General features: G+C 40.1%; 2 protein-coding genes across 4 annotated transcripts; one reads left to right on the top strand and one right to left on the bottom strand.

The window, feature by feature from the left end:
* Nucleotides 1-25,483: 25,483 nt before the first annotated feature.
* On the bottom strand, nucleotides 25,484-55,797 carry slco4a1 (solute carrier organic anion transporter family, member 4A1). Of its 2 annotated transcripts, none has more exons than XM_085449174.1 (12): nucleotides 55,715-55,797; nucleotides 40,669-41,772; nucleotides 38,988-39,078; nucleotides 38,018-38,139; nucleotides 37,758-37,869; nucleotides 36,084-36,238; nucleotides 33,460-33,730; nucleotides 31,540-31,690; nucleotides 30,009-30,184; nucleotides 29,579-29,643; nucleotides 29,326-29,474; nucleotides 25,484-28,548 (listed from the first exon to the last, which is right to left on the bottom strand). In XM_085449174.1, the coding sequence occupies exons 2-12, from the start codon at nucleotides 41,498-41,500 to the stop codon at nucleotides 28,378-28,380; spliced, it is 2,295 nt and encodes a 764-aa protein (XP_085305300.1). In that variant the 5' UTR covers nucleotides 41,501-41,772; nucleotides 55,715-55,797; the 3' UTR covers nucleotides 25,484-28,377. The 2 variants fall into 2 exon arrangements, with proteins under 2 accessions (XP_085305300.1, XP_085305301.1); XM_085449175.1 differs by lacking the exon at nucleotides 55,715-55,797 and adding an exon at nucleotides 43,298-43,409.
* A 776-nt stretch (nucleotides 55,798-56,573) lies between these two features.
* Nucleotides 56,574-67,645, top strand: LOC146681412 (uncharacterized). Of its 2 annotated transcripts, XM_085448305.1 has the most exons (7): nucleotides 56,574-56,617; nucleotides 58,425-58,556; nucleotides 61,347-61,580; nucleotides 61,745-62,640; nucleotides 62,790-62,850; nucleotides 63,807-63,960; nucleotides 66,456-67,645. In XM_085448305.1, exons 4-7 carry the CDS (start codon nucleotides 62,176-62,178, stop codon nucleotides 66,586-66,588), a joined length of 813 nt encoding a protein of 270 aa, XP_085304431.1. In that variant the 5' UTR covers nucleotides 56,574-56,617; nucleotides 58,425-58,556; nucleotides 61,347-61,580; nucleotides 61,745-62,175; the 3' UTR covers nucleotides 66,589-67,645. The 2 variants fall into 2 exon arrangements, with proteins under 2 accessions (XP_085304431.1, XP_085304432.1); XM_085448306.1 differs by lacking the exon at nucleotides 56,574-56,617 and having other exon boundaries at nucleotides 58,185-58,556.
* Nucleotides 67,646-72,089: the final 4,444 nt, after the last annotated feature.

Here is a 72,089-nt window from a genome sequence, read left to right as displayed (position 1 = left end):
GCCATGGAGCCAGGCCCGGGGAGGGTGCCCGAGGGCGAGCGTCTGGTGGCCGGGCCTTAGTCCATGGGGCCCGGCCGGGCACAGCCCGAAGAGGAGACATGGGCCCATCCTCCCGCAGGCCCACCACCCGCAGGAGGAGCCATAGGGGTCGGGTGCATTGTGTGCCGGGTGGCGGCCAGGAGCGGAGGCCCTGGCGGACTGACCCCCGGCTGCCAAGACTGGCAATAGGGACATGGAATGTCACCTCTCTGGTGGAGAAGGAGCCTGAGTTAGTGCGTGAGGTTGAGAGGTACCGCCTAGATATAGTCGGGCTCACCTCTACGCATGGCTTGGGCTCTGGAACCAGTCTCCTGGAGAGGGGCTGGACTCTGTCTCAGTCTGGAGTTGCCCCTGGTGAGAGGCGGCGGGCTGGGGTGGGTATTCTAATATCCCCTCGGCTTGCTGCCCGGTGGACGAGAGGGTTTGTTCCCTGCGCCTTAGGGTCGGGGAACACCCGAGTGGCAGTTCGGAGTACCCAGCCTTCTTAGAGTCCCGGGGGGGGGGGGGGGGGGGGGGGTGCTGGAAGGTGCTCCACCTGGAGACTCTGTTGTCCTGCTGGGAGACTTCAATGCTCACGTGGGTAACGACAGCGAGACCTGGAGGGGCGTGATTGGGAGGAACGGCCTCCCTGATCTGAACCCGAGCGGTGCTTTGTTATTGGACTTCTGTGCTAATCACAGTTTGGCCATAACGAACACCCTGTTCGAACATAAGAGTGTCCATAAGTGCACGTGGCACCAGGACGCTCTAGGCCGTAGGTCGATGATCGATTTTGTAATCGTATCACCAGACCTGCGACCATATGTTCTGGACACTCGGGTAAAGAGAGGGGCTGAGCTGTCAACTGATCACCACCTGGTGGTGAGTTGGATCAGGTGGCGGGGGAGGACTCTGGACAGACCTGGTGCACCTAAACGCATAGTGAGGGTGTGCTGGGAACATCTAGCAGAGGCCCCAGTCCGCGAGATCTTCAACGCACACCTCCGGCAGAGCTTCAACAGCATTCCGAGGGAGACTGGGGACATTGAGTCCGAATGGACCATGTTCAGTGTCTCCATTGCCGAAGCTGCTGCATTGAGCTGCGGCCGCAAGGTGGTTGGTGCCTGCCGTGGTGGTAATCCCCGAACCAAATGGTGGACACCAGAGGTGAAGGGAGCCACCAGGCTGAAGAAGGAATCCTATCGGGCTTGGTTAGCCTGTGGGACTCCGGAGGCAGCCGACAGGTATCGACAGGCCAAGCGGAATGCGGCTCGGACAGTGGCTGAAGCAAGATCTCGGGTGTGGGAGGAGTTCGGAGAGGCCATGGAAAAAGACTTTCGGACTGCCTCGAAGAGATTCTGGCAAACTGTCAGGCGTCTCAGGAGGGGAAAGCGGTGCTCTACCTGCACTGTGTATAGTGCTGGCGGAGCACTGCTGACGTCGACTGAGAAAATTGTCAGGCGGTGGAAGGAATACTTCGAGGACCTCCTTAATCCCACTGACACGTCTTCCGAGGAGGAAGCAGAGTCTGGGGATGAGGGGAATGACCCGCCAATTTCCGGGGGCGAGGTCACTGAGGCAGTTAAACAACTCCTTGGTGGCAGAGCCCCTGGTGTTGATGAGGTCCGCCCCGAGTTCCTGAAGGCTCTGGACGTTGTAGGGCTGTCCTGGTTGACACGCCTCTGCAATGTTGCGTGGAGATCAGGGACAGTACTGGACTGGCAGACCGGGGTGGTGGTCCCTATCTTTAAGAAGGGAGACCGGAGGGTGTGTTCCAACTACAGGGGGATCACACTCCTCAGCCTCCCTGGGAAAGTCTATGCTAGGGTGCTGGAAAGAAGAGTTCGTCCGCTAGTCGAACCTCGGATACAGGAAGAACAATGCGGTTTTCGTCCTGGTCGCGGAACACTGGACCAGCTCTTTATCCTCTCGAGGATACTTGAGGGTGCATGGGAGTTTGCCCAACCAGTCTACATGTGTTTTGTGGACTTGGAGAGTCCACAAAACACATGCGGATGATGTGATTCTGTTGGCTTCATCAGGTGAGGGCCTCCAGCTCGCACTGGAACGGTTTGCAGCCGAGTGTGAAGCAGCGGGAATGAGGATCAGCACCTCCAAATCTGAGGCCATGGTTCTCAGCCGGAAAAGGGTGGAGTGCCCACTCCGGGTTGGGGATGAGTTCCTGTCCCAAGTGGAGGAGTTCAAGTATCTCGGGGTCTTGTTCGCGAGTGATGGGAGAAGGGAGCCGGAGATCGACAGACGGATTGGGGCTGCAGCTGCAGTAATGCAGACGCTGCACCGGTCCGTTGTGGTGAAGAGGGAGCTGAGTGTAAAAGCGAAGCTCTCAATTTACCAGTCGATCTACGTCCCTACCCTCACCTATGGCCACGTGCTGTGGGTAGTGACCGAAAGAACGAGATCGCGGATACAAGCGGCAGAAATGAGCTTCCTCCGAAGGGTGGCTGGCCTCTCCCTTAGAGATAGGGTGAGAAGTTCGGCCATCCGGGAGGGGCTCAGAGTAGAGCAGCTGCTGCTCCACATCAAAAGGAGCCAGCTGAGGTGGTTCGGGCATCTGACAAGGATGCCCCCTGGGTGCCTCCTGGGTGAGATGTTCCAGGCATGTCCCACTGGGAGGAGGCCCCGGGGCAGACCCAGGACACGCTGGAGAGATTATATCTCTCGGCTGGCCTGGGAACGCCTTGGTATTTCCCCGGATAAGCTGGAGGAGGTGGCTGGGGAGAGGGAGGTCTGGGCCTCTTTGCTTAGGCTGCTGCCCCCGCGACCCGGCCTCTGATAAAGCGGATGAAGATGGATGGATTTGTTTAACATTTAAACCTATTTTCTGCATATTCCAGCATATAAAATAAAATAGTTTTGTGTTTACACTCACTCTTTCAAATAGATGCATGTAAAGCACAGCAGAAAATAAATAAAATCAAAGACTCAGCGGTCCTGTTGTGCTATTTTCACCTGTGGGGCAGGTGAGGTTTGCCCTGGTGCAGGTGTGCCGCAGCGGTCAGTGGAAGGATCCGGCAGTATCTCTGTGAATTTCACATTCCAGCGGCAGCCTATGTAGTGCTTGCTCGGACGTTTAGGGGGTTTTTCGCTGTAAAAAGAAGTTTTCTTCCCACGCAGTGAGCAGCGGATGCTAATGTTTTTGTCACTTTTTACAGAACCAAACTCAAAGTAAGGTCAGTACTTCCACGCTTTAAATGCTGCATGGTCATACTTTCTCCCGCACTCATTTTATTATCCATTTTTGATCTGCACACAGTTGTTGCCACAAATGTCGCACTCGCTTACGTCATTGTCATGAGACACTCTCGCAGGAGGAAAAAAAAAATAAAAAATTCACGGTTTTAGTAACGCAGTGTGCTTACGGGAATAGTAATCCCTTACTTTACTCGTTACTCGAAAAAATTTATTGGATTATAGTAGTAGACACAAAGAAACACAGGGCTTAAATACAAAGAGGGAGCAATCAGGGAATGGGTAACAGGAGGGAAACACAGCTGGGGCAAATCAGGCCTAACGAGACAAGGGGAAGCAAAACCAGACACATTAACATCAGCCATGGACTTTCAAAGTAAAACAGGAGACATAACACAGACTCACAGGCAGGCACTATAACAAAGGGAACAGAGACGTGGGACCAGGGCAGACACAGACACTGACTGGACGTGTGGATACAGCAGACAGGGGAGACAGCAACTATGGAACACAGACAGAAAACCAGAACACTAAAAAACTCTAACCAAACCCCACCCAGAGAACCTAAACTAAGAATAATCCTAAAACCCATAAAGCAAAGCTAGAATATAATGAAATAACAAAATCAAAGAACCAAAAACACAAAACGCTGGGTCAACGACCCAGGGACCCTAACAGTACCCCCCCCCCCCCCTTAAGGGCTGGCTTCAAGATAGCCCAAACCAGAACACCAAAAACAACCCAACCAGGGTGGGCGGTGGGGGAAACAGGACTGAGCCAGAAACCAAAACACAGGGAACAAAGTTCAAAACAACAGCACTGAGGCCCAGGAACAGTCCAAAAGCAAACAAACAAAAGAGCCCATGAAAGGCGCAGAGGCCCAGGCAACAGTCTCAAAAAGGCTCAGGGGGCCGGCCCGGAGGCTGATGGCCCAAGAGCCCAGAAAACAGTTCAGGGGGCCGGGCAGGCGGGAGGCACTGGCAGCGACCAAGCAGATCAGGAGGCCGGCCGGGACGGCAACGATGTCCAGTCATCGGCCTGGAAAGCGGCCGAACAGGACGTGCAGGACAGGCAGGCCCAGACGGCATGGGGACCTCAGTCACCGACGACGCGAGGCAGGACCGGGCGACGCCGAAGGCGAAGACACGGAGGCGGGACCGGGCGGAGCTGAAGACGGAACCGGGCGAGGGTGAAGACTCGGAGGCGGGACCGGGTGAGGGTGGTGACGCTGCAGGCGACGGCGTGGGAGCCGCAGGTGGTTGCTGGACGGGCCCCTCGGACCCTCCAGCGGAGGCAGGTTGCTGGACGGATGACCGAGGAGAGGAGTGACGGTGGCGTCACTTCCTTCTAGACGAGGGAACAGGAACCGGTGGAGAAATGGAGACCTCCTCATCCTCCGACCACATAGCCACCAGGAAAAAGGCAGGCGAATGGACAGGCGAACAAGGTCCCGGCTGGTGTGGGGAAGGAGAGGAAGTGTGCGGTAGCGATGAGGCAGGTGGTGAGTGTGTGTTGTCCTGGGGCGGCGGTAAAGAAGTGGAGGTGGAGGTAGAGAGGGCAAGCTCGCCAGCCCTGACTTGCTCCCTCCAGGCAGCTATGGAGCTGCCCAGCACAGTGTCCGTAGAAAGTTGAGTAAGCCGAGGGTTGCTCCGAATGATGGCATCTACAGCGCTTAGCCCAACTGCCATGGTCCTCAAATCGTTGGCCTGAGCAATGCGGTCAAGGAGCTTAATCATCCGCTCCATCTCAGCGTTGAATTCAAAAGCTGAAGAGTCTGCGGGGTCCATGTTCTGGTCGTGATCTTCTGTCATGGAACGGCTGTGTGCAGGCAGGAGTGGAAGTAGAAGGACCCAAAGTGCAGACACTCGGAGGCGGAAAGTAACTCAAAACTCAGGTTTTATTGCTGGATGGCAAAACGTGGCAAAACGTGGCAAACGTAACAAAAATCCAAAATCCAAATAAACTTACATGACCAGGCAGACAGAACACACAGCCTAAATGAGAGTAGATCACAACACAGACACAAAGAAACACAGGGCTTAAATACACAGAGGGAGCAATCAGGGAATGGGTAACAGGAGGGAAACGCAGCTGGGGCAAATCAGGCCTAACGAGACAAATATTGTTGGGCAAGATACTAACCCCGTGTTTGCCTACTGGTGGTGGTCAGAGGGCCCGGTAGCGCCAGTGTCCGGCAGCCTCGCCTCTGTCAGTGCGCCCCAGGGCAGCTGTGGCTACAATGTAGCTTGCCATCACTAGTGTGTGAATGTGTGTGTGAATGGGTGAATGACTGAATGTAGTGTGAAGCGCTTTGGGGTCCTTAGGGACTAGAAAAGCGCTATACAAATGCAGGCCATTTACCATTCAAGGGGAAGCAAAATCAGACACATTACAGTTTTTCTCAAATGCTAAAACACATTTCACAAACGTTACCACCAGGTCCCCCAATGTCCAAACACAACACCCTTCTCTAAAGCTACATAAACACAACCACACCTTCCCACTGCAAAACTCAAACTCCCACACCAAGAGAGCAGCTCGAAGCTGTCAAAACTGTAAACACTATACACAGCATTACACACTACAGCAAAACAATTGAAAACACAATGCTCAATTTGTGAGAAGGTTCTTTGTTTCATAACTGCCAATGCATATTTTAGAAGCTATACAGTAACGGATCGTCGTAGATCTCTGCAGAGGATTAGGCATTTAGATTTGTGAGTTTCATATGAGTAGTATAAATCTATAGAAAATCCTGCATGTACGTACACTACTGTAACACAACTCAATGCAAAAACAGAATCTATTGCACACAACAGTAATCTTGAAAACATGAACAGGGTGTGAAGTTTTTTTATTTACGTTATTCACACCACACACACACCACAATCACTGTGCGGCATCATGTCGCTGAGCTGTTGCTCGCATCTCGTCCGTAATGATGGTGCGAGGTTGTCTTGCTCTCCCTCCTGGACCTTCTCCTCTCCCATGTTGGCCTTCTCCTCTTCCTCGTTGGTCGCTCCTCTTCCTCCTCTCATTTGAACTCCTCTTCCTCATTGGCCTGCTCCTCTTCTTCCAGGGCCAGCTCTTCTCCCTCCTCTGCATCAAATTCCTCTTCCCCTGACTCTGCCTTCATCCATTGTGTTTGTTTGGAACCTTCAGCATACTGTGCACTCTGAACTTGCTTTTACATGTGGGTACAGCATTAGCAACAAGTGTCTTCAATTTTGAGTCATTGTGTGTAGTGAATGACGCCAGGTGTGTTCCCTGTGTTCAAAGATTGGTGACTGTGGCAAGCATTTTGCATCACATGGGCTTTCATTTGAGGATATGAACAGAGTTGTTTTGCAACATGTGTTTTAGCAAGGAAAAATGTGTTTAGATTTATGAGTACAGGGGGTTGTGTTTTGTGAATTGTGTCTTCATGTGACATGTGTTTATGGTACTGGAATATGGTGGCTACATTTAGTAAATGTGTTTAGACTACTGGTCATTTGGGTTACAGGATTGGCTTTTGTGTTTTAACATTTGAGAAAAACTGTAACATCAGACATGGACTTTCAAAGTAAAACAGGAAACATAACACAGACTCACAGGCAGGCACTATAACAAAGGGAACAGAGACATGGGACCAGGGCAGACACAGACACTGACTGGACGTGGGGATACAGCAGACAGGGGAGACAGCAACTATGGAACACAGACAGAAAACCAGAACACTAAAACTCTAACCAAACCCCACCCAGAGAACCTAAACTAAGAATAATCCTAAAACCCATAAACAAAGCTAGACCCAGGGACCCTAACATCTGTACTATAGATGTAGTATGTAGTGGTTGGTTGTGGACAGTGTTGGGGAGTAATGGAATACATGTACCGCCGTTACGTATTTAAAATACAAAATATTAGTAACTGTATTCCGTTACAGTTACCGTTTAAAAAGGTGGTAATCAGAATACAGTTACTTTGTCGAAATAAATGGATAACACTGCGGTACTTTCCTGTTTCATATTGTGGCGGGTCAGGACTGTTTGGGTTTTGTTTGACAGCTACGTTCTGTTGTTCCAGGCGGCAGCGTTACGGTTGCCATGGTTACAGGGCGATGCTCTCTCTCTCTCTGCGACTGTGTGTTTCCTGGGTGAGAGAGCGCCTTTTTGTTGTTGTTGTTGTTGTGCTAAGCTAACAGGCAGAATGCTTCAAGCATAGCTCTAAAGAATGTAGCATCATAGCAGTGTAGTTCGTGCTGCAGGGAGAATGGACTGCCATACACGTAGGGTTGCCAACCGTCCCTTAAAATACGGAATCGTCCCGTATTTCAAAACAAAAGTACACGTCCCGTATTGAGCTAATAAGGGACGCGCTTTGTCCCGTAATACAGTGAGAATCAAAAGTAGTCTATAACTTTTAATGGAATTAACGCTTTGTTTGAAAACATAATTCCCAGCCCCTCTCCTGCGTTGTGACCAATGAGCTGACAGCACACTTATGACAATTCGAGTATGACAATTCAGATTACCGCTCATCTCATTGGTCGAGGAAAGGTCGCTTACGGAGAAAATACCGGAAGACAACAGATGACCAAAACAAGAAGCATGGCCAACAGGGAAACAAACGCCGACACTGCGGTGCAAGTCTCGGACGACAGTAAACCTAAAGCTGGGCAAACACTGCGATTTTTTCAGTCACGTTATTCAGCTCCTGCTCAAACTGCACGATTGACTCGCAGGGGTTAGAAGTTGGTAGGTCACGATGCAGGTCTCACACTATACCGCCCGATGCTCTGATGCGACCTGAGTGCTCACACTGTGCCTCCATAAAATGAAGGTTATAACAGAAAATCTGTCGCGCTCTCTCTCTCCGTCTTACACTCACACACCACCACCATCAACTTTGCTAAATTGCTAATGAAAAACACTGATCAGGCAGCTGTGATTGAGCAGCAATGTAAATCCACCTATTTTCACGGTTGTTGTGGTCGTGATAATTTTGTGATGCCACATCGGCATCGGATGAGCTTTCCAAAGTTCTACAAGTTGTGCCTCCATCGCTTGTGTCCAGATCACAGGCTGCACAGCCGCGCTGCTCCATCTTTTACACCAACGTTTACGTGTTTGCGCGCGAGCAGTGTGAGCGGCTGTGGTGAGACCCTCACGAGCGATTGATGATCGGGAGCTGGTCGTGAGGTGTTAATCACTTCTCGTTACCCCACGTATACTACACGACGCACGATGAAGGCCAAAATCGGTCCGATCACTCAAAAATTGGCTCAAAATGGGCCTAAAACCGCACAGTGTGAGCCCAGCATTAGAGCAGCAATGTTTGTTCCCCTCAGAGAAAGGGAAGAATGGGAAAAGGAAAAGTTAATATGGGCATGTGCAGTGAATATCAGCGCTATGTGGCCAGAAGTGTGATAATATAATTTATTTTGTGTAATAAACAACTGCAAGGATAGATGATTACAACAAATAGATGACTAATACATAAAAGTAATACATAGATGAATAATGATGATGAGTTAAGATGCGTAATCATGGGAACAAGCGGGTTTACAAACAGGAGCAGCTGATTAGCATTAGAAAAGCTGAAATAATACCTCAACTGAAGCCAATTGTACTAAATGCACTAAATGTGCACTGTTACAAGAATGTTTTTCTTTCTATTGTTTTCTATTATTTTAAGTTAAGCAGGACAGAGTTCTTTTAAAGAAAGATTTACTTATATTCTCAAAAGTTAAGCATGACAGGCTTCTGTTTAAGAAGGAGACCTGTTTTATTGTGTTAATGTTGTCATTTTGAGTTAAAAATAAATGGCTAAATGATCATTTGTTTCACATGTGTTCATATCACAAAGAATACACATCTACTTAAATCAAATTCAAGTCAAATGGTTAAAAAAATAATTTCACACACACAAAAAAGAGCTAGAAAATTCACCACACTGGGAAGGGTGAAGACAACTGGGTCGCCCGGCCCTGGCCACGAGGTGTCCCTTATTTATTTTTCAGGGAGTTGGCAACCCTACATACACGTTATGGGTCTGTGAGCGCGAGGAGGCAGAAAAAGGGGAGTGGAAAGGTACAAGTTGTCATTGAGGAAAAACGGGAGCTGGAAGCATGTAAATATAATAATAACCACTGCAGCCAAGAAGAGAGCCTGACGAGCCCAGTTGTAAGTGAGCTATTAAGGCTCGACTGTACACCGTGTTCGTGTTTTCCTCCGAAAACAATAAGTTCCGTTGGAGCAGCCTTTCAACGCCTCTCTCTGTCTCTCGCAAGAAAAGTTGACCCACACGACAAAGTAAAGCTATTTTTCCGCTACGAGCCGACAGGGACCCCGCCGTATTAGTCAGAGGTCCCTTTACTACAGTTCGGAGTCGCGGACCTTCAGTAACAGTAATAAATCACACAGCAATAGTACATTCACGTTGTTGTAGAAAGCATGATAATATATTAAGTAATCCAAAGTATTCAGAATACGTTACTGTCATTGAGTAACGTAACGGAATACGTTACAGAATACATTTTGGGGCATGTATTCTGTATTCTGTAATGGAATACATTTTAAAAGTAACCTTCCCAACACTGGTTGTGGAGGATTAATTTTGCCTAATACTCCACACACATGGAGTGTGTGGTACAACATTAGTTGTTCCTTCCCTGCACTGTGAATGAATGTTTCTAAGTATACATTTAAAGTATACAACATTTTGGAATGAAATGACAATGTCTGCTGTTTTCTAGACTAAAGAAGGGCAGAATTGCTTTTATGTTCAATATAAAATGTAATTGTCTGTAAAATTAAATTAGTGTTTACCAGTGAATGATCACACTGAGTGAAATGCACATTCAATTCAATTCAATTCAATTTTATTTATATAGCGCCAAATCACAACAAAAGTCGCCTCAAGGCGCTTCATAGATACAGAGAAAAACCCAACAATCATATGACCCCCTATGAGCAAGCACTTTGGCAACAGTGGGAAGGAAAAACTCCCTTTTAACAGGAAGAAACCTCCGGCAGAACCAGGCTCAGGGAGGGGCGGCCATCTGCTGCGACTGGTTGGGGTGAGAGAAGGAAGACAGGATAAAAGACATGCTGTGGAAGAGAGACAGAGGTTAATAACAGATATGATTCAATGCAGAGAGGTCTATAAATACATAGTGAGCGAGAAAGGTGACTGGAAAGGAAAAACTCAATGCATCATGGGAATCCCCCGGCAGCCTACGTCTATTGCAGCATAACTAAGGGAGGATTCAGGGTCACCTGGTCCAGCCCTAACTATATGCTTTAGCAAAAAGGAAAGTTTTAAGCCTAACCTTAAAAGTAGAGATAGTGTCTGTCTCCCGAATCCAAACTGGAAGCTGGTTCCACAGAAGAGGGGCCTGAAAACTGAAGGCTCTCCCTCCCATTCTACTTTTAAATACCCTAGGAACAACAAGTAGGCCTGCAGAGCGAGAGCGAAGTGCTCTAATAGGGTGATATGGTACTACAAGGTCATTAAGATAAGATGGGGCCTGATTATTTAAGACCTTGTATGTGAGGAGCAGGATTTTGAATTCAATTCTGGATTTAACAGGAAGCTAATGAAGGGAAGCCAAAACAGGAGAAATATGCTCTCTCTTTCTAGTCCCTGTCGGGACTCTTGCTGCAGCATTTTGGATTAGCTGAAGGCTTTTCAGTGAGTTTTTTGGACATCCTGATAATAATGAATTACAGTAGTCCAGCCTGGAAGTAATAAATGCATGAACTAGTTTTTCAGCATCACTCTGAGACAGGATATTTCTAATTTTAGAGATGTTGCGCAAATGGAAGAACACAGTCTTACATTTTTGTTTAATATGTGCATTGAAGGACATGTCCTGGTCAAAAATGACTCCAAGGTTCCTCACAGCGTTACTGGAGGCCAAGGTAATGCCATCCAGAGTAAGAATCTGGTTAGATACCATATTTCTAGGCTTTTCAGGGCCGAGTACAATAACCTCAGTTTTATCTGAATTAAGAAGCAGAAAGTTAGCGGCCATCCAGGTCTTTATGTCTTTAAGACATTCCTGCAGTTTAACTAATTGGTGTGTGTTATCTGGCTTCATGGACAGATAGAGCTGGGTGTCATCTGCATAGCAGTGAAAATGTATGCTATGTCTTCTAATGATACTGCCTAAGGGAAGCATGTATAATGTAAACAGAATTGGTCCTAGCACTGAACCCTGTGGAACTCCATAATTAACCTCAGTGTGTGAAGAGGACTCTCCATTTACATGAACAAATTGGAGTCTATTAGATAGATATGATACAAACCACTGCAGTGCAGTACCTGTGATACCTACAGCATGTTCTAATCGCTCTAATAGGATATTATGGTCGACAGTATCGAATGCTGCACTAAGGTCTAGCAGGACAAGCACAGAGATGAGTCCACTGTCAGAGGCCATAAGAAGATCATTTGTAACCTTCACTAAAGCTGTTTCTGTGCTGTGATGAGCTCTGAAACCTGACTGAAACTCTTCAAATAATGAAGAGTGAATGCAGAAGTTGCAGTAAGTTGATGTAAGCTACAGTAACAGCAGACAGAGTTATTTTTATTTCAAGCTAACTTGAAAATAATAACAGGAAAGTGTTTAAACAGACATTATTAACACATTTATATATATTGACACAGTGGACCGGCATGACTATACAGGTTTTATCATGATACTCGGTTGGAACTCCAGCTTTAGGTCAACTTGGGTAATGCTTTTGTAAGGCTCCTTGGGTTAATGGTATTCTTCCTGGCAGATCCTCAAACTCTGTCAGGTTGGATAGAAGCGATTCAACAACTGTCAAAGATCCATCCCAAGACCATTGCAGCATTTTTAGCTGCATTCTTTTGGTCACTGGGTGCTCTGTAAAGTGAACTGCCATCTGTAAGTCTCCTGTATGGAACTGATTTTCTCATGGACTTTTCTTGCTTTTGCTTCATTCAGTCCCATTTCATATTGTCTCATACACATACCTGCCATAGCATAAAATCAGTTTGCTTTAATAAATGACATCATTTTCTGACCAAAGTCCAGAGTTTTTATTTCTGTCTGGTGCTATAATGTTGCCTACTAGGAAAATATCCAATTTAGCAATTCTTCTGCATGAGATTGATTTAACTTCACTTCAAAAATCCTTCCACCTGAATTCTGGACAGCATGCTGACAGGAATTGTGCAACCGACATCCTGCTGGTCACTGTGAAGCTGAGTTTGGTACACTCTACTTTATGTTTGTTGGTCAGCATTCAACCAAATGTGCATTTTCACATTTCATATTCATATTCAAGGGTGTATTTTATCTAATTACACAGCAAGAAATCATGGTTTGAAAGATTGTGTGCCTGTTATTATCAACTAGCAGGTACTGCCCCCTGGGTTTAGGTACTTCCTATCCATCTTTTTTCTGCAAAGATTAAATGTAAAACAACTGATATTCACAATTTTATAAGTCAGCAGGGAGTTAGCTAGCTACTTTTCATCTAAGGATGATATAACATATTCAGACTGAAGTATTTCTAAAGAAAAAGAAAAGAAACACACACACACACGAAACAAATAAACAAAAAATACAGCTCTGTTATTACTTTGGACATAAAGATGGAAAACTAATTAGCAGCACTGTCATATTTTGAGGGTTAGTGAATTTGGACTAGCTGACATATAATGGTGTGCTACCTGGTGGCTGTCTACAGAGCTATGGTTAGGCTAATATAAACACATTAGCACAGGGAAGATGTAGATAGGGGACAAAACTTTAGCCTGGAAAGCATTTGAGAGTCATCTACAGCACAAGGTTAGTTGTTAATATGTTGCTGCACAACTCTCTATGACAAAGTCCTGGTGAACATGATGCCCGCATTGTGAGCCTGCACTGCAGTGTACACCATGAGCTTTTACTTAGCATAAAGTTGTGCTGTGATGAACAGTGCTGATAACAAATCAGAGAGGCTAAGAATGACCACTTGCCTTTCATAGGTCTTTTTCTACTAAAAAAAAACAAGACACAAAGATTTACAACATGCTGGTACATCACCACTCAGTAAGCGGATTCATCATGCCCGTGTGCCACTGTTTATTAAACATCCTATGTATTCCTTTGCCTTATAAGAAGAGACAGAGAAAAGTCAAATCACTTCTCTTGCTTTACCGAAAATCTCACATGAAGCCATTCTGAGATCTGACTACATGCTGGGTTATAGCTTTATAGTCACTCATCTTTATCCTTGTCCATTTACAAGAAATAAGCAGGATATTCAGAATATTACCATGGTAACTGAGGCTATGCAAGTTCGTGTTTACTGGTTTATCTTTCGAGAGTGAGGGTGAGTCATTTTAAAGGATGGATATATAAAGAATAATTGTTTGGAATGCCATAGTCTCATCTAAAAGCCAATTTCCTGGATGCTAAGTATTTTTCCATTATTGCTATCTAATGTGGAAATAAAGTAAAAGCACATTGAACGTAAACCTGCATGTTACTGCTTGTGCATTCCATGTCCACACTGATAAGGATGGCTACTGTATTATTGTGGCTTACCACCCCCTAGTGGGCATAACTGTGAAAACAACAGATACCAGCAAAACCTGTAAGAGACACTCCCCACATAGCAAAATTGGTATGGCCTGGATCTGTCCCACACAATGTGCTTACACATGGCCCACATACTGCAAAGAATGACAGCCCTTTGGTGGCCCAGACCAGGTTTGCCAGAGGTAATCCACATATGGGCCAGCACAAGGCCAGTTGCAGACTGGCCCAGAACAAGTTCAGCTCTGGCCCCAGATGTCAGCCTAATATGTACCTTAATCAAGCCATGTAATAACAACATGTGCCGGAACATGATAGTGCAAAAGTAACATGACAAAACTCTGTTCAGACAGTGAATGGACTGATTCTTATATAGCGCTTTTCTGCTCTCCTGGAATACTCAAAGTTCTCTATACAACATGCCACACGCACCCAATCATACACTTTCTCTAAACTGAGTGCTTCTTAACTACATTCATACTCTTGACATGCAGACTGAAGGAGCCAGGGATCAAACCACTAACCTTCTGATCAGTAGGTGACCTGCTCTACCTCCTGTGATACAGCCACCCATTGCTTATTTCTTTCCAAAAAAAAAAACAACAACATTACGCACCTATATCACAGTGTTATTAGAAAATAAACATTTTCTCTTTTGTTTTGAAAAAAAATGTACTGTGTCCATCTTAGACAAAACTATTATTCTTCATTACAGTTATATGCATGACATCTTAACATAAGCATAGAATAGGCATGTCAAGCATATGATAACCCTTTTTAAACTGAACACAGTCCAATCTTCCCTCTGAGATACTCAAACTTTTGTCTAGGCAGTGGTTTGGTTAACATGTCAGCCTTCATGTTTTCTGTACAGCAGTACTTCAGCTGGATTTGTCCATTTTGCACACATTCACGAATGTAGTGGTAACGAATGTCTATGTGCTTTGTTCTTGCATGATCGACTGGATTTTTTGCTCCTTGATTGTCCTCCAGGATCACTGTTGCTGTGGTCTCCATTCCAAGCTCAGTTAGTAGTCTTCTTAACCAAACTCCTTCTTGTGCAGCTTGGCTCAAAGCAATATACTCAGCCTCTGCAGTTGAAAGTGCAACTGTTGCTTGTTTCTTGCTATGCCAACTGACTGCACCTCCTGCAAGTAGAAAGATGTTTCCAGTTGTAGAACGTCGATCGTCCTGATCACCTGTCCAATCAGCATCTGAATACCCAACCAAGGTTCCTGTTTCTGTCCTTTGATATTTGAGCCCCAGGTTTAGAGTTCCTTTCAAATATCTTAGGATTCTTTTCACAGCTGTCAGGTGTGTAGTGTTTGGGTTTGCATTGAACCTTGACACCACACTCACTGCTTGTGCAATATCTGGTCATGTGGCCATGGCAGCATGCAATAAACTTCCAACCATTGACTGATACATGCTTGGGTTTACAGGTTGACTGACATCATCACTCTTTCTTAATTTGACATTTGTGTCAGCTGGAGTTGCTACTGGATTGGCACTGTCCATTCCATACTTTTGTAGTATGTTTTCAATATACTGTCTCTGATGAAGCATAACATGGTTTTTGTCCTTGTCTTGGATCACTGAGATGCCCAGAATGTAGGATAGCTCACCCATGTCTTTAATTTTGTAGTGTTTCTTCAGAGTATCCTTTAAGGTCTTCATGCTCTCTGCTGATTCTGCAATCAAAATCAGATCATCAACATACACAGCCAATATTTCCAACTCCTGACCTGTTCTAACAAACACACACTGATCTGAAGTACTCTGTGTAAAACCAATACTTTTCATGAACTCTGTAAAAGCTTTGCTCCAGCAACGTGGAGACTGCTTCAGTTCATATATTGACTTGTTTAGTTTGCACACTAGATGTTCCTGCCCAGGTTTGATGTAACCCTCTGGCTGCTCCATGTAGATTTCCTCTTCCAGGTGTCCATTCAAGAATGCAGTCACAACATCCATTTGATGCACATTTAGATTGTTTTGCACAGCAAATGACAACAATGTACGAATTGAACCAAATCGTACAACTGGAGAGAATGTTTCATCATAGTCTGCACCATAAATCTGTGAATAGCCTTTGGCAACAAGTCTGCACTTGTATCTTTCCACTTGTCCATCACTGTGATGCTTAACTTTAAAGACCCACTTTGATCCAACTGCTTTGCGATCCTTTGGTAGATCCACTAAATCCCATGTGCCATTCTCTAGCAGTGACTCATATTCCAAATCAGCTGCTTCTTTCCACTCCTTTGCATTTGGACCTGACATAGCCTCTTCGAGTGTATTTGGTTCTGTGACACAACAGATGTTTGCATAATGATCAACTGTAGTTACATCAGCAAACTCCTCAAATCCATATCTCTTTGGAGGTCTTCTGATCCGCTGATCTCCTTTTGCAGCTTCACTGGCGACAGTCTCCTCAGTACTTGTTTGTCTTTCACCCGTGTGTAGTATTACCTCATTCCCCAAACCGAGATCTTTTTCACTTTGTTTGCATTTAAACTCTGTTTCATTGAAGACCACATCTCGTCGACTCAGTATTTTTCCTTTTTCCTCATCCCACAGCCAGGTAGCCTTTTGCATTGGTTGCATATCCCAGGAAACGAACTTTCACTGCCTTTTTGTCCAGCTTCTTTCTCTCTGTGTCTGAAACATGAGCATAAGCAATACAACCAAATACTTTCATAGGGCTAATGTCTGGGTTTTTTCCATACCATCTCTGATAGGGTGTTTCGTTCTTTAAAGCAGATGTTGGGAGCCTATTCTGTATGTAAGTTGCAGTAGCAACAGCTTCTGCCCAGAATATGTTTGGCAACTTTGCATGTGACAGCATGCTTCTAGCAGATTCCACTAGAGTTCTGTTTTTTCTCTCTGCAAACCAATTTTGCTGTGGTGTGTGTGGTACAGTCATTTCATGGTGGATGCCTTGAGCTTTCAAATATTCTTGAAACTCTTTAGATGTGTATTCCCCACCATTGTCAGTTCTGAGTCTTATTACTCCCTGTCCACATTCATTTGAGAAGGTTCTTTCAAACTCTTTGAACTTGCTCGGGACTTCCGTTTTTTCTCTTATGAAATACACTTTACAACATCTGGAGTAGTCATTAATGAAAGTTACAAAGGACTTTTTTCCTCCTAGTGACTCAGTTTGAAAAGGACCACAAACGTCACTATGCACTAATTGCAACTTGCGTTTTGTTCGTATTTCTCCCACTGATTTGTAAGGTTTTCCTGATAATTTGCCCTCAACACAAGCTTCACAAAAAATGTCCTCCTCTTAACTCCTTTTACCAAGTTTTTGACTTTTTTCAGATTTGTAGTGTGACCTAGGCGCTGATGCCACATACTTGCTGGAACTGAAGCAGTTGACACTCCATGACAGGTTGTGCAGTTTCCCTCAATATCCAGCTGATACAAGCCGTCACATCTTTGTGTTCCCATTCCATGGAGAGCTCCATTCTTTCCTCTTATGTAGCAATGAGTCCTTTTGAACTTCATTGTGTTTCCCTTCTTGGCAGGTTCATTGATAATTTGGGAACATACAGCACATCATACATTGTGGCATCTTTTCCATTACTAACTCTGAATGACATTTTCATTGTTATGTTGCCCAGACCTAAAGCCTCAACTACTCTGCCATCACCGAGTTTTACTGTTTGTGGTTCTGAAAACTCTTGGTAGTCCTGTAGAGCTTCTTTATTTCTTTATTTCTTTAGACCGATGTGTGTTCTCTGATCAATAATTACCCATCTCTGTTTGCTGATACTCCCTCTCGCACTTCTGTCCTCGAACATGACATAGATGTAGGTGACCACCCTCCGATCAAACAACACGCTTATCGTGTGAACCCTACCAAACGTGCACTTTTTCAGCAAGAAGTTTCCTACCTGCTGGGAAATGGTCTTGCTGTCCCTAGTTCGAGTGCCTGGAGTTCCCCATGCCTTCTTGTGCCGAAGGAAGACAAAACTCCACGTTTTTGTAGTGATTTTCGCAAGGTGAACAGTGTGACCAAACCCGACTCCTACCCTCTTCCCCGCATGGAAGATTGTGTGGATAGGGTTGGCTCCGCAAAGTTTGTCACCAAACTGGATTTATTAAAGGGTTATTGGAAAGTTCCCCTCACTCCGCGTGCATCTGAAATTTCTGCTTTTGTCACTCCTGATCACTTCCTCCAATACACCGTCATGCCTTTTGGCCTTCGAAATGCCCCTGCCACATTCCAACGCCTTATGCACATTGTCTTAGGTGGTGTCACAAACTGTGAAGTGTACTTAGACGACATTGTAGCCTATTCAGAGACTTGGTCAGATCACCTTGGAACACTCACGGAGATTTTTGAAAGATTAAAAGAGGCATCCCTTACCCTAAATCTTGCCAAATGTGACTTTGGTAAGGCCACTGTGACTTATCTAGGGAAGCAGGTGGGTCAGGGACAGGTGCGCCCCCTGCTGGCTAAAATCCAGGCTATCCTAGATTTCCCTGTGCCTCGCACTAGACGTGAGCTTCGCCGGTTCCTTGGTATGGCCGGCTATTATCGTGGCTTCTGTAAGAATTTTGCAGATGTAGTTGCACCTCTCACCAGTCTCACAAGTGTATCAAAACCATTCGTATGGTCCCCCACCTGCCAGAATGCTTTTGAGTCTGCCAAAGCTCTCCTCTGCAGCACACCAGTACTTGCCGCTCCTGTTTTCACACATCCGTTTAAACTTGAGGTGGATGCCAGCGCCAACGGTGCAGGTGCGGTACTGTTGCAGGAGGATAGGCAGGGTGTTGATCACCCAATTGGTTACTTTTCGAAAAAATTCAACTCCCACCAACAGAAATACAGCACCATTGAAAAAGAAGCTCTCTCCCTATTGCTTGCTCTACAGCATTTCGAGGTCTATGTCGGTTCCAGTTCAGCACCTGTCATTGTTTACACAGACCACAACCCCCTCGTGTTTTTGACCCGAATGCGAAATTCTAACCAAAGGCTCATGAGATGGTCCCTCTTAGTACAGGATTTCAATCTGGAGATCCATCACAAGAAAGGGACAGAGAATGTACTGGCAGATGCGCTGTCACGTGGTTTTCGGAACCCCTAAGCGCCAAACATCTTTAGGGGAGATGTTTGGTCTTGGGAAGGGGGGTGTTATGGCCCTGTCCATAATCTGTTTTGGTGGCTGTTGTTGTCTGTTCCTTTAAGTCTTTGCAGGTCCTGGAGTGGATGAGCTGACGGCTGCTGATTGGTCCCCTGGCCATGTGATCTTCTTCAAATCCCTCACCAGCAGTTGTCCCGGGGCAGCCACTGACAGCAGCAGCAGACCTGACCCTGGCCTCCAAAACTTGAGACTTTTGTGCTTGTGATTTGTGCGGCTTCTCTGAGTTTTGTATATAGTGTGTATATTAGCTTTCATTGTACATAGCACATTGTAAATAGCACTGCAACAGAAGGGGTGAGCTGCCGTATTGTTTTTCCTTGCACTGTTTTCTCCTGTTTATTTCAGTTAGGGAGTTAGGTGTAGCGCTTGTCTTTTGTTTGATGTTTGATTTCACATAGGGTTTTAGATAGCACCTCCTCCTGACTTAGCTTGTTTTGTTTGTTATTTTGGCCTTTGTTCACCCTGGAGCTTCATTTTTGCAGTGTAGATAATAAAACACGATTCACTAAGGAATTGGTTTCCCTCTGTGTATGGTTTTGGGGACCAGGGCGGGGCAGTCTTTTCAAACGTATGTTGCGTTCCTGTACCCCTAGACTGGGGCGTAACACATGTCATGTGTTTTGATGCTCCTGAATCAATTAACCATTCTTCTTGTTGTGCATCACTTTTACATGACTCATTTACAACAAAAGCTCCCTCATATGAGTCCTCTTTGTCCTATACACCACGCTTTTAGCCTTGTGGGCCTTGTATTTCTTTTTAATGCTTGGACAATCACGCTTGATATGTCCTTCCTTCCCACATTTGTAACATCTCCATGAGTCGGAGCTGTTTGCTCCCACTGTTTTTGATCCACTCTGTTCATTTCTATGCATCTGAGATGACATCGCTGATACACTACTGGACACAGTGGTGTTGTCAGTAAGCACTCGCTTTTGTTCCTCATTTATCAAGGCTTGTTGAACAAACTGTAATGTCAGACTGTCCATCTTTGTCTCCAAAGCAGTAACAACAGTTGCATAGCTGGGTGGCAAACTACCTAGAAGGGTGACAATTTGATCTTCCTCTTCAATTACAGAACCTATTGCCCCTAGCTGATCAGTAAGTTCCTTCATCCTCTTTAAATGATCATTGAGATGTTCTCCTTCCTTCATTTCACACCGGAAGTACTTCTTCTTCAGAAATAGCTTGTTAGCAACAGTATCTCTTTCAAACTGTGCTTTTAGCATCTCCCATGCTTCTTTGGGGGTCTTACAGTTTGTTATCAAGTACAATTGGGGTGTACTTACATTCAGTACCAGCACTGAAAATGCCTTTTCTTTCTTCCGTTCAAATTCAGCTCGTGCTTGGGCATTAGAATCAGCAGCTAACTGCTCTATCTCCTGTACCATAGTACCCACAGTCCTTTTGCCTTCAACAGGTGCTCCAGTTGAAATTTCCACGTTGCCCAATTCTCCGGTCCGCTCAGCTTGTCAATAAACAGTCTATCTTCCATTGGGAATCCCACAATTCTGTTTATGACTCCCAAAAGAAAACGTGTTAGCAGCTTCCCTTGGCGACCTCTGGGCCCATAACCTGATGTTTTTAACGAACACCTTTTATTGCTTTGCATTGCACAAACACACCAACAGAGGGCAATAATATCCCTTCAACATACATTGTAAAATTACTATTACAACAGGAATAAAACTTTCAACGGCTCCACTTACCAGAGTTTTGTGTGTGATGAGTCCTCTCAGGTTCTGTGCTTGATGTTCTCTGTACCATGAACGTTACTGTGTTTTTCCTCATCATGTAAATGATTTTCCCACTCATCCACCACAAGACAGGCCCCTCTGCTTAGCAGCTTGCCTGCTGTTTCTCTAGTTTTCCCTTGAGCACCTGCTCTCTCATAATAAACCCAGCTGTTGATTTTGGCAAAGCTGCACTTGGTTTTTTGCCTTATTGTTATTCTCTTCATGGCCAGTACAAGTTTTAGTTGCTGATAGAATGTCATTTGTCTTATCTGACATTACTCATTAATGAGAAATAAGAAGCAAAACAATATGTCAATCAAGTTAAATAATCTAGACTATATTGAGAATACCAGGCAAAGGGCAAAAGGTAATAGCAAAAATAACTAAAATCGAAACTGCAACCTTGTACAAATCAAATTTGCTGATTATTTTAAACAGCTTAAAACAACTGATGGGAGAAATGAAAAAAGAACATTTTAGTAACTTAAATTGGGATCAATCTGTAATCACAGGAGGGCTTAAGTAGAAGAAAATGGTTAATATCTCATACTGTTTAATTGTCGCAGTTTTGTCTTGGAGAAACGGAATAGTTAAAGATTTTTCTCTGTGTGGTCGCCTATTTAATCTTCAGACTGTAAGATGGCCCCACTTCATTCCAAATGGTAATGCTCAGCTATCAGTTTATTAAGGAGACACCATTTGAAGAAACTCATCACATATGAATGGTTTTGAGTAATAAAACACTGCAATGATGTAACATAACAGAGGCGAGTCTCAGGGTGGTGGTGGAAGTGAAGAAGATGAGGACTTGTGGTTCTCTGAGTGACAAGAATGAACTGACTGGGAGCGAGACTGAAAGGCAGAATAACAGAACAGAACTGAGATTTAAAGGACAAGGAATAGAGGCTTATTGATTCACAGAAGCCAGGCAAAAGCACTGTACCAGAGTGATGATGGCAGAGTTTCACATTATGGGAAAGACCAGGTGACAGAAAAGAAAGGATTATCAGCCTGAATGCCCAGGGATGCAAGCAAACGAGTGAAAAGACATATTCCTTATTTAACTTAACAAAAACTTTAATCCTGTAGGATGGGAGTATCCCTAACCGCAAGTCTACACTATCACAGTTACTGCTCATCGTTAGCGGTGATTTAGACCCAGTGTCTGTCTCTGTGTCCTTTTTGGGCAGTTAGCATAAATTAACTTTCATTTTAATAGTGACAGGGATAAAAACTGCATGTGTGGAGCCAAACCAGGCAAATATTTAAAAAAAAAAAAAGCAAAGCAAAACCAAAATAATCCTTAAAAATGTTTTTGTGATTTTGCCCCAAAATATGGTTTTATAAAGGCTTTTCCACTAGAAGCTACACTTCTAGCACCAGCTTTGATGTCACATCTCCATTTCATTGTCTTTGCTTAGACCTCACATGGTCTAAGCAAAGTCAGGCTCTGAGCCACATCTCCAGGAGTGTGGCTCCGAGCCTGACTAGCAATGAAGCAATGGCTGAGTGTTTTTGCACTCCTGTCAATAAATATCTGTGGACTGTCCGCGAATACAAGTTACTCAGCTACCAAAATGACTTTCTCAAGCATTACATGCACTCTGAGTTCTAAGTGAACTGAATGAATAAAACATGGACCAAATTCCAGGTATTTAATATAGTCTGTTGCCAAAAAACAAAATATTTATTTTTTATATATGAAATCAACTGTGCTCTAAGAGCAGTCCCAGAGCAGAACAGATTTAGACTACTTAATTAGATTAGATTACAGTTCTATTTTGAATGTAGCGATTCTGACTGGCGTGGGTTGGTGTTCACAGGTGAGTCTTAAGACAAGGCAACCAGTTGTCTTATGAAAAAGTAGTATTTATCTATTTTTTTCCAATTTAAAAGTACAACTGCTGTGAAGAAAAGACTACTGAGACAGAAAAATAAGCAGGCAGACCATTGGAAATTCACACTTTGCTCTGCTCTGTCTTTGTGACACATGGAGTAAATGAGCAGATGGTTCTCAGTGTGTGGTGTTCTCACTGTAACGCACAGAGGAACCTTGTGATGGGTATAGAGTTTATGATTTATACTGACTTTATTCAAGCTGGTTATCACAACACCCTGCATTGATATGTCATGCTACATAGATTTATGTAACTATTGTTTGTTCTTCTGCAGGCAAGTGAACCAAAACACACCTCTGGATGTTTTAGGACTCGAATGATAGAAAGCATCAGACCTTCCTTCCACAAACCTAAACTAAACTAACCTAAAAAGAACAAGCCAAATGTGCTTTTTAAGCAATCAAAACTTGTGCTGTGGCACCTTTTTTAATTCTATGAGTTATTTTTATCAGTATTCTCTCTCCCCAAGCATTCGCAGCAGATGGCCGCCCTTCGCTGAGCCTGGTTCTGCCAGAGGTTTCTTCCTGTTAAAGGGGAGTTTTTCCTTCCCACTTTTGCCAAAGTGCTTGGTCACAGGGGGTCATATCATTGTTGGGTTTTTCTCTGTATGTATTATTGTACGATCTACCTTACAATATAAAGCACCTTGAGGCAACTGTTGTTGTGATTTGACACTATATAAAGAAAATTTAATTGAATTAAAACTAGTGGTGATACTGTTTCCAAACCTTAATTGATGTGTGTTATTGTAGAGTTTTTACCTCACAGTATAAAGATGATGTGACTGTTAATGTGATTTGGCACTAAATAAATAACATTTAATTGACCAACATTGAATCTCTCTCACACACACACAAAATACTTGAGACATAAAATAATCAGCTGTTCAGCTTTTGTAATTAGAAGAAAAATGACATCTATGAATCAGTCCATAAAAAGATCATTATAAAAGAAAGAGAAAAAAAAAACAGTACCAAAAGAAAAAAAAAGACAATATGAATTTATAAAGTTGTCAAAGATTGAGAACTGATTAAAGAGCACAACAAGCAGGATTGCATATATACATTTACATGACAGCCACACTCCTCAACATCAGCAGAGTACATAACAACAAAACAACAATGCTATCAGAGAAAAGACACAGACAGGAGGAGAGTTTGTTTGTGTAGAAAGGGCAGCATTCTTGTTATTCATTTCAAAATTAATGCAAAAATAAAAATATGAGTGCTGACATATTATAAATAAATAATGAATTTAATGTCAGTGAATAAAAATTAAATACAAGAGTTTTTATGCAAAGCTGCTTTGGCACATTTACAGACAGTATTGTGATCATTAGATTCAAATCAGGGACATTTTTAAAAATATTGCATGTTGTGCTAATTGAGCATCACCCTCAACATCCCAGTGTTCAACTTACTCTGTAAAAGGCTCTGTCACACCAGCATCTAAAACAGCCAAATGTGGGAGTAAAGAGTCTCCACAGAGCAAGGGTGGTTCTAGTTCCTCAATCAGTGAGTTTCTACATCTACATAAAGGTACAGTGTGCAAAATATCACCACTAGATGTCAGTAGATTGCAGGAAATTGTAATCAAACTGCTGATCAGATGGAAAGTGTGATTTTTAAGACATTTGAGCCTAACATTAGCGAGCATAAGGTTAGCTTATAACCAGCTGCTATTGTTTAGCTGACTTGTTTTTACTTGATAAGTAATTTAAAGAATTTAAAAAAAATAGCATTGTGTATATTTATTTCAGTGTTTATTTAAGAATTAAACATTCTTTTTTTAATTAAATAACTTAAAAAATTATGGTGCCAAAGTCACTTCAATCAGGTAAATCTGCAGAACTTTTGTAATGGAACATTTGGCTTTGAGTTTAGATGCTTTGATTTCTAAATGTCTATATGGTATTAGAAGTCAGTATTGTAAGCATAGTTTGATCCACAAACTATATATTAACGATTAATGTAGTTTACTGGTCAAAAAAGTACCTCCAATGTGGATGTAGCTGCATTATTTTTAATTACCACCAGGGGGTGACTCGTGTGGTTGCAAAAATAAGACTAGAACTCTGTGGGGAAAAGGGTTCTTTTCTGCCTGGATCTTGATATGATCACAATAATGACTTTTATGACTTTTATGCTTTAAACATTAATTTAACTTAAATTTAACTTTAACTTTTATTTATTAGCAGGGATGGGCATTTACATCAAAAATAGAACTTCATATTTACTGGTCTCCTTTTGACGATTCGTTGACAACTGCCAACCCCAATCTTCTTTCACATGATTGTGCATAGTTGTAGTAGACTTGCACCATGCTAACTTTACCTTGTGTTTGCCCTGGTCCACATTGATGTTTTAGAACATTTTGACAGAGTTTCTAAGTAGTGATGGGATTTCCAGCTCTTTTCGGCTCCGAACCGCGCCTAGCATCCTGGAGCACTTCTGTTGTGTTTTGTACGTTTTTTGGAGTTTTTACGTGTTTTGGAGTTTGTACATGCTTTGTCTCTAGGTGCCACCGTAAATATACACAGCAAAATCTCCAGTGTTAAATTAACACTAGAGAGTGTCTATATGGGTCCACACCTCTGAGTGTTAAATACAACACTGTTGAGTGTTAAATTAACACTTTTGACAGTGTTATATGTTTAAAAGTAACCTAGTCAGTTTTGAAGATTAACAATGGCTAACACTGAGCAGTGCTGATTTTCTAACACTGGAAAATAACTCAAAATGTTAGAAATATTCCAGTGTTAGCAAACCAGCACTGCTCAGTGTTAGCCATTGTTAATCTTCAAAACTGACTAGGTTACTTTTAAACATATAACACTGTCAAAAGTGTTAATTTAACACTCAACAGTGTTGTATTTAACACTCAGAGGTGTGGACCCATATAGACACTCTCTAGTGTTAATTTAACACTGGAGATTTTGCTTTTATTTATTCACTCCACATAAAATGTAACAAATAAATCATATAATACAAAAAACAACTATTCACATTTCAACTTTTAACTATTTAAATTTTCAGCTTTTTCCTTTTAAACAAATTTAAAGTGAAACAACACAAAACACTGCAAACCACAACACAATTAAATACAAATTAAAATATGAAAAAAAAGAAGATGCACATTCTCTGTCATATGGGCCTGCATGAATAAACTTTCTGAATCCTTTATCATCTGCAACTGAAAATAGTTGTGGATGATTACTACACCTTTCTAATGTGACGTTGTTGTCTCTTTCTCTCTCTCTCCCTCCTACTCTGTTCCTGTGCGAGTGTAACTACCGCCCCTCCCCCCTCTTCCCAGCACAAAGCACAAGGCTCCCGTGCGGAGTGAAGTGGGAAAAAAGTGCGAGAGAGAGGGTGAGAGAAAGAAAAAAAAACTTATGGCTAGTGATAAGGATCAAATGATCCGGCTCTAAGAGCCGTTTCTTTCGCGACTGAAACATCACTAGTTCTAATCCACTAACGCCACCTTCTGGTTGTAGAGGTGCATTGCAAATTGAATGGTAAATGGACTGTATTGCGCTTTTCTGCTCTTCCAGAGGACTCAACGAGCTTTATACAACATGCTACGTTTTTAAGTGCTTTCTAGCTAACATTCAGCTCCACATTCATACAATTTAGGATTTAGCAACTTGCCCAAGGATATTCGACATGCAGACTGGGGCAGCCGGGGAGTGAACCACCAACCCTCCAGTCAGTAGATGACCTGCTCTACCTCCTGAGCTACAGCGACCCCATGTGCTGGTAAAAACAAAGGATTTTAATAACTAATAAGTGCTTTTGCTTTAGGTTTCTAGCTTTCATGTTTTACAGGGATGATCAATTGTGCTTTTTGTGCCTAGACAAGTCAACAGGTTTTTGTGAAAAAGGTCTGTTGGTCATGGCACAAATTCTTGTGGCAAAGTTCATCATATCTGAATAGGTTACAGATTTTAAATGCTGCCGTTAACACACATTTTCATTTGTTTTAAATGGGCAGCCAAGCAATTTCCATGGGCAAGAAGCATTAAAGAAAATATTAATTAATTGGCAAACAGAGCAATAATCTCTATACAGAACTCTCTATTTCATCTGAAATACATCATAGTTTTGTCTTTCTTGTTTTATTTCAAACTAATCTTTATTATAAGACCATAAGTGGTGCAAGTCTTCTTTATGCACGTCCAAGTAACTATATAGATATGCATGTGCTTTTCTAATGGAAAATACATTTGTGCTGCTATACTGGTGTGGTTATATTAATATATATAATATCCTGATAGTATACTGCACCTTCAGCTTCTTAGACATTTTATTGTGTTTTGAAATAAATCTGAACATTTAAGTGGCATTAATCATCAGGTTACCCTCAGTAACCTACACAGACCTAATGTTGTTTTAGAATTTACCACCAGTAATTAGAATATATCACTTAAAAAGGGCATTTGGGTTGTTGCTATGGCCCTTCAAACTGTGATTATCTTGTTTCCTTTATTTGCTCTTAAGTTGTAGCTAAGAGTAAATAAGCTGCCTCCAGTCTGCCTGCAGTAAACTGATTTTGCCTGATAGATTTTAGAAAGAGAGAAAAAGAGCTCTGCGTCAGTGTATGTAACTCTCTGGTGACAAGGGCATAAAACTGTTTTTAGCACTCTGAACGTGAATGTGACCACAGCAGCCTTAATTCCCGTGAATAGAAACAAGTTTAAAACAACCAAAACTCAAACTGAGAAAGTAAACAGAAAGTACCTTGGACAGCAAGGTGACTATAATCACTGTAAGTGAGGATGGAGGATGATCAAGCATCTCTGAGGACACGCCCACTGAAGCAGCATTTTATTACTCTACTGTTTATTGTGTAGCTAATGGAGTGAAGGGAAAAAAATCAAGCATAGAGTAATTTCAGTAAAGTCATGAAGCTAAGGTTAGTTACTGACATGGCAGACCACAATGCTGGAATCCCTTCAGGACAAGACCTGTGGATAACTGTGGTGATAGTATTGCACAGATCTTTCTATCTGCTGTGACATATCTTAAAGTGATTTACCAATAACTGTCCAAATCCAAGTATCCAAAACCAGAAGAGATTTACCTAAGAAGACTGGAGGCTGTATTTAATCTTTAAGAAGTTCATTGAAGTAAAGAATTAAGGTTCTAAATAGTCTTACATTTCAAAACATCAAAAATGTGTTGTGCATTTGTTAATGTGGGATACTGAGTGAAGATTGATGAGAAAAATAAGGCAATATTTCCCTTTTGAATGTCTAAAAAGTGAGTGTAGGTATGAGCCTTTTACGACTTTTGGCTTTAAATGACTCAAGCAATATGAAGTTAATTTGGTTTTATTAATACTGGCTGTGGGATCTCGTAGAGTATAACATGCCATTGCTTTGTCTGTAGGAAAAAAAAACAAAATATGTAATTTTGTTCCAGTAATGTGGAAAATAACCGACCGGTATAAATGCTTTTTTTTTGTTCATACTGTAAACGCTTTGTATACCACAAAGGTCTGAGGTGTTTCATTGGTTCTTGAGGATTATTGAATTATGAAACACAAATGTCATGAACCTCACACTGTATGGAGTCAATTGAACTGATTATAGAGATCTGTAGAATTTTAGTACATAAAAAACTACATAAAAACCTGTGTGGCTTGGCCCTGCTACGAAACACTCACACCCACGCGTTCATAGCAGGGTTTTCTGTCAAGATAGCAGCATGTTAGACGTCATCACGTGCCATTGTAAGTCATGGTGTTTTTTGTGTGTGCATGAAGGCATTCTGGGGGTGTTTGTTACATACACATACACAAGATGATCCCTGCCATCATAGCCTGGCATGCAGGTTGACAATAACGCCGTCCTCAGGGAGATCTTTGACAGGAAGGTCGCTCAAGTGTTCCATGCTATGGTCGGTGTTCTCGCAGCTGCTTTGTGGTGACTCTGGGGGAGGCTGGTACAGGATACTGGCTACCAGGAAAAAGATGGTCCCCAAAACCTGAAACAGAGGAGGAATAAAGATGTGAAAGAGATCAAAATATGACAAATTTGCACAACTAATTCAAAGTTACTGACATACAGTCGGTCACTGGAATGTCAAAAAATTAGCTATAGCATAGTAAAGTGATATCATTTTAATTGAAGACGTTTAACAAAATATTACACTAATCACTAAAGAATTGTCTGCTATGCCTCCTCTGTGCCAATAAAATGAGTGGACAAAGCAAAAAATTAAGAATATTAATTAAACTAAAAAACAAACAAAAACAAAACTGAGAACACTGAAATGCTAATGTTGGTATAGTCAGAGGTTTATATACACTCATGGCTATGAATGTCAAGGAAAATTTGGCCTTTTAATGATTTCTTTAAACTGTTCTTTTTCTTTATTTAAGAGGATGATTCTGCAGCATACATATTTAAAGACTTTAAAAAACAGGAATTGGGTGGAATACATATACATAGATTCACTTATTAAATCACGCAGTAAGTGTTGCTTACAATGTATTTGAACTTGTCAAGGCCAATACCTATTAATATCCTGTTAGTGATTTTGATTGATTGAAAAATAGAAACTGTTATGAATAGTATTGCATGCAAAGTATGTTTGTTTTAAACTTAGCTACTTGGTTATCTTGGAAAATATTTAGTAACCCTATCTGGTTTTATATTTCATTTAAAAAAAAAAAACACTATAAAAAGATAAACGGTTAAAAGACATTTGGGAGTGAAAAAAATCCATCAAACAACCTGTTCGCCTATGAATCATTAATACCTTATAGAGGATTCCAGCTACTAGTGTGTACTGGCTCATGGCTGAATTGTGATAAAGGTAGCAGGATCCCTGCTCGCCACACTTATCCTGCCACATTAAGCAGGATAGGTCAATCACTGAGCCAAAGGCTATGGGTCCTGGAATACCACCTGCGAGAAGAAAAAAGAGACAAAATGGCAGAACATAAAGCATTTTGATTTTGCATGGGCATCTGTGTAAAAGTTAATCTAAATAAAGAATGCACTTGGCCTACCAAGTGTGCGCACTACAATCCACTGGATACCAAGTCCAAAGGATCTCTGACTGTCAGGTACACACCTATGGAGGGCAGGGTTAGCCAGACATATTAGAATCAGAAACAGAATCCTTTTTTAATCGCTAAGGAAATTATGTGGTTAGAGTTGCTTAGAGAGAATAATAACAGTAGCACACTGAACTAAACAAATAATACAATAATTTATTAATTATCAATTTTATTTATAGAGTGTCTCAAGGTGCTTAAATGTATTATTAAAAATGTATTGTTTATTTTATTCACCAATTCAAATTATACTAGAATTTTGTTAAAGATAGACAGTTTAAGAAATACTTTGAAGCTTAGAGCTCAAATGAATGACATTAATAAATGAAACAGAGTGTGATACATATTTAGTACATTCAGAGGTTTAAGTGTGGCCACCTACCTGAGTGTGGCAGTGAGTGCTGGGATGCTACAAAGGAAGGTGAAGCTGATAATGATGAAAAGCAAGGAGAGGAAGGCTGGCATGTGATGGCAAGAGCTGCCACACTTCCCTGCCAGAGCGAAGCCTTCCTCATCCCATGACACATTACCCACCACACAGCTACATCCAGAGTACACCTAGAGGCGAAAACATAAGCCAGATATAAATGTATAATGTATAACTACTGAAACACACTTCAGTCTCTACATACAGTGGGCTATATAGTTATTGAACACGTTGCCAGTTTTCTAAGTTAATTTCTAAACATAATATTGACATGAAATTCTCCCCAAATGTTGATAACAACCCAACCAAATTACACATGCAAGAAATCAAACCATATAGATGTCCATAAATTAATATATGTGTGTAATAATGAGAATGGACACAGTCCATGAACATGCTTACTACTATGTATTTAATACTTCATACATAAGCCTTTGTAGGTGATGATGGCTTTAAGACACACCCTGTATGGAGAAACTGGTCACATGCATTGCTCAGGTGTGATTTTGTAGTTTTCGTTAACTTTATCTGTATTGTTATTTTAAGGTTGGAACTGACTCTTAAAGAGCACATTGTGACATTGTTTCCCTTTGTGTGTCCCCTCTATGTTGTCTTGCAGGTCCCTGGTAGGAACTGGACAATCTTTGCTTCTATCAACACCCGGCCTGTCTTCTCTTTCTTTTTGGGATATCTTCTGATGTATTACTTTAGGTAAATAAAACCTTATATTTACTCTATCATTCAAACACCTATCTGACTGCTGATAGCACACAAACCAAGGTTAGGTAAAGTATAATGTTAAGGTTCTTTTTGTAGGCAGGTGGATATTGGTTAGGCTTAGGCACCAAAGTTACTTTGACTAGTTCAGAGAAAGATTGTGGTTTGAGTAAAAATATAACAAGTTGGAACCCTTTTAACTGTTGCATCACAGGAACACTAAAGAGCATCTTGTGCACATCTCTGGGACACCAGTGGATTTGACTAAACAGCAGAGAATTTTTATCATAAAAATCAGAATAATCATTTATAAATATATTATGAAGTATATAAAATCTTGTATCTATCCATGTAATCAGTATGCAGTTATTCTCTTTTAAGTCTCTTCGAAGATATGATATAATCCTAAACATTGTACATAATTTCATATTTGCAATATTTTTTTTGCATCTCTGTCAATAAAATGCACTTTTTGCACTGCAGTAAGTGGCTCTGCTGCAAAATTCAGCTTTTATTCTAAAATGTATCAATGAAAGTGAGCCACAGAGGATTGTGCATTTTTCTGCTCCTGAGTTTGAAATAATTGTAAAATAACTCAATATTTCAAAACAGTCAGATTGCATCATTTCTGCAAAAGAAAAGATTTTAGCTTATCAGACACATGTGTATCACAAAGCCATCCCCTGTAAAAGCTCAGGCTTTCTGCTATTTCCCAATCTGTCTAAAAAATATGGTGTAATTTCCCCTGTGAGCAAAGTGTGAGCGATACCTGTTTGCCCGTTGAGAGTTGGGTGTGGTTAATGGAGGTGCAGCCAGCATGGCAAGGGGAGTAATACATCACACCGTCTGCCCCACACACTGGGTTGTAGAGCTCTCTGACACAACTACAGCCTGCATTACAGCCCACATCTAAGGAAGAGCTGCAGTTAGGAGGGAGAGAAAGAAGGACAGAAATGAGAGGAAACAAATGAGGGGAGAGCGTGATAGAACTGATGAGGATACATCACTAGAGCTCAGTATTAGAATGAACCACTGATTACTGTTCCAATGATTGATGCTCACAATAAACAAAGCAAGTTAAATTGCAAAGTTTTTCCTTACACCGAGCCAAAAGAGAAAGCCACAAAGTCTAAACGTTTTCTAAACTCTTGGTTTCAGATTGTTGTTCTACTTTTTGTTCTATGTAAGAGGATAAATGTCATATAAACAGCTCTGTCTGCAAGCACAGAAGACTTCCAATCTGCTGATCAAACATTCTGTCAAGGCCAGTGAGAAGAAAGCTCGCTTACAGGAGCAATGTGCCCATTGATAAATGGGTGTGTGGAGATTAAGTAAAAAGAAACTGTTAACTACAACTAGTGTTTCTGCATGTACTGAAGCCGCACACATGCACAGGGTACATTAGTCTTGGCCTTGTGTCCATCTGCAGAGTACAATACATCCTAAGTGGTAAAGCACAAATCCCCAATCTAATTAACCCTATAAGTTCAGAGTCATCATTGGAGTTAACCTGAACCTAAGAACACTTTGCAATCAGAAAATGTAATTTTACTTTTGATTAAACTGTTCTCCTAAGTCTTGGCAATCAAGGGACAAAGAAGATAATCATTCTAATGTATCTGCCTGTCATCCTTCTCATTCAGATCAGTGATTATAATGGTTGGACTTGGATTTTTTTAAAAAGGCCTATCAGAATGTCTGTGGACAATATCCCAATGCTTTGCAAAGGTATCTTACTTTCCTGGAACTAAAGCAATACTTATATTCACTGGGTGAGTAGGCAGCAAGTGCAAGAACATCTAAAATAATCTCAGATATGGCTGGATGGTGTGGCACTGAGAAACATTGTGGTAAAAGATATCCAAATGAAATATGATTGGATTTATATTTAATTCAATTTCAATTCAATTTTATTTATATAGTTGCAAATCATAGCAACAGTTGCCTCAAGGAAGGTGAATCCCTGCAAAAAAAGAGAGGAAACCCCATCAGATGACGCCCTAGGAGCAAGCACTCCATTAAGCAGGAAGGGAAAATCTCCCTTTTAACAGGAAGAAACCTCCAGCAGAAACAGGCTCAAGGAGGGGGAACCATCTGCCATGACTGGTTAGGGGTGGGAGGGGGAAGTTTTATGGATTTATCGTAACATTTAATATTATATTAAATGCTTTTGTTAATATTTAATAATTTAATATTTATTAAAAGCAGTAATACTATATAACAGCCTTTTATTTTAAGGTAGCAATTTTTGTTTCCTTCTTAAATCTAAAGGGTAGCTGGCTTATTCCACTGCACTGCAGCTCAACACAAACAAAGTCCCTGTTTACATTTACACTGATATAAAACTTTTCTGCTCATTTGAAGCTATAACATGACAGTGAACACAATTTACCACAGTGCACCAATACTTCAAGTGTGACTTAAAGTCCAAAGTAATTTCTGGCCAGATATAATTAATTTGGTATTTTCTGGCTTGTGTTCACATGACAGCAGTAAAGAGGAACCACGAGGGAGGAACTTCAGAGAAAACATTACCTAGCACAGAGACTGTGAGCTGAATGTGAAACTTACCTGGTCAGATCTGACAGACAGGTACATTAACCTCTTGTAGAATAAAACTAACAACAGTCAGAACCAATTTAACTTAAAGAAATCATAACTAAAATAACGAGTTCTATACACAGCTTACCTGTTTCTGAGGTACAGTTTACTTGGGCTGTCATACACATTTTTGTACAGGTCCAGTTGCTGTTTAGTCTTCAGACCAGACTGGTAAGGCACTGTGACACCAGCCATGGGCACATTGGGGCAGTGGATGACAAAGATGAAGATGGCGAGCAGACTGACCATGGCACACATCATGCAGAAGCGGATGATACCTCGACACCGCAGGTTCAACTTCTTTACAATGTAGCCACCCAAGAAGGTGCCCCCACCTCCTGCTGGTACCACCATATATCCTGAGAGAAAAAGAATAAAAGCATAACGGATCAATGTTGTTGATATATGAAAGAGTCCCATCTGTCCAAAAGAGGAGCAAGACCTCCAGACTTAAAGAGGCATAAAATGATCCCAAACCATGAACCATGTAATATTTATGTCATCTGTAGTTTTTTGGGGGTATCAGGGAGAAATGTGATCATGTTGTGCTGCTCGTTGTGGAGGAAAACTGATTGATGATAAGCATTGACAGCCCGGGATTAGTAAAGAGGTAGTGAGGGCAGCTATGAAGAGGATGAGTGGAAAGGCAGCCTGTGGAGGTATGCAGATATGAAGGAGAGAAAGCAGTGGACTTTTTTATTAGATTGTTTAACGCAATACTGGAGAGTGACAGGATGCCAGAAAAGTGAAGAAGAAGTGTGCGAGTACCAGTTTTCAGGAACAATGTGCAGAGCAGGTGATGTGCAAAACTGCAGTAATGCTGATGATGATCAATGAATAGCAGTAAGCAGCAGTAAACAGATTCATTTAAATGTCTGGGGTCAACCAACCAAAGCAACAAACAGTGGAAAAGAGAAGTGAAAAGGAAAGAGCAAGCAGCGTGGAGTAGGTGGAGATGAGTATCAGGGTGGATTTGTGACTGAGGATAGCAGCAAAATAGTGAAACGGTGGCACTGACAAAAGGGTGTGCAGACTGTGATCAGCTGACCTGTGCTGCAATTTCCATAGTCAGGGGTCTACGTGGATTTAGTCAACTGAATTCAACTAGATCTAAAGAGATCTTTCACTAGCTTTGTGGCCGATTTCCAGATATTACAAAAAGGGAGAAATGGTAAGTGAATCAAATCAGCATCATCAATTGATGTCTTCTAACCTTGATGTCAGCCAGCGACAACACCCTAGATCAGGGGTGTCGAACTCCAGGCCTCGAGGGCCGGTGTCCTGCAGGTTTCAGATATCACCCTGGGTCAACACACCTGAATCACATGATTAGTTCATTACCAGGCTTCTGGAGAACTTCAACACATGTTGAGGAAGTAATTTAGCCATTTAAATCAGCTGTGTTGGATCAAGGACACATCTAAAACCTGCAGGACACTGGCCCTCGAGGCCTGGAGTTCGACACCTGTGCCCTAGATGCAACCAGTCCACCACAGTGCATCACTGTAAACTTTGGCAGTAATTAGTTTGTCTGGTATTTTCATGCACCTTTGAATAACACAAAATTATATACATCAATTTGGTTTGTACGACCTTTCAGAATTGTTTTTTTTCTACCTGGGAGATACAACAACTATACAGTTATCTCCAAGACACATTATGTGACAAACTACACAAAAACTATTGATGTGTTTGGTGACATTTGTTAGGCTGTTTGGATGCTGGAACGCCCTTCTGGATCATTCTGACCTACTTTAAACCCTGACAATACAGTTGACTTGAATGTTGGAAAGCTACCAATGCTGACACAGGTTTACTAGGTAATTAATAACTAGTTGGCTAACTGCCCTGTACTATAGACAGTAAGTGTTCTACATTTTGACCTGTGAATCATACACCGTGAGTATCATACCATTTTATATTACGTGATTAATATTCTGAATCACATTCTGCAGTAATTTAAAAGTAGAATGAAAAATATGCAGCTTTTATATTCAGATATGAGTTTGCCAAGAAAGATACTCAAAGTAATTACAAATGGCTTATTAAATTATGAGATTAAATCTAGAATTAATAGCTGACCTTGTTTACTAAATTCAGTATTTTACTTTGTGAGAAACTTGCAGTTATAGTTTCAGCAGAGGTGCTAATGTTAGCTAACATTTCCCAAAGGTAAGATTGGATTTGATCGCCAAAACCAAACGATCCCTCCATGATATCATTCTATCATTCTACAGCAGGTGACAGTAGTTTTCCCTTTATTGTCAAATTGCTCTTTAGCCTAGCATATTACATTCAGTAGAACAGTATTGTTCCTTGTTTCTCTTTAACATTGTTACTAGCATAAACTACTATCTGACCTATATGATATTTTGGATTTTTTTGTATTCATTTTGTATTCATGTAGAGGTTGTGCTGCATTTGTTGACCTTCTAGACTATGATTATCTAGTATCCTCTCTTACTAGCAGTTTATACATAAACTGCTAGTAAGAAATCACCAGCATAGGAGGCACTAAGGGAACGGTCTATGATTGAACAAAAGCACCTAAAATTTCAAATTTTCACAAAAAAATAGATCCTCTCTTTTAGATCAGTGTTATTTCACAAGCTGTTGTGAAGATTTTCTAAGGTTCAATAAATAAAGTAATAAAATGAGTTAAATGCATAGCGAAAGTTGCCCATGTGATGGGCCTCTTTACTTTTCACTCACCAAACCATGTGGCAGCCTCTGATGCACTGAGACTGAACTGTGATTCCAAGAACTTTGGACCAAAAGTGGACATGCCAGCAATGAGGGTGGCCTCAGTAGCCCCAGCCAAGCACAGGAACAGGAAGGTGGGATTTTTTAGGAGAAGCAGCACAGATCTGGAAATACACAGTAAGAGAGAGAGGGTGAGAGTCAGGGGGCATCGATGTGTGAAGCCACTGTGACTGAACAAACCTGAGCTTCCTTTTTCATTAATGCACCCTGCTCTAATCGCAAGATGTTCTTAATATAGAGCAGATACACACTGCTGTAAATCCAAAGACATATAATCAAGTTACATAACGTATCATGTAACTCTCTGTAATCTCCACAGAGACAGAGTAATAGATGCGATCACAGTAAGCTCATAGTATATATGGTTGTGAAATGGAAAGGAGCAATACTGTCACTCATTTGTGCTGTTCTGCATTCATAGCTGCCTGTCGTTGCTTTAGGATGACAGTAAACTTATTAACATTAAGGTTTTCTGTGACATTTTAGAGGTGAATTTGCATGGTGAACTAATCCTTGCATAAGCCACACTGATAAACCTGAGCTACATAATGCCAATGAGAAACAGCAGTAAAACCAGTACCAATGGTAAGAGAGCCCACATGTGGTTTGAGATGTCTGTCTCCCAGAACAGCAACATGGGGCTTAGGTTGAAAGCACTGCAGGCTTCATTAAAAGTAATAATTGCTACATGTAACAAACTAAAAACTAAAACTAATTAATCTGTATTCTCTAAAGAAAACAATATGTTTCTGATTTATCTAACGCATGGTTCTTTTGTTAAGCCAACTAGCCACTTTTCATGTAAAGAAACAAGGAGATGCAAACAATAGTTTGCATTGGAAAAAAGTGGAGGCTCTTTGCAGCAACAAAACAGATTTTACATTAATCCTTTTAACAGTCTAGTTATTAGTTTTTAGCCATTTAGAACCACCATTCCCAAATGGGATTTGTTTGTTTATCAGGATGATTAAGCTAGAGGTTATGGATGCATTTGCAATATTCTTTTTTCTGTACCAGGGGTCGCTTAGAAATTATTAATCTTAGTGCTGATCAGTACATTCCTAAGTGAAACAAACTAATCAAGATACAGATATCCTTCGGGATCCTGCTTCTTAATCACAGCACTGTGAGGACAGAGGTTTTAGCCTTAGTAGAGGTTTGTAATAGTGAACAGTTATTTATTTAAGTGGTTAGTATATTTGGGCGTCATCAGTGTAAAAGTGGGAAGCTGTAATACAGAAGTGGACCCAGAGGTAAAGCATGTCACAGGTCAGTGAAGCAGTGTTAGAAGAATAGTTACCAATGGTGATGGAAACGTACAGCTCAGGGTAGTACTAAAAATACCAATACATTACTCCGGATGATGAGGCAAGTGAGATCTTGTGGTTAAATGCATCAAATGCAGCAGTGAGATCCAGTAATATGCATGCAGCAGATTCATCAGCATGAAAAATGGCAATGGAAATTATTCATACAGCATTTTTCATTACACATAAACTCAATGTGCTCAACATAAAAGATAAAAAACAAAACAATGAAGCAAACTGTACAAAGTAATAAAATGCAATTTAAAATAGAAACTAGACGAGGTCGTGAAAGCATTTATTTCTTGAAGCTCTCTACCTTGGCATGTCTTTAACTGATTTGCCAAACTGAGGGTCTGAGGCAGTGGTGTGGCTTCCATCCTTAAGCTGGTGGGCCTCAGACACACGCATGGTCACATACTCCTGAGAGCCTGCAGGAAGACACAGAAAAGTAAGAGTGAGGCTGTTTCGAAAATATATGGTATTTTACATACCAGAGTACCACCTAATGTATTAGTCAGTGTTTTTTTTAATGCCCTCGCTGTTATAAAGAAGACTGGCCATGGCCTTTGCTGGCACCTGGTAGTTGCCGTGGGTAGCCCAGGATGGGAAATGCCACCAGCAGAGCGGCTGCTCCTCCTGCTAAAAAGCCAATCCACCAAGCCCCAACCCAGTGAGGGTTCTCTGGCGTCATCTCAGGCCTGGAACATCACGCACATATGATTAAACACATTTATAGAATCAGAATCAGAATATTGTATTGATACCCGATAAATTATGTGCTCACAGTTGCTCCAAGACAGTAAGAATAGTACCTGACTAAACTAAATTAAATAATACAATATATTACAAAGTTACAAAATATAACAAAATAGCTCTAATATATACAAACAGCTAAAATATAACATTCCCAGTATATAACACTAATTAAATATATATGGTTGAAACTGAGATGCCTCTCTTATCAAACTGTAAAACGTTTCTTATTTTCTCTGTAGAGGATCTGCAATAAAGGTGTGCAACTGCTGCAGTGCGCACTTGTGCATTAGCTGGAGGAGTTGTATGAGAGATATGCACAGGCAGGAATGAACCACTTGACCTTTAAAGAGGCAGATCTCTAAAACATCTTGTAATGAGACAGTATTGTTCTATTGTGTATATTTTTATTCTACATTCTCCCATTGTCTATTTCATATCACAATATTTGACTCTATTCCACATTCTGCATGTCAGCTTTTGTTTATTCCCAGTTTAGTAATCTGTAATTGGTTTTAGTGCATTGCATTCTAGTCAGTGGTTTTCTAAATCATTATTTTGGCCATTTTAGCCTTTATTTATGTATTGGAAATGACAGTAAGGTAACTAGGTGAGAGGATAAGGGGCACTCTCCCTAGTCTTGCCCTGTAGACTAGAACCCAGGCCCTTGCAGGCCTTACCTATGTGAGGTAAGCCATAGCAGTGCCCCGACTCAGTTCTATTCTATTATACTGATCTCATTTCTTTTTGAGTCAGTTATCCTTGTCCATGGTACCAACCAAAGCAGACTCACGTTAGATGGATCTCAGTGTACATGTTGAGGAAGTAACCACCCAGCAGGTAACCGGCTGCTGGACCCACAATGGCTGCTGTGTAGAAGATCCCTAAGGGGAGGGGGGGAAGACCATAGACACAGAGCAAGGGTGTGTCAGTACAATGACTCCAGCGTCTACCTCCTGTTTCCTACTTACTCTTCCTGTCCTACAGGTTAAAAGGGCCATTGTTCTTTATATGGGCTCTGCATCTAGAAAATTTCCTGTTGTGTTTGTGTGTTTTCATAAAAGCAATGTGCTCTGCTGTTATTTGAAAGAGAATGATAGCTAAATGCTGAAAAGGGGTCATGACAGGAGCCTAGAGGGTCAAATTTACAAGACTTGCAGTAGATGGCATCAGACAATGACAGTGCTCAATATGTACATTTGAGGCACATTAGCTGCGTTTACCAAACAAGCCCTTTTATCTATATCCAGTTCCTTCTTAATAGAGATTATACTGGATGGTTGCTGGTAATAAAATTATTCTGTGGAAGAGGGACAGAGACTGATAAAAGAAGGTAGACAGCTGGTGAAAGAAGTCGTGCTGTAACCGTGAGAGTATATATCTGTTCATGCACCTGCATTAGCATGTGATGCTCAAACAAAAGTCTACATTTACATTGAGCTAAACAACAGATATATTTGAGCCTGCACCTGCAAAAGAATTATTGCTAAAAGACACAGCTGGGATTGTGTTCAGTGCCTGCTGTTTGCATATGCATTCTCACTATTCTATTTAATCAAAGCTCTGTCAAAATAATTAATCTTCAGAGAGAGTTATCACTGTCCAGTTGACAAAATGAGCCAAGCAGCACATGAATCAGCACAACTATGGCCTTAAACCTTGTATCATTTTAAAAATGCGGGAATTTAACAAAGAGTCATCAGTTTAACAAAGATGATGGAAGATCAACATAGAGCTGCACAACTGATGGAACATATATCATTGTGATTTGATGTTTAATCAGTTGATTCATTTATGAAAAAAACTAAACAACAACCAATCAGTTAATAAGCTAATAAATTATTCAAATAATTTTTCAGAGAGAGTAGTGGTTTGAATTTTTATAAATTCTCAAATTTTGATGGTTTAATATATCTATTAAATAATCAATTTATTATCACAATTTCAGTCCCATATTTCTAAAATGACCAAGTCTCTCTAGAAAAACGTCTTGGCACTCATCTTGGCATGAACTCGCATGTCGTCGTCCCCCCCCCCCCCCCCCACCCCCCACAGATAGGAATAAGCACCTGTCTAAATGAATAAGCTGGCCACTGAAATATAAAATGTAGGTATGGTACATTACATTTTAGTTTCTGGTAAGCTACTACTGCTACTACTACTTTACTATTGTAATTAATAGTTATCCCCACTACCTAACAGTTGAAGCTATTATTTAACTGATGAATGACTTTCTGGGGTAATCCCAGGAATGCTGCATCTTTACTATTTTTTCAGGGACTATAATGTCAAATGCTTGGCATGAGATGAGAGAGGTGACAACAGTATGTTTTTTTTAAATTTTTTGGCATAAATTATCATCAATCATAAATAAATGAATAGGGTTATAGTAAATAATCAACTGCAAACAAAACAGATAAAGAAGAACAGTCTGCTTGCTGCCATTTCTGGTGACTGTTACTAGTAGGACTCACCTATATAAACTGGTGCATAGTTGGAGTTGACATTCTCATCCAGGTATGTGACCCCTAATGTGTAGAGAGGCGTAGCGCCCATACCATGCAAAAACTGGCCAAGCATGAACACAAAGCGATAGCTGGACAGTCCTCCTGCCTCTTTGTTCTGACACGGGCTGGTACGGTTAGTAGAGCACATTCCTGTTTGCTCGGGTAAACTGACCTGGTAGGGAGGTGTAGTAAAGTGAGGCAAGGCAAACATCAGAGAACCCAGTGCCATGATAAGTACTCCCCATCCCAGCCAACGGGGCTTGTGACCTGTACCGCCGAAGTAACTGACAAAGGCCAGGCAGACGCATGCAGCAATGTCATAGGAACTGGCGATGAGGCCAGCCTGGTAGCTGCGCAGATCAAAGCGTCGCTCGATTGAGGTGATCACTGTGTTAATGAAGCCATTGATTATCATCCCCTGGAGGAAAGAGGCCACACAAAGGAAGAACAACACCCACCGAGGAGTGTTGAAAACTTGGATGCTTTTGGGGGCCAGAGCTCCCCAGCCACACAACTGATCTGTGTTAGTAGAGATTAACTTTAGCCCAATCTCTGCATTAGGTCTTGTTTCCCCCCCATATATTGGCCCAGGGAGTGCCGACGCCCCGGTGAAAATGAGTGGCTCATTAGTAATGGGACTGTCAGGGTTTCTGAGACCAGAGCCTATGGGGCTGCCTGTCTGGGAATCCACAGGACTAGGGGTGTCCAAAGAGGGGCCTCTGCTGAGAGGACAATCCTGCAGGTCCAGGAGCTCCTGTTTGGAGCTAAAAGAGGCGTCGGCATTTAGCAAGACGGGCATCGCCCCTCTGAGGGGCACTGTGAGGATCCTGTGAAGTGGATTCTATGAACTGAGGCAATAAATCAATTACCTCAACAACAAAAAAAGGAAATTTGAAGTAATAAAGGGTCAAGAAGATATTGTGGTAAGGCCAGGTTCTTCTTGGAAATTATCTATTCTTGCTTTGTAGTTTGCACCTCATGTGTCCACGGCTCTTCGTGTGCTCCTTTTTATTTGCACAAGGTTGCATATGGTGTAAAGATGGCTTTGTTACTGTGATGAGTAATAGCATCCTGAGGAGAGAAAAGAAAAATTAGATAGATTAAATAAAGAAACAACCAACTTTTGTAAAGATTTAATGCATAAAGAAGTCATCATTAGAATTTATGTACAGGCCACAGACACTGTGACCTAGACCGATGCTTCATATTTTACCAAATGTATAAAAACACATACATACATATCTCTACATGGGCATTAAATAATTCCTGGCATTACCACCGCATTGTTTAAAGAACAGTTTTGCCTTTTAACATTATGCTGGTACAAAGACTCCTCTAACTGTGAGTCGATTGAAGCATTAGTATCAAGCATTGCACCCAATCTCAGAGTCTTACACATACAGGGAACTCATAAAACCTCAAAGTGCACACTGCTAATGAACCATAAGCATTGTTACTTTGCTCTAGTAATCACAAATAGAGCTTTCATAATCACCATCATGAAAATACTGTGCAGGTCTATTTGTTGCATAACAACAACACAACAACACAAGTGTGTATTTGATCCATTATTGCAATCTGAAAGCTCATTTTAACTGATGTAATGTATTTATTTATATTACTTTCTTTCATTGTGAAGTACAATGTGGAACACTAGAAACTCAATGTCCACTTGTCACAACACAAAACAAGCAGCCTTACTGACCTTCAGGGGGTCATATTTGACAGTGACAGTGATAGAGCTTAATTGGATGCATAAACAAAACAGAAGAGATTTACTGAGAAATAAGAAAAGGCGCAGCACAATAAAACAGTTTGGTCGACATATTAAATACATGCAGTACAAGCAAAGTTCTTGTTAGTTTTCCCACTCAAAGCTTGGACTCCAAGATTTACCCATCGTACGTTTTGGAGTGGCAGCTTAGAAACATCTGAACAGTGAGTTTAACTGAATGCAGGAATAGCTTCTGAGCATGATCTGATGATGCTAACCTCTGAATGTTGGTTTAGTAGCACATCAACAAGTTTACTCCACCTTTCTAAGTTGTCATTATTGTGTCACTTTTATGTATCGTCAGCCTTAACAAGTGAAAGATGAAAAGCCATTTTGTTCAAGTTGTGAAAAGATTTATAGAAAGAGAACTCTTTAAATCTAAATTTGATTGAGCAATAAAAACACACTCAATATCCTTGCCAACTCCTCAGATGATGACTGGTAAAACCAAAAGCCTCCTCGTTATGTAGTGACTGTACTTACCACTGTACCAGCGCTATGGAAAAGGAAAACGTGTTTCCCTGATCTCAACCAAGAATGAAGAATTGTGTTGCAATGTTCAAAAACACCTTGTTCATAAACTTCTACATACAGTTATGTAACTGTGCTAAAAATGTAAAAGAGAGCACTTCCCTCTATGCCAATACTGTAAAAATCTCTAAAATACTCGCTAAAAATCTTTTAAAAAACCCCCAAAACATTTCTATTGCCAACACCTTTTAATCACCTTTTAATCTTTAAAATATTTACAACGTATCACACACAAAGCAGTTAAAATATAAATTAAATTAAATTATAAATAGAATCAGTTTACCCTCCTACCTCTATTCCTTCATATAACAGCCAACAGGACTGCTAACAGTTGTTAATCTGGGAAAATGAAAACATTTGACAGAGATGGAATAAGAGCGGCAAATAAAGATGAACAGTTACAGAGAGGTATATCCATGCTAGGTCCTAAGCCCATTTCTCAAAGCCTCTTATAACTGAAGGACTACATCAGCAAATTCCTACACAACAACCCCCGCCCCACATGATTGGAGTCCTGCAGGCAGCCTGCAGGGAGGAAAGGAGGGAAGTGTCACCAGCCCACATAGTCCACCTTTGAATTACTGCTCACCAATGAGAAGCAAAATTGTGAGCAAGGAGAAATATAGAAACAGTCATTTCAAATGTGGCTATAAATAATATTTGAATGTTGGTTAACAAGTTTTTGTGTTTTTTATATAGTTTTTCTTTATTTTAACAAGTGCACAAAGCTATTATTCACTTTATGTCTATGTAGGTTCTCAGTCATCCAGGTCATGGTAATCTAAGGAGCTTCCAAAGAAAAGTGACTGGACTTGTTTATGCTTCTTGAAGACAGTTCACCTTTCATCCGAGCTTCTTCAGTTCTAAGACTGAATGGTGGAGAGACCCAGGTTTTTAAGACCTATTGGAGCTTAAAAACGAATACCTTATCTGAATCTGAGGCAGAGGTGCTGTGCTGCCTCAGCTGCTACCAGGCAATTTGTCTTATTTCAGCCACGAAACATTCTGATAAACTCCCCATCACAGAATAGTTTACAGTTTTGTTTTGTTTTTTAATTTTATCACAATACAACTTAGTTGATTATATTTGTAAACCAACTGCTATTTTTTTTAACTTGCAAATTAAATCACTTTGATCACTTAAAATGTACTGGAGCCAATGTTTATGAGAGATTTGCTAGCCCTGGAAAATGTTAGTTCATATTAAAAAATAAAAAAGTCTAATGCAAAACGTACAGCTTTTAACAAAACGTGGACTTCTATGTATTTATTTACTGAAGTCAGAGGTAAAGCTATGCACTTAGTTTGCGGAGAAACAGGTTGATGTGTTTAAGGATTGCAATTTGAATTGCTATTACAAGATCAAACACACTGAGAAATCAAAAAACTTGACTAATGCAAAGTAGGAATGGATATCTGAAACTTTGTTAGCAAAATTTCAAATGCAAAAAGGACTTTTGATCAGTCTGAATGCTGAATGAACAGCACTATGACAAGGAGTAGTATGTCCATGCAGTTAGTGCATGCTTGAAAAGGCTTGGACTGAAATGGGCTAAAATGACCGGAGCTAAAAATTAACCACGTTGTTGATGTTATAAATAAAATAGTTAACTTAAGTAGGGCAAAAGCACTGAATAACAAACGGTTTGGTGCACATCGAGGATTATGAGACTGAACATACTGATGTAGGAAACAGGTCGCTTGGCCTGGGCAAACGGCTAAAAAGAGTATGGGGCCTCATATGCATACCATATAGCACATCTTAACCTTTGGTAAAATGGTATTCTTTTATATGATTCTTATATAGCACTTTTCTAATCTCCCGGAACACTCAAAGTACTTTATACAAAGAAAGCGCACACAAGCATTTTCATCTATGGTTTTCAGTGCTTCCTAGCTAACATTCACACACATTCATTCTCTGATGGATGGATCAGAGAGCAACTCGGGCTTAGTATCTTGCCCAAGGATACTTGTCATGCAGACTGGGGGAGCCAGGGATTAAACCACTAACCTTCCGATCAGTAGATGACCTGCTCTACCCCCTGAGCTACAGCCGATATCTTTGAGATCTGGTGTTTTCATTTCTGATACCACAGGTTATAATAGCCTGCTCAAATTCAGTGAGCCTTTTAAAATGTCCCTTCTCTAACAAATGTTTGTAAAGGCAGACATTGTTGATTTATTTTTTATAACACCTGTGGTAGCTGGACTGACAATACCTGAATTCAACAACTGAGATCTATTGTCTGATATTGTTTATAAAAGACAGAAAATAAGAAAAATGTATCCTCTTTAGGAGACCACTGTCGAATTTCAGACAAAAACAAGTATACATGCACCAAGGCATATATAGGCAGCCCTATGGTTTAGAACATGTACATAAAATCCATAAATACTGTATAAATACTGTATTTATGTGTAGAAAGTAAAATACTGTTTCATTTTTGATTTAACAAATGACCACTTTTTTTTATCACTAAAACTCAAATGCCTAAAACCTGTCCACTTCAGCTCATTACTCTGCATTAACATGCCTTAATGTCTGTGAAGGTTCTCAGTCATCCAGGTCATCGTAGTCAAAGGAGCTTGCAAAGAAAAGCGTCTGGACTTCTTTAAGTTACTTGAAGACGTTTCACCTCTCATCCGAGAAGCTTCTTCAGTTCTAAGGTCAAATGGTGGAGAGTCCCAGATATAAACCTAGTGGGAGTAACCCCCCACAGAGGGACAAAAGGACCCCCTGATGATCCTCTAATCGCCTGAGCCAAGGTGGGAAACTGGGTGTGGGTCCCAATCAGCCAGAGTTTCGGGTGTGTTCATTGTGAAACCTGGCCCCACCTTATCATGCGAATTCCTGAGGTCAGATGGCCCAGGATGTGAGTGGGCGTTAAGGCGTCTGGGAAGGGATCTCAAAACTGGATTATAGATGGCAGAGAGTTGGTGTCGTAAACCCCCGCCTCTGTTCAAAGATGGTCACTCACAGTGGACATAGATGGCTTCTTTCACTCCTCTTTCAAACCATCTGTCCTCTCTGTCCAAAATATGAACATTGGCATCCTCGAAAGAGTGTCCTTTATCCTTAAGATGCATCGATGCCATCTGACCTCAGGAATTCGCATGATAAGGTGGGGCCAGGTTTCACAATGAACACACCCGAAACTCTGGCTGATTGGGACCCACACCCCGTTTCACACCTTGGCTCAGGCGATTAGAGGATCATCAGGGGGTCCTTTTGTTCCTCTGTGGGGGGTTACTCCCACTAGGTTTATATCTGGGACTCTCCACCATTTGACCTTAGAACTGAAGAAGCTTCTCGGATGAGAGGTGAAACGTCTTCAAGTAACTTAGTCCAGACACTTTTCTTTGCAAACTCCTTTGACAACATGCCTTGATGCAGAACATGAAAGGGTCCTGGCAAGCAAATCAACACAAAATGAATGGTACCAACCACACTGCTGCGAGCTGTTGTCTGTTCAGCTGATCGCCCATGAAAAGAACAAGTATAAGGTTTTGGAGGGAAGCCAGAGCGTAAAACCTTATTATGCCCAAATGAAACTCGGGCTTATTTCCCCATTGAGGTGGGGCTGAATTCCTCATAAGCAGAAGAATTTGAGGTTTTAGACTGTGAGTTTTAACTTTGATGTCTAAATTATCATCAGTGTTGAACTGTGCTATCAGAATGCTGTGATGCTGTGTTTAAGTTTTTTTGTTTGTGTTTAAGTTTTTTTGTTTGTGTGTTTAGGCTTAGGGTTTAGATTGGGGATATCACCAATTATGACTTAATTCCTCAGGATCAATATGCACCAGATTGCCAATACCTCTGTAAGACAGGGGTATGAACTTGCATGTGTTTATTTAGACTGTACATTATTTTTCATTTATTTATTTATTTACATTTGGGGTTTTTTTTTCAGATTTTGAAAATGCTATAAAAATGGTGGCCATGCATTAATCTAACTTGGGGAGGGCAATTCATTTTCCCAAAGGGGTCACATGAGGAACTAGGACTATTGAGGAGGGCTGCACCAATAAGCGTATAAACAGATAAAATTAATATTGAGCAAAACTGAGTTCAGCTTGTGGCCACTTAGGAAAATCAATTGCCCAGCCCTGATCTAATTCAAACCTTACACCTAACCCAACACATTATTCCCACGATCCAATGGTTGTTAAGAGGTTAAAAGCTATCAGGAGAGGAAAGGAGGTGGGCCACTATCAGGTGATGATGAGACGACCAGAGGTGGGAGTGTTTTGAAAGTTGAACCAGGCCACACTGTTAACAATGCACTTACAGTGAGGTAACACTTTCCTGTCTCACTGTTTGTTTGTCTGAAGCCAGAAATGGAATAGTTCTCAATGGATAATTTTTTTCTCATGTAATTTCGATCCAATTCTCCATCACGCCTTTTCATTTCTGTTTTCAAAGCAAGATCAGAGTGGGGAGCTGCAATATTAATAACCAACAAGCTCTGCCTTACCTAATGGGTCCTTTATCTTCACAGTAGAAACTTATTTATTTTGGAATGGGAAGACTTTCCTCCTCTGTGATACACAAAGGCTTTTGAAGTATCAAGAGGAAGTCTCTCATGTGGTTATTATAACAGACTTAGATGAAGCCTAAACTGTCAATCTCACACAGAAACACCACCGGTGTTTGTATACACTGTTGTAATATCTCACTACAAAAGAAACAATAGAAACTTTAGCAGGTCGTTGCTCTGGTAAAACTGGAAGCAGAGAACAAACTGTGAGACTCACTGTGTCAGCTTTGAGAATAAGTAACCCTGTTTGAACCCACTGATGATGTAATTCCAGGAACTGCTCTTTGAATCTTAAAGTGGAAAAGCATTGAGTTACAGCAAATTGAGCTACAGCAGCACTGTGCGTTTGGCCTTGTTGAACTTTTGCATGTCAGGCTAATGTTACATCTTTTGTGGGCGATAACAACCCAAGAATTCTTGGTTTTGTTCTTCTATAAATAGCAGAGACAAATAGTCAGCTTGAAATTCAATCAAGTCTGAACTTGAAATTGTGAGTCCTTTTGCAATTTTTCAGTTTTTTGGTTGTTGTTGTTTTTTTTGTTTTTTTTTAAAAGAAAAACAGAGGTATTGGAAGCTCTTGTTTTTTGCTTATTGCTTCTTTGATGTGAACAAGACTTAAAGTGATACAACCATGAATGGCAACTTCAAGGTTTGAAAACATGAGGTAACATTTTAAAAATTATTTTTAATCCTTTTCCAGCTTAGCCAATATCCTATCTTGCAGGTCCGTTGCTCTTGCACTCAACACCTTCAACGCACCAGTTGAAGATATTGAGAAATCCTACCAATGGCTGCACAAAGTTACAGAGGTACTGATCATGGTAGGACAGGAACAAGCTCTAAGCACAAGATCAGTAGAGGCTGGGGACTATCACACCAGGCAAGACCCCAGGTGTAGGCTGTGCAAAGAAGCTCCTGAGACAATCCAGCACATAACAGCAGGCCAGGGCATACATGGAACACCATAACCAAGTCGCTTTCAAAATATAGAGGAACATCTGTGCTGGGTATAACCTGGAAAGCTGAGGTCAAAATCAGATAAACCCGCTAGGGTGGTGGAGCTAACAAAACTAAGATCCCATGGACTTCCAGATACAGATAACTAACTGGTGATAGTAGTGGTGTACAAGCAAAGGTGATAGCAACATAAAGAAGAAGGAACACGAGAAGCTGGACAATTATTAAGGGCTGAGAGAGGAACTCAAGGCAGGACCTTATCTATTGCTGCTCCTAATCTCTGGAACAATCTGCCCCATCACATTAGAGAGGCCCCTTCAGTGTCCACTTTTAAAACCCATTTTTACTCCTTGACACATGACACAGTATGACCCTGATTTTATTGTTTTAATCTAAAATCAGGGTCATATCTGATTTTAGAGTATTAACATGCTGATGGCATTGTATCTGACACATGTAAGTCAGTAAGATGGACATAAACCAAGTATAGCCTTAAAAATGAGAATATAATAGTAGTTATGTCTCAAACGTAACAAAGCAGAACACCCAACCTGATCATACAATATACCGTAGTGAGTAAGAGCTTTAAAATTTGTAATAAATCTCAGTGCTTCATGATAGACAGAATCCAGCATACATGTGTAAGCATATTAATCACATTACTACAATTAAGCAAGTGGAAACAAAAAATCATTTTCTTTATTCAAAGGTAAGACAGGACTTTATTCTAAAGTAAGTATCCAGTTTCAATTTAAAGTTTTTCACCAGTTGCTAAATGTGAGACAATTCTAATTTGTGAGTACGAGTTTTATCGTTGACTGTTCTACAAGGCCTTTGGCAATCAGGAAACAGAGAAAGTAGTCTTTGTAACTGAAAAGTATCAAAAGCTGTTTACAGGTCATGTATGTCTTTGCTTATTGTTGTATCTATTCTGTTGATATATATGTTAATAATTTCTTTGTACAATATTCAGTACTTACCAGCAAGGGATATCAACCTCTTCACGGCTGGTTTGGTACAGGCAGAATAGTGGAGGTGCACAAGTGTAACTGAGAACAGCGAAACTTACTGCATGCCATTCATGTGATTCTGGGGCACTGCTATTGGACATGCTGGCTCATTGTCACTGCCACTCAGTTACATGAGTTACATGTTAACACTGTTAAAAGGCACACTCCACATATTTTTTTCTGCAAACATATATAAATTGAATGCTTTGAAACTTGTATCATGAAAAGAGTAATTCTGATTACATTCAAACTGGCATATTGAATAAAGTGCTCCCCCCCCCCCCCCATTCATGAGTTCTTATATTTCTGGGATATTTATCACACTAACACGGTTAAAATTGTCAAACTAATTTTGTTATTAGATAGATAATTGTTTGTTCATTTAGTTAAACTTAAAGTGTTGGTTAAAGTTTATTTATTTATTAGATAGATTCGATATTAGAAAGATAACATATAAAGTCTAGCTTTTAAATTGTGATTTCACGTATTAGGCGAAAAAGAAAAATTATCAGACCCTGCCTGGCCTTAGCCCAGCCTTGGCGGAAAATCCCATTTGCTCCAGATCTCTGACCTCAGGTAAATGCTATTGCTGTCACTTCTTGGTAAGGGAAGGTTTGTTATAAAACTTTGGGCTGAAAGTTTTTTGACCGCTGTGTATTGGTGTTTTCAAAGCAGACACTACTACCAAACCTGAAGGTACTCATAAGCACACTCTAGACAATACTTCTTATTGACTCTAATTGAAAAGATAAACTTCATGTTTTACTTAGTATGAGCATCTAAGACCTCATTGAGAGGTTACTGAGGCCGCAGAAAAAGGAAACCACCGTCCATTTTCCCATTTTCTCAATTTTTGGTCTTAATATTTCCATTGAAAATTAAACAGACTGCAGAGTCTATCCATTTAACTGAGATGTCTGCAATGAATGCATGTAGAAATTAGTGCATATATTAATAGCCCAGCAAACTCCTTTCTTTTAGTCAGTAAGTGGTACAATAGTTGCTCATTTTACAGTAGGCAGGGTGATCTACCTCTGTGGAATCCCACTGTTACTGTGGGGAATTAATGCAATGGGACAGCACTGACCTGATAATGCCCTTCTGCTTGGCTGCAACTTCGAAAGCAAAAACACCAACAGTAGCATCATTACTGTCTGCTGTCCTTCTCTTCCTCGCCTTTTTAACTCCATAGTCATGACAATATGGGCTGATTATGGAGAACAAATATACAACTAGAAGTGCAGGTACACCAACTCTACCTCTACCTAAATTGAAGGTGGAAGAATATTTGCATGATATGCAAATTATCCTGTATTGATTTCCATCCATATACACATGGTTTGAAAGGGGAAATTTAGGGGGAAGTAAGTCCATGCAGTACACCAGTACACAGTGTGCTCATGGTAACATTTCAGAGAAAATAGGAACCTGATAACATCCAGCAGAGCAGCAGTGGAGCCTTTTACTCCAAGTCACAGTTATCATAAAAGGAGGATATGTATATTTATATACTACACAACCATTCGTAAACCTATATAAATATCCATTTTGTCCAGATCTCCGTCTTAGTGTTGCGTGACACAGTTGTGAATAAAGCAGTTTGTGTTTTCATTGATTCTGATTGGTTCTCTGACAACTGACTTGTTGAAATGCATTCTCCTTTAACAGCTTCACTTCCCCTACCTGATAAAATCACCTCTATTTCAGTTCAGCTATTTAATTATTGTAAGGGGAATACAATAAGTTACATATTTACATTAATTGTAACCTAAATTTGATCTATTCAGTAATGCCACTGTGGCATGCTTGTTTAAAGCTAAAAGCATCCACCTGCAGACATAGACACACACACAGTCATCATGTATGCGTCAACCTCCTGCCCCAGATCTCACAGTCATACTAGCATACGTGAACTTGCTGCCTCCTGTTGGTGAAAGAAGTGACCTAGAGAGTAAGTCAATACTGGGTATAAAAGGCAATTAAGAAGATGCCACCAAATCTGTTTGACTGTCTGCACTGCTTTGAAGTTCAACTTTTGACCTTAGCTAAACCTTTCAAGAAATGATGGAGGGTGCAGGAGGGAAAGTACCGCATTTGTACTGTGAACCACAAGAAAGGATGAACAGTCTCAGAAACAAACATGCCACACATAAACCTAATTACCAACTCTTAAGCCAGATAGAGAATAGAGATTAGAGAACTTCAATTATCCAAGCACTTGGCAATCATGGGACACAAGACCCCCCTTTTAAAAGAAAGACAGGCAGTCAACCACTAAAAATGACATAGGAGGTTAAAGGAAAATATCATACAGAAATAGACAACCAAAAACTCTGAAATGGTTTACCTGAAGGCCAAAAATATATATATATATTTTTTTTTTCTCCAAAATCATTCACCTACAGCTGGAAAAAATGAAGACAGCTCTAAATGCTTTATATGTATTTAAAAGTAAACAGGCAAAGACACATGCTTAAATCAGTTGAAATGTCTAAAAAGACAAAGTTTCTGTTCTGTCTCTGTCGCTACTAAAAAACTCCTTCCTTTGACTCTACCTTACTGACGTTCATCTGTTAATATGTATTTGGGGAAAATATCAGTAAATCATGTATTTTCCAGGAATTTCTCTCTCACACCATTTCTCAGAACTAAATGACTGTTTACCACTGACTCATTATTTCCTGTTAAGAAATAATGTGGGTAACATTATGAAGTTGCCTGCTTCTCATTTCAAAGTTATATACTTTTTCATGGATTTTATTCTTTTTTGTCTTTCTTACTTCTGCTTCGTGTGGATCCAGTAATGAACTACTAACTGGTACATGTGTTATATTCTGCATAGGCAGATGTGTACATGCTAGCCCCTATTAGGATGTATCAGTTGAAAACTTCACTTTTGTGATACAATTAATTAAATTTGCTGTATTGTTTTGGACAAATACATTCATATACTATGCTACTAATACTAATATCAATGTTATAATTAGTTTTTTTAAAGAAACTACAAAGCAATTATGGTGAAGGGGGTGTGATAAAAATAAGACTAATGAGAGGCAAGAAGAGCCAGAAATAGAGATGGTAATTAATCCTCTGAGGTCTAAACTGTCATCTGCGATGACCCCAACCCAAGCTCTGAACACTTGCTGTGTCAATATGTGTGGAAGACAAGCAAAAAGTGCTTAAATACATATACAAAAAAATGTGTGTGTTAGTTACAATAATTACTTTTCTTGCCTCATAATAGCCAACACTTTGGAGAACAAAAATAACAAAAGTTTGATATTTTATCACGGGGTTAGGATTAAGGTCCTGATCTGGCCCCATCTGTTTCTGTGAACTGGGTCGGACAATCTTGTTAAATTAAGCTGCATTAGTTCTGCAACACGCTCATCAGCACAGAGGCTGAACTCCCTGTGAAACCGCTGTGCTGTTATTAAGCAAAATGTCATGTTCCACATTTGGTACACTCTATGACTTTACATTGTACATCATTCAAACTGCACTGTAAAACAGCTGTGTTAACAGATTAAATAACTGACACGAGGCATCAGCAAACAGCTTGTTTCTGTTGTGCTAACGTGTAAGAAACACAGACGTGCAGAGAAGGTGCAAGCTTTGATGAGAAGTGCTTATAGGTCTGTTGTGGTTTGGCAGAAAGTCAGCAGTCAAAGCCTAGACACACACGAACATTATGACTTTACTTCTGATAAGCTCTGAACTAGAATGCAATGTTTTAAAATGTACAGAACAGTGTCCACATGAAAATAATGTCTACTGTGATACAAATCTGATCGGCTATCAAAGTGAAACTGAAAGGAGGAACATCTTAAAGCATGTGCCAAGGAATATTAACTTGACAACAAGTGATCTAATACTGGAGCTGTGTATAAAATCACATTCATAATTTCCTACACAAAGTGCCAGTAACTTCATAATACTCTTTCTGTCAGCTGGATCTTAACCAGGCAATATGCAGAATAGGGATTCCACATCAGAGCTATTCTGTCCTGTAATGAAGAGAAAAACCTTCATGTTGCAGAATTAAGATACTTAAGTAAAAGACTTGATATTTTAGGGAATATGCTTTCCTAAATATCACTAAACATTATATTATGTGACCTAGTATGCTGATTTTCAGCTCCATGTTTTTTTTCTAGGACTCTACTAGATACCCAGAAACACATTGTTTATAGTTCATTGTACGCCTTATTTATAGTATACTGGGCGAGTAATCAACCTTATCACTTCAGAAGTCTAAAAAAAGATTTGTGATGGAGGCTGCTAAATGGGAATTTAACCAAGAAATTGTCTACAAAACCTTTCCAAAATTTGGAAAGTTAGACATCTTTAACATATATCATTGGCTTTCTCAGTGGATGAACCTTTTGTCATCTGGATGACAAGCAGGCAGCACTTTAATTAGCACAAAGTCAAGAGGGAATTTCTCACATTAAAACTTTGGCAGTTCTACTAAGTTATTACTTTTGGCTCTTATCTATCTGCTGATTCCTAGAATCACCACATTATCAAGTCAAAATTAGAAGAAATGACTATGGGGACTGTACTAGGAACATGACAGATAACGTGCAACACACTTCTTGAGAGAGTGTGTCAGTAACAGTCTATTGAGCAACCAGACTGACAGCTTCCAAAAAGGTCTATGTGGTTAATTGTGGGGATCATTTAAAGGTCACAACCTACCTGAGTATCGCTGCTGATCATATCAATCCCTTCCTGGCCACAGTTTACTCAGCAACACTAACAGACGGATGGATAAATGCTATAAATGAAATGAAAAGTCCAACTGAGATGGTAACTGAAACTAATAGACATTCTAAGCTGTGATTGCCTGAGTTGCCTTTAATATAGTCTGAATTGTGTCATGTTTCAGTCAGCGGTATTCTTCATGGCCATTGGTAGCTGCTTAAATCGCTTTCCTCAAATTAAAAAAAAAAAAAAATTAACACAGGATCTGCCCACTTTGTATCGCCAGCTGTCACTTGAAGTCATTGAACGCTTCTGATCACAACATCAGTGCTTGCTGCTCACTGTGTGGATACTACTTTGGAGCAACATAATCCACAAGCAACATGCATATGTGTCACAGTGAGAGCAGGCAAAGGACAAACACACTCTCACAGTCGAAACAAGACTTAAGCAGAGAAATTAGCTCACATTTTTAAATTTTTCATGTGATTTGTCTTCATCCTATGTCATTCATCATAAAAAGTTTCATTGTGCATTCCTTCATGTCATTATTATTGTTATTATTACTCTTGTTGTTATTATTATTATTAAAAAGCTTCTTGGACTCAATAGGCAATGTAAAACGTAACAGTTATTTTTGTAGATTTCCCTACACCTTAATAAAGATTGTATGCATTAAAACATGACCCAATACACCTACACCAATCTGTCTTTGATAAAATAATCAAATTGCCTCCCTATACGGACTTCCCGTGTTGCATGTCTGCATCACACGAGCTCTTGAAACGCACTCTTTCCGCCTGTACCGCAGGTGTGTGTGTGTGTGTGTGTGTGTGTGTGTGTGTGCGTGTGTTCGGATGTCTGGCTAAAGCAGATCTTGTAGCCTCACAGGAAACAAAGCGTAGGCGAATACACATAGGACTATAAATGGTGACTCACACTGTCTACACATGCTTCTAAGAAAGGCACTCAAGGCAAACAAACCCACCGGAAGATGCTTGTCTTGCAATAATCAGCCAAATCGGCGCATTTTTCATTAAATGAAAGACACGTGGGAGCGACGTATATGTGAGGGGAATGCTTTTTGATGGCTGACAATTCAAAAACGTATCCGCATTAATGATTTGCTGATTTATTTTGAATGATTGGCTCTGTGGACATTGAAAGCGCATCTATATATTACAGTAGGCTATTTGCTACAGTGCAGAATTCAGTGACAGAGCATGTGAAGGATGAATGAGACCAAATGCGACTGATTAAAAAGCCATTTGTTCATTTTAGTTTATGGATTGCTCAAAAAACCCTAAAAAACAGAGAATGTGTGGAATGTTCTCGTATTGCTATATGAACATGTTGTAGATTGCAAACTAAATGCATTTCTTGCCATCATTTTAGCTTCGGACATGTGGATACAGGGATATCACTGCTGCTGATGCTGAGCGGCAGTCCCCGCCATATAGTCGACACCGGTGTATGAAAATAGGCACGCTTACCTTGTAAATCAGCGCTTATTAGTTCACTTCTTCCCATATAATCTTCTGTCTACAGTCTCGTGTGCTGAAAAACTAGCTGCAGATGTGGTGCACTGACTGCAGTGCTGCTGCTTAGCGATCCTCTTTTATGGAGGTAGCGGGATTTAATCGCGGTGTGGCCACTTTTAGTATGGAGGATGATCGGTGCCGCCATTAAAAATAAAATAAAATTAATTAATTAATAAATGAACAAATACACACATATGAGCAAAAATAGAGTATATTACGATTACGCATGCATGTTTATTCATTTCTTGTCTTCTTCCGTTTAGTATTAAATTGTGTAAAATATCACTGTAAGATATGTATGTAAAAATTACAGTAAATAACTGTAAAATGGCAACGGTAAATTAACATTAAATCAAAAAGAGTAAATGATTGTAATATGTATATTACATTTCTGTAAATTGAGAAACAGTGATTTGCAGTTATTTTTACACTGCTAATTAGTTGAAAATATATTAATTTACAGTAATATGGCACATTGTCTTTGAAAACAACAGGAAAAATCTGTAACATTATCTACAATTTATGGTGGCCCCTAGAGACAAAGCACGTACAAACTCCAAAATAATTGCAAACTCCAAAACACTTGCAAACTCCAAAACACATGCAAATTCCAACGCACAACGGAAGTGCTCCAGGAACGCTACACTGTAAAAAAAAATCCGTAAAAATACTGTACAATCTACCGTTTTTCTATGAAGGAATTTTCCGTTTTGATTTTTCACAGGTTTTTTTCCGTATTTCTTTAATTATGCATTGCATTCTGGGAGTAAGAATCGACAAGAAGCGGGAAAATTTACAATCAAGGCAGCCATCTTCATGCGCAGGGATTTGGAGACAATTTTGCATCTTTCTCAGGTAAATATCCAATATGTATTTCACATTTTAAAATGTATATCTTAAAAGACTTAATTTTACGTGTTTTTTGTTGAAAATTGTCCTAATAATGGTCAGTTCGTGTCTGCCACATCGAAGAATTTGCTGAGTAATCTTGAAGTAACAATAATTTATATTTAATTCTATTGGTGTATGGCGCTTGTTTGGCTGTTAGGCAGAGTTTCGCTATATAATCACCAGTTTTTATTTGACAGATATTCGTATAAATAAATGCTTATGGTATGAGTAAGTTTATTCCCTGTATCGTATGGTTTATGCTTTGCTAAATGTAGGCCTTCTAGCTAACTAATGAGTTAATGGGAGTTTGATATGCTTGGTTAGTTGGAGATTACAGTTGGTGCAAACAATATTCCCAAGATGAGGAATAATTTGTTATCCGCTTGGTGATGAATTTAAAGACTCTGCGGGGGAAAAAGCAGAAAATAGACTGTGCTTAAAAGGCCAATCACAATGTTTGCTAGCTCCGTCAACTGACATGTTTCTGGGGAAATGCACCTTGCATTAAGGTGTGTCAGGGGTCTCAAACTCGCAGCTCGCGTCACCTTTACTTACGGCCCATATTGGCGTGACGTTTAAATATTTTTTTAAAAAAAAACATTATTCAAAAAATTATTTAACATGAAGACAATATTAGCAGAGTGTTACAAGCATAGCCCTTTAAGAACATAGCCCGATGGGGGGTGTAGTCCGTGCTTGAATGTGTGGGACTGCCCCTCCCGTTGTGTGTGTGCGCGCGTCAGTGAGCGCGAGGAAGGGAGAAAGAGGAGAGTCGATAAGTACTAGTTGTTACCGACGAGAAACAGAAGATGAAAGCATATAATTACAATAATAACCACTGCAGCCAAAAACGAGCCCAGTTGTAAGTAGGCTGTGAAGACTCGACTGTACACTGTGTTCGCCGCCTCCGAAACAAGAAAGTTCCGTTGTAGCAGCTCTTCAGCGCCTCTCTCTGTCTAGCTAGCAAAGTTGACCCAGACAGTAAAGGTAATTACCAGCTACGAGCCCGACACGGAACCGACGTTTTAGCCAGAGGTCTCTTTACCACGGTTCAGAGCCGCGGACCTGGCCGAGGTAACAATAGAGTACAAACATGCTGGGGGATTAGCTGTGTTAGTTCAGTGAGAGATTTATTTGGAAAGAAAACAGTTTTCACTAGCAGTGGGAAAGCTAATATTGTACACTTATTTCTGCATTTTATTTTGTTAAATAGAACAAATGTTTTGTTTTTTGTAACCCATGCTTTTTCTTAATGACACAATTTTAGCTTAACAGATGTTTTTAAGAGAAAAGGGAAAATAGTATATTCCTTAATGTATAAAGAAATTAAAAAATGAAATCTGATACTTGTCCAAAACTGATATAACCACAATAGTCACATGTCATATAACCAGAGTACAGCAATGACTGTGCAGGACTTTTATTGTGAAAAGTAGGAAGAGTAAATATCCATTTTTTAATGCATAGATTTTTTTTTATTTTATTTTTTTACTTACAGATTGCACTGGGTTTTTTTTTTTTTTTTGTGTGTGTGTCTTTTTTGGTTGGTTGGTTGGTTTTTAGCCCATATGAAGCTTGGTTTTATATTGACTGACTGCATTTATTAATGACACCATTTAATTAACTTTGGTATGCTTTTTAACTTGGTGCTTATCTAGTTAATTTGGTAAAAAATTTAAACTGAGGATATTAATAATTGAATAAAAAGGTAAAGTTCCTTTTAAGTAAAAACATGCTCTTTCAAGATCTTGAATTTTTTTTTTCTCCATAGGACAGCTGTGATCTGTGGAGTGGGTGCCTTAAATGATTTTTGCAACAACAAACATTGGCAGAACTGGAACAAGGCCATGTGAGCTTGTTACCTTTGGAAACTGAAAAGGAAGCTATCATTTTGAGCTCCGGTGTAAGTGAGAGCGGGGAGGAGGGAAACTCGCACTAGCTGCCACTGAAATGTGGCAAGTTAAACACTGAAACAGGCTTGAATTAAATGTATTGGCTTGTAGTTTGACATATTACAATGACTATTTGTTCCATCTCTTAGTGTTTGGATCAGAATGATATCTGATTGGTGCATCCTTATTCAGTTATGTTGACTTGCAATGTTTGTGGATTTAAGTGCATCTCTTTGACTGAATACCTGAAACACTGCAGATCACACAGACACATTAACAATGTATTTTTTTCGTGTGGCCATAAAGATTGTGGCAGAAGATTTTCCTCATACAGCTGCCTTGCTGTTCATATGTCACGGACACACAAAGATACAAGTACCAGACAAACCTGGAACAGAAATGTGTCTGTGCAGCTAAAGTGTTTGTTGAATTTTTGCAACAGAGAATATGCAGATGTTAAAAGGCTTGTGACTCACTTAAGTGGTCACATACAAGAGGGTTTAAGTGTAACTTGCCCTTTTGGTAATTGTGCAAAAACTTTTAATGTAAAGACATCCTTTTCATCTCACATTTCCAGGTGTCATAGAGGGTGGACTGTCACCCAGATAGCACCTGCACATATATGTGAAGTTGGACAGCCCTTACTAGGTGAAGGAGCACATGTAACAGAAAATGTTACTGAAAACACTGATGTGACTGATGCAGCCCAAAGCACTGATGTTGCGAATCATAACATTCAAGATGCCTATACAACAAATCTAGCTTTGTTTTTCTTGAGATTGCAGGCAAAGTGTTTAGTTCCAGCATCTACAATTACAGGGATTGCAAATGAAATGAAAACCCTTCAGGATATTCAGCAGGAGTACACAATGGATGTTTTGTCTCAAGAACTTGAACAGTATGGTGTTCCAGCTGAGACATTAAGATGTCTTAAGCAAACTGTTTACAAGCAGAGTCCTATGTACGAAACCTTGAATGAAAATGGTTCATTATCTACACACCATAGAAGGGTGCAGTATTACAAGGCACACTATAACTATGTTCACCCTGTGGAAGTCAAGCTTGGGTACAATGATAATGGGCAGAAGAGGCATTATCATTACATTCCAGTTCTGGAAAGCCTCACTGCATTGCTGAAAGAGGGAAATGCAGTTCAACAGAGTTTTAATTCTGTTTCTGCTGCTGATGGTGCAATCTGTGATATTACAGATGGGCATGTCATTAAATCTAATGCCATGTTTTCTTCAGATCCAGATTCTTTAAAGGTGATGCTTTTTCAAGATTCCTTTGAGGTGGCCAACCCTCTTGGATCTGCCAAACGAAAGCACAAAATTTTAGCTGTCTACTTAACCTTGGGAAATTTATGTACACACCACAGATCAGCTATTGACCAAATACAGTTGGTACTGCTCTGTTTAGAGAAAGACTGCAAATATTTTGGTGTGGATAAAGTTTTCAGTAAACTTGTGTCAGACTTGTGTGAGCTGGAGTTAAAAGGCATATCTTTTGAGGGCAAGCTGTATACTGGTACTGTTGCATGCATAATGGGAGATAACCTGGGCTCCCACATGATTGGTGGGTTTACAGAAAATTTCAGCTCTTGTGAGTATTTCTGTAGATATTGTCTTGTTACAAAAGATGACTTTAGGTCTAACTCACTCACAGTTGCCATGCATAGAGATCCTGTTGGATATAACGAGTCTCTGGATTTTTTGGAGAGTCACCCTGATGTAACAATGCATCATGGAATTAAAGGCAACAGTGTTTTCAACAGATTATCTAACTTTCATGTTTGTCAGCCTGGACTGCCACCATGTCTGGCACATGACCTTTTTGAAGGTGTTGTTGACTATGACATAGCACTATGTTTGCAGTTCCTAATAAAAACAAAAAAGTGGTTCAGCTATGAGTCACTAAATGACAGACTTGGATCTTTTTCTGGTGAAAGTGGTGACAAACCAAATGCCATTTCCAACAAGGGAATAAAGCTTGGAGGCCATGCAGCCCAGAACAGGTGGCTGTTGAGGTTTTTACCCATTTTGGTGCATGACAGAATTAAAGATGCTGACAATGCTGTATGGCTGCTTATACTTCTTCTGAGGGAGCTGGTTGAATTTGTCTGTGCACCTATGCTATCAGAGTCGCAGATTGCATACATGAAGGTACTCGTCGAAGAGTATGTGGAAATGAGGCAGGAGTTATTCCCACATGTAAATCTCAGACCAAAACACCACTATCTGCTTCACTATGCTGATTTGAGTTTACAGTTTGGTCCACTCATACATACGTGGACTATGCGCTTTGAAAGCAAGCATAGTTATTTCAAAAGGTGCATCAGGTCAAGTAAAAACTTCAAAAATGTGACCAAGTCTCTTGCTGATAGACATCAGTTGTACCAGGCTTATCAGAGTCATGGTGGCCTGTTCAGTCCACAGGTTCAGGTTTTCAACTCAACTACATTTTATCCAGATCTGTATGATGGTGGCATAAGAGCGGCAGTTGCAGACTTTGAAGTTACCTCAAGTAACTCAGTTGTGACAGATAAAGTTAAAGTCAGGGGTACTTCATATGAGAATGGTTTCCTTGTCCTAATGAGATACACCAAGAGACAGCTACAGTTAGGACAAATAGTAAGCATTGTTATTAAAAATGAAACAACTGTCCTTCTTTTGCTGAGGGAGAAAAATGCCAGCTGGGTGCCTGAGCTTGGGGTCTATGAACTTGAGAAAATTTGTTCTGATAAGCTCATTTGCAAAAATATTGACCAGCTTGGTGATTTTTCTCCCCTTTCCTTTTATCAGAAAGGTGCAAGGTCCCTCCTCCCGCTTAAGCATATGCCACTATGGAGCTAGTAAAAGAGTTGGTTAAAAAAGCTATGCCATTGCTCAGCAATGATCTCATGGATTTACTCATGGCTCGACTGGAAGTGATTGGAGTAAACAGTGTAGATGACCTTAACTTTGTCAGGATTGAGGACGTCGATGGAATTCTACCACCCATTCAGTGTCGAAGACTGATTCAGGCCTTCAGTGTCGGTAAGTCTTGGGGTGTGTGTGCAATTCTTTTTCCAAAGGAAATGCTGCTACCAAAGCAAAGTTATGAATAGATTTGTGTATACCTTCCCCAGATTGTTGAGACTAAAATTATGTGTGTGAGTAACTTTAAAAACTGAGCTAATATTAATTTGTGTATTTCATAGAGCAACAAGTTGGATTGGTCTCCATTTCAAGACCTTTGCCACAGAGTGACAAACTTCCCCAAACATCATCTCTAACTCCTGGTCCCATGGATTATTCCTTACCCTGTGAGCCATATGCTGTACCATGGCACAAAATGCCTCCCAACCTCATGCTTGCGTTGAGGGAAAAGAAGAGACCAAAGCCTAAGGAGAGAAGAGAACTTGTTCGTGTTATTATTGATGATGTCCTCTGTAAAGAAAACATACGACCAGGAAGAGCAAAGCTGCGAGAGATTGCAAGGCAGATTGTGCAGGAATATCCCTTCTCTTTTCAAGACAGAGAGCTCAGTGGAACTAAAGTCATTGGAACAGGATATGAGTCTTTGTTTATATAGCTAGAAAACAGAGTTGAAAATGTTAGGAGGCCATTAACGGTCTGCTCAGCAAAGAAAATGGCAGATGATGAAGCCAGAAAGAAGAAGCCTACATGTTCAGATTGGTATGGATGTGTTGAGTGGCAGCCTGCAGTTGAGGACACAGAAGAACTAGAAATTAGGCAAGATGAGTTAAAAAGAGCCTTCAACACTGACCGTCTTCAGGAATCATCTGTTCGAAAACTGATGGCTGAAACATATTGCATCCAACGTGCAACTATAAACAAAGGAACTGCTGTAAACAAAATAGTGGATGAGTGGCCCTTCCTTTTTGAGGCAGTCCACCTTTTTGAGCACACACAGACTCTCCTTGGCTTTGCAGTTCAAACAAGGCTATCAGAAGAACTAACAATCAAAGAAAAGCCCATAAAAGACTTTCTTAACTTAAAAGGCATCGAAATACTGGAAGGTCCATTATCACTGATAGCTGGAATTGCAAAGTACTTCAAGGAAAACCCTCACCATCTTATGTACCAAAATGAGGTGGGTTTAGCCCCCCCCCAGCTTAATGTACTCAAACATAAAATGTGCTTTTGCATGAAATGCCTTAAACTAAATGCAGACCAATCAATTGCATTGCCCAAGTAATGCTCACAATGACATTCCCTATGTTTCTGTGTTTTATTTTACAGCAACAGATTTGCACAGCTGATGGACTGAGCATCCCATGCACCCCCTGCATACTTGCTATGGGTTTGTAGTCTATATTACACACTTTCCAGTTAAAAATCCGGGAATATTACCATCCAATGCATTAGCAGCATTAGATTTGAGAGGGTTGGTTGTCTTCAGACAGTATATAGACAACCAAATTAGTATAATTTTAAATAATTTAGAAGAACTAAAGACGAATATTACCAAATGTGTCAAAATGAACAAACTGGAGTTAAACATTGTCAAAACCATATGCACTGAGTTGGGTAACAGGAATGGTCTATAGATGAGATCTCAATTGAGCAGGTTGTTCAAATATCGTTATTAGGTTTTTTTCATTTTGTGTTGGTTTTTTATCTTCATCTTGGTCTAGTCATATCTATATGGTATACGTTTTCATCTCTGTTGTGATTGATGTCATCTGCTCACCTATTCATACATTTGGTCCTGTGCTGCTGAAAAGCATGTAAACCAAAAAATGTATTACTTTATTATTGTTGCTATTATTTTAATTAACTAAGTTATAGGCATGTCTTGTTATTCATACACATAGCTATTGTAAAAACTATGCCACATTTCCTTTAAGTACTGGTTTTAGTCATGGTCATATGCATATGACATAGCAATTGACATGTGGCTGTTATGAAGACCACTTTTTTTATACAGATTGGGCATGAAATGCTATATTATTAAAGCTAATTTACATTACAGATACCAACTCTAAAAAATAATGGCAATACTATCCGTGAAGTTGGATTTTAAAAAATATGTTTAAAGGTTTTAGAGCAGGTCACCTAAGAGACACTTGTGGAATTTAACCTGGTTGTCATTGTTTTTATGATATTAGTATACGGCTAATGTTGTTTTGATGTATATTTTTAACATGAACTCCCAAGAAGACGCTGTTTTAGGTCGCAACTAATGGCATCCTAATAAGCAAACGTATATGGGCATTTGTGATTGTCTTTAGTAATACTGATGTCTTATGCTTTAAGGTGACCAGCACTTCAAGGTAGCTGTTGACCAAGAAATTGTAAACGACCACATCAACTCCCCTATTGTGGCTCTGGCGTACACTTTTGCTTTGTTTTATGTCTTGAACATAAAATACCCAAAAGAGATGTCACTTACCCTGGAGTTCATTCAAAGGTAAGCACTTTGATTTTTCACTGGTTGAGCAGCATCGTATATGATACAGTCTTGGAGATTCTGAACAAACTGTTAGAAATGTAATCTTTGAGGATAGCACAAGGGTCTGATGTCTTTATAGAACAACATACCTGGCAGGTACACCACAGTTTCATGTGCTCAGGTTCACACAGAGTATATGTGACAGACTAGGGTTGTTGGATATATCGGATGACAATACAAAAACATCTGTTGTTTCCTATTACTCTATCGTTTGTTTTGTGGTGTCATAAAATAAACTGTTTACAGCAATATTTTTTCATCGTTTTGATGGTCACTGTAGCGGAGATATTAATTTCTTAAAGTTTTCTCTTATATTTAATATAACCACACCATGGACGGACAAACGCCTGTTTTTACGTGTTGTCGTTAGCAACAATGACGGTAAAACCACTGTGTGGCTCTGCTGTCCATTTGTTTGTTTTCCACGTAAACCTTCCACAATAAAGCTCAAGATCCTGTTGAGACTTTTCAAAATAAACCGAATCACGTGAAGTGTAAGCAGAGAGTTTACAGATGAGAAGAAAAAAAAAAAAAGAGCCGTCAGGTGCTAAAAAATAAACCTTAGACTCAAACTTTGAAAGAAAATGGTGGCCGTTACAACTTGTCTAAAAATGTATAGTTTCATGCAACGGTTAAAACACTCGACTCCAGGTAAAGGACGCCCAGCTGGAAACACTTCACGCAAGTCGAGTTGCCCGAGATTCACAGAATTTACATAAAATATTACATTTTTGTGATTTATATCGTTGACAGGACGATAAATGTCTTATATCGGGATATGAGATTGTTGTCATGTCGCAGAACCCTATGACAGACAAGTCAGGGGCTGCGTCTGTGACCCAGCATTTTGAGTTTATTTTTGTATTTGTGATTTCTTATGTTGCAAAAGTGTCAAGTTCTTTTCAAGTTACGAAAAATTCCCATATGGGTTCTTGCTCCACCTGTTTTATCGAGCATGCATCGGTGGTGACTTGTGTGCACTTCGTACAGCTAAATATCCCAGAATGCATTTGGTCCAAAACCCAAACGCAGCAATGGTGGAGGAGAATGGCTAAAAACTTAATCTTTCTGGGTCACAAAACAAACTTTCAAGTTATTTTCAAGCGAGAATGTAGCTGTGTAAGCTTCAAATATCTGCTCGATTTATCAAGATACCAGATTTCCAAATATTCTCCGATGTTTTCGGAGACATCTGTTTCCCACCAGCTGGGAGGTCGAGGATTACTAGAGCCAGCAAGAACAGCAGACTCCCAGCCACACACACCCCTTCCCCCTCCTCCCCCCGCAGTCTTTAACTACTCAGGTTAAAAATGGTATAGAAGTCTCTTAGATAACTTCGAAATGTGAATGTTTGGTTTATTTCAGTGTTTTATTTGTTCCTGAGTAAATCGGTTTGGCTGAGATTAAAATTAAGCTTCATAACATATTAATCACAGTTAAATTAAGAGGGGACGGCAGTAAAAACTCTGTACCTGTGACATCATCAAGTATGCTGGTGTTCCAAGTTTGAAGCCTGATCTTAAAAGTAGAGATAGTGTCTGTCTCCTGAATCCAAACTGGAAGCTGGTTCCACAGAAGAGGGGCCTGAAAACTGAAGGCTCTCCCTCCCATTCTACTTTTAAATACTCTAGGAACAACAAGTAGGCCTGCAGAGTGAGAGCGGAGCGCTCTAATAGGGTGATATGGTACTACAAGGTCATTAAGATAAGATGGGGCCTGATTATTTAAGACCTTGTATGTGAGGAGCAGGATTTTGGATTCAGTTCTGGATTATTAATATTGTTTCCACTTCCCCTGATCACCTCCTGTGGGTATTTAGTCTGTGTTTTCATTCAGTCTTTGTCAGGTTGTCTGTGTTCCTTCCTCCATTTCGAGTCACAGTTGTCATAGTTTAGTTTCTTCCAGTTTAGGTTTTTGTTTAGTTTCCATGGCATGACCATTTTCACAGTGCGTCTGGGGAGGCTTGTCTTTTGGGAATTGTCTTCTAAGTCTTCAGATTGTATGGCATCCAGGTTTATATGCCCATCAAACTTGACTGCAGAGATCAAGAGTTTCTGCTGAACTGTCTTGACAACATTAAGTTCTGTGGAGGATCAGTTTCTTTCATCTTAATGAAAAGAAGACTGGAGTTAGCTGCTTTGGTAATTTTGACCCCTCAAGCAATTCTTGCAATCAGTAATTTGACTCTTCCTTCTCACGCTGTCACGCATGTATGAAATTTGGGTATGATTTTTGATAGGTTTTAAAATGGATAAACAAATAATCCTGTGGGCGTTTTTTTTTTTTTTTTTGTATGGCAAACTTAAACTGACACAGAGCACGGCGATGATTAAAGTTACTATCTTCCCTAAGTATGTAGTTCCTAAGTATGTAGCTTAGCCTATACATTAGCCTGTAGTTTTCATTCATATTTTATGAGTGTGTAATCAAAAACTATTTTCTATTTCCTAAAGAGTGTTCCTGGGAATAAATCCAGAACGAGGGTCAAAGGCTGAGATGAAGGGAATGAAGCAACTACACGTTCCACCGAGACTGCTCAAGTTCCTGTCTGAACTCAACAACTTTGAAAATCCCTGGAAAATTTGAAATGAAACTGGAAATCAAACTGGAACTTTTTGGGCTGCTTTTAGTAGGTTATTCAAATGGACAAAGGTACTGAGAGGATGCACTCACGTACACATGGAACTCGGTCTTCTCTCCTTCATGCTTGCTATCTCCCTAAACTGTACATCATATATTTGAAGTTTCATATTGAATAGCAAGCAAGAATTAAACAGCTTTTTGAAATGGACAAAAAAATGCAATTTTATAAACAATGCTAGATGAAATTCCCATGTTTTGCATTGGTAAAACATAGCATAAGAGATCTGTTTGTAGTAAATGTTCACAATGAAACCACTATAGCATTTGTATTGGTTTAGAGCTACTGGTGGTTATTTCTTGAAATTTGTACCTTGTATTAAAACATTCACATAACATTTCTTTTATTGTTTAAAGTACATCTTTGTAAAACATTGTTTTGCACATTGTTGATTGTTTCAGATTATTGGTCTTCATTGACTTGTTTAAATAGGTTTAATTACATTTTTACCAATGGCAGGGGCTTGATTTTCTTCTACTGAAGTAATTTGCCATTTACAGCTGTTATTTATGTATCCATGTTATTCAGAAACATCAGACTGAAACTGAATTTGTGATATAAATGTCCATAGCGGTGCTATTTTGAAGCTCTGTTCATTATGTAATATTTATGTATCTTAATGTATTGTCGTTTTAAGCACCCCATGGAAATTATTAAATCCTTGGAATATGATTTTGTTTTTTTTGTTTGTTTGGTTTTGGAGGGGGAGGGGTGTAAGGGTTTTGGAGAACTCTCCATACTTTAAATTTACGGAATTGTCTGTATTAGAAATAACAAAACTGTCCGTGAATGGTACGGAGAATATACTGTGAATTTACGGAATTATCCGTATTAGAAATAACAAAACTGTCCGTGAATGGTACGGAGAATATACTGTGAATTTACGGAATCATCCGTGTTGTGGGTTGAAGGAAATTACTGTAAATAGTCCGTAGAAAAACAGAAAATGTACTGGCAGAAAATTACCAGGACATTTCCCGTATTTTGACGGAGGATTTTCTAACAGTGTAGGGGCAGTGTTGAGCTTTTGTTACCTAGTAACTACACAAGCCAGGAAGTGCCAATGACCGGATTTGGGCTGTATCCCAATTCAGGGTCTGCAGCCTTAAAGACCGCATTTTAAGGCCGATTACGTCACAGCGACACGACGAAGGCTGTCCCAATTCAAAGGCTGCTCGAAATGCGGCCCTCAAATGCGTCCTTAATTTCCCTGAATTTTAAGGATGGGCCCAACATATCCCAGATTTCATAGCGCGGCGGTGGTGTGGATAATTTAGCCGAAAAAAACGGTGGAAGAGGAGCCACCGAAGAGCAAACTTTCAGAAGTAAGTACTGAATATTATGCCACTTATTTATGCGCAAATGTTTTTATAATGAAGAACATTAAAACATTACTGTTGGCCACATGTCGGGAAAGTTATGTGGCATTAGCGATGTTTGTACTAACTTGGTTTTAAAGCCTTTACTTTATACACCGTTCAATAGTTGACTTTAATCTTACAGAGAATGTGATGATTTTATGGATAATTAAAGTCAGTCATATATCCACAAACACAACAGGCTGAAAGTCAGTGATGCTGCTCGGTTTGCAGTCCTGAATATCACGGCACAAGCAGGATCCACTGCACTGTTAATGTTAGCTATGTTATATTGCTGCCTCTGTTCGGTTAAAACGGACTTTAACGTGTGTTTGAACGAGCTGATGGTTCACTCGTTAAGCTGAAAGAAAGATGCTTTAATCACAGGAGTCACACATGTGTCCACTGTACCATCTGGGAACTCTTCTTGTTTCGTAATAACACAAACACTAAATCCTCCTTCTCTTGTGCTGTTTTGTAGCAGTGTATACACCTGAGACTCCTGACTCACCTGTCTATCTGTCCTGCACTCTCTCTCTTTTTCTTTCTCTCGAATTGTGTAATAAAAGTATGAACATGTATTTATAAGTTACACTTGTGTTTGAGTCTTGCAGCTTATCACACATTTGATTTCCATGTGTGACAACTGCAAGTGTCCAGAGTGAGGACAGACTGAGGGACCCACTGCTGCACATCATCTGTGAGGCTTTGCACCCCTGATGATCCACCAGGACAAACTCAACAGTGTGTGAGGAAGAGGAGGAGGAAGAGCCAGCAGCAGCTGACAGATGGAGAGAATAGACAGACTGTTCCCTGTTTGTGAAGGACTGCTAGAAAAGTTTAGAATCACTAATTGTCTGTCCTGAATCAGTCTTATTAGGTAATGTTCAAATAATTTTATCCTCCCAGTGTTTTCAGTGTGGGAGAAAGTACTCAGGGCCTTCAAGTTACACACTATGAAAGGCAGCAACAAGTTTAATATTCAGAAACCTAAAGTATGTATCAGCAGCAGAATGGACCTAAAAATAAATATTTGTTCCAGTTCTATGAAGCTTTGAGTATTTTGGATTAGTAGCACTGCTGTGTTTGTTGCATCATATTGCTGTAATTGTTTATATGCTTTATATATTCTGAGGTAAGTTGATCTATAGTGTTACATCATATTCTATAAGGATGTTATGTGTTTGTAGACTTTCTGCCCAGTTTGACCCATTTAGCAGAAGTCAGCCTGTTTAAGGCTCTGATATCTATTCTGTATGACTTAAAGCAGTTATGACATATGACAATAAAGGACTATTCAATATATCAATCTACTCTTCATTTTATCAGAAACAGTTATCACAGCTTGTACATTTTCTTTTTATAAATATATGTAAGCCAACATACTGAAGGAACAACATTTGTCTCTTATATATGATACACCTATATATACACTGTGAAAGATACTTGTCTTTGAGTGAAGATTTAAGGTGATAAGACATATAAATAACTGCAACTTGAATCTGTACTGAGGCTCAGTATTTGACACAGAGTTCATGTTCACTGCTGTAATAGCTAATAATGAATAATATAATAACTATAATATTGGCCATATTATATTCACATTACCAAAGGGATATGACTTTAGTCTCATGAACAACATTAGCTAATTGTTATTTACTAACTAATCTTGAAATAACTGTTCAGTACAGAAATGAAGCCCAAAAATCATGTTTTACTGTCCTGTGGTCTCAGCCTCAGATACTTATCAAATCACACAAAGCTCTTGTAGAAACAAACAAACAAATGAACAAAATATGTTCTCCTTCATTTCTGTCAAACAAAGTTGTATGACACATTTCGAGTGGTTAGTATCATGGTTGCTAGGCAACCTGGGAAGCGCAACGGAGACTAGACCGTCCCATACAGACAAACTTGCCGTTTATTTTGCAAATCGAGCTCAACACTGCCCCTAGCGTCCTGGAGCACTTCCGTTGTGTTTTGGAGTTTGCAAGTGTTTTGGAGTTTGCAAGTGTTTTGGATTTTGCAAGTGTTTTGGAGTTTGCATGTGTTTTGGAGTTTGCAAGTGTTTTGGAGTTTGCAAGTGTTTTGGAGTTTGCAAGTGTTTTGGATTTTCCAAGTGCTTTGGAGTTTGCATGTGTTTTGGAGTTTGCAAGTGTTTTGGAGTTTCCAAGTGCTTTGTCTCTAGGGGCCACCGTAACAATTAATCACCCTACAATTTACATAATAATTCTGTATGAATGACAATCTTCTTAACAATTTACAACTGTATATTAATTACTCAAAACGTACCGTACTTTTAATTTTAACAAAATGTCAAAACATTGTTAGAATTATTGTAAAAATTCCGATGATTTTTCTTAACATTGACAAGCTCAGACTTTTTGATAAAATAGTATGTATGTATATGTATGTATATTTCTTTAAGTTCTACAGCCTTACCAAGTATACCACAGCTATTTACAATGAAAAAAAAAAGTGGCATAATTAATAGCAAAAAAACATTTTAGTAAGTAGGCAAGTAAGTAAAATTTATTTACATTTTCACAGATAAAAATCACAAAGTGCTTCACAATAAGATCAGACATACAAGTTAAAATTAATTAAAAGCCAGTTTGTATAAAAATGTCTTCAGCTGCTTTTTAAAGGAGTCAGTAGAGTCTAGACAGTGTAAAGACAACAGCAGAGAGTTCCACAGCCTAGGTGCCAGTGCCTGAAAAGCCCGATCCCTACGTGTTTTAAACCTAGTACTTGGGACCACCAGTAGCCTCTGACCTGAAGACCTAAGTGCTCAGGATGAAGCATGAGGTTTCAACAGGTCAGAGATATACTAGGGAGCTTCACTGTGCAGAGTTCTAAAAGTTACAACTATAATTTTAAAATGAACCCTAAAATTTACTAGCAACTAATGAAAAGAGAAGCCAAAACTGGAATAATGTGTGACCTCTTGTTTGTACTAGTTAAAAGTCTTGCCGCTGCATTCTGTACAGACTGAAGGCGATCCAGAGCTGACTTGTTGAGACACGTAAAAAGACCGTTACAATAATCCAAACGAGAAGAGATAAAAGCATGAATAATCATCTCAATCAACACCCAAGTTTCTGAGACTGAAATGAAGGGTCTAAAAAACTGATATGCTGCCTAATTTCTGAGAGCATGTGATCAGGTGCAATAATCAAAGTTTCTGTTTTATCTGCATTTAACTGAAGGAAATTGTCATTTAACCATTGTTTGATTTCTGACACACAATTATTTAAACAAGACAATTTATAAAACTCAGAAGCTTTGAAAGAACAGTATAACTGAATGTCATCAGCATAGAGATGATATGAAATATTATTGTAACGTCTGATAATTTGGCCTAGAGGGAGTATATACAGCAAAAAGAGAATAGGACCTAAAACAGATCCTTGAGGTACCCCAGAAGGCAGAACTGATGTTTCCGACAACACATGATTCATACAGACAGTAAAGGATCTCTCAGATCGATACGACATAAACCATTTTAAAACAACACCAGTAATCCCAAACAAGTCCTTCAGCCTATTTATCATGATGCTGTGATCAACAGTATCAAAAGCAGAGCTGAGATCCAACATAACCAGAATGGTGTACTCTCCAGTGTCTGCTGCCATCAGAATGTCACTAGACACTTTAAGCAAAGCAGTTTCAGTAGAGTGCAATTTGCGGAAACCACACAGGAAAATGTCCAGAAAATTGTTCTTCTCCAAAAAGTTGTTAAGTTGTTCTGCAACTGTTTTTTCCAAGATCTTTGACACCAATGGCAATTTTGATATTGACCTGTAACTGATTGGAAGAGATGGGTCCAAATTTGGTTTCTTTAACCAATAGCTTGTTTAAAATAGCTGGGAAAGAGAAGTATTAATTATTTCCAGAATACAGGGGCCAATAGAGTCAAACACACTAATGAAAAATGATGGAGGAAGTACATCAAGGTGGCTTGAAGTCAGTTTCATTCGACCAAGCAGAGCACTGATGTCCCGTAAGGTAACAGGAGTAAAAGAGGACCAGGTATGAAAGGTAAGCAACTTGTCAGTGTGATACTGAGAGGACGATGGAGAAATATT

Source organism: Copadichromis virginalis, linkage group LG23 (genome assembly GCF_057382275.1).
Source record: "Copadichromis virginalis isolate Kocher_CV1m ecotype Utaka linkage group LG23, C_Virginalis_male_GT1.1, whole genome shotgun sequence".
In the NCBI taxonomy this organism is placed as follows: Eukaryota; Metazoa; Chordata; class Actinopteri; order Cichliformes; family Cichlidae; genus Copadichromis; species Copadichromis virginalis.
The sequence above is the reverse complement of the archived record's forward strand: the minus strand, read 5'-3'. Positions and strand labels throughout refer to the sequence as shown.

Coding starts and splice junctions, on each gene's coding strand:
- LOC146681412 (XM_085448305.1), top strand. CDS start 62,176: ATGGCAGATGATGAAGCCAGAAAGAAGAAGCCTACATGTTCAGATTGG. Junction 62,851..63,806: donor CCCCTGCATACTTGCTATGG/GTTTGTAGTCTA, acceptor TTATGCTTTAAG/GTGACCAGCACTTCAAGGTA. Junction 63,961..66,455: donor ACCCTGGAGTTCATTCAAAG/GTAAGCACTTTG, acceptor TATTTCCTAAAG/AGTGTTCCTGGGAATAAATC.
- slco4a1 (XM_085449174.1), bottom strand. CDS start 41,500: ATGCCCGTCTTGCTAAATGCCGACGCCTCTTTTAGCTCCAAACAGGAG. Junction 30,185..31,539: donor AACTCTCAACGGGCAAACAG/GTATCGCTCACA, acceptor TTTCGCCTCTAG/GTGTACTCTGGATGTAGCTG. Junction 29,644..30,008: donor GCACTCACTGCCACACTCAG/GTAGGTGGCCAC, acceptor TGCCCTCCATAG/GTGTGTACCTGACAGTCAGA.